At 59.6% G+C, this 69,458-nt stretch overlaps 1 protein-coding gene and 1 long non-coding RNA gene across 2 annotated transcripts in view; both read left to right on the top strand.

The window, feature by feature from the left end:
- LOC140406852 (uncharacterized) overlaps positions 1-5,794 on the top strand; it is a 6,012-nt gene extending 218 nt beyond the window's left edge. Inside the window, exons 1-2 of the long non-coding RNA XR_011939342.1 lie at positions 1-234; positions 1,978-5,794. The exon at positions 1-234 is cut by the window's left edge and continues 218 nt beyond it. This is a non-coding gene — a long non-coding RNA (uncharacterized lncRNA). The remainder of the gene's footprint in view (positions 235-1,977) is intronic.
- A 14,085-nt stretch (positions 5,795-19,879) lies between these two features.
- prcc (proline rich mitotic checkpoint control factor) lies at positions 19,880-45,142 on the top strand (the record flags this gene model as incomplete). The annotated part of the gene is given in 6 exon segments (XM_072494734.1): positions 19,880-20,055; positions 20,058-20,086; positions 25,306-25,353; positions 29,737-30,342; positions 42,048-42,137; positions 44,999-45,142. Coding segments are annotated over 6 exon segments (1,050 nt in total), but the record flags the coding sequence as incomplete, so codon positions are not given.
- Between the last annotated feature and the right edge of the window lie 24,316 nt (positions 45,143-69,458).

Below are 69,458 nucleotides of genomic sequence, written 5' to 3'. Positions count from 1 at the left end.
GCGAGAGAGACGGGACGGAACGCACCCCCCGCCAGCCGAGCCCCCGGGCACGCCCAGCCCCAAAGCCAAGGCGCCGAAAATCAGGAAGTCCCCCCGGGCCACCAAGGGCGTCCCGCCGAAGCGGTACGGGCAGCCCTCGGCGCGGCGCACGCGGGGCCGCGTGACTCCCTCCAAGAGCCGGAGGTAGACTTGCCCAGCAAGTGTCCCAACTGGAGGATGGCAAGGTGCCTCAAAGTATGTATCTACATGGCAAAGACACGCGTGTGTGCGCTTATGTGTGTGTGTACGCGTGTGTACGTGAGTGCGGGCATGTGTGTGTACACGTGAGTGCGGGCATGTGTGTGTACACGTGAGTGCGGGCATGTGTGTGTACACGTGAGTGCGGGCATGTGTGTGTACACGTGAGTGCGGGCATGTGTGTGTACACGTGAGTGCGGGCATGTGTGTGTACACGTGAGTGCGGGCATGTGTGTGTACACGTGAGTGCGGGCATGTGTGTGTACACGTGAGTGCGGGCATGTGTGTGTGGGGGGGGGGCGTGCGCTCACGTGTGTGGCCGTGTTTGTACAAGTGCGTGTGTGAGAGAGAAGTTTGGTGGTTGTTACAGTAATTAAGCCCTTTTCTGTTATTTCACGGGATCCTGACTCGCTGAGTGCCTCGCTCGGGACATTTCCGAGAAGGGGGGGGGCAGTTAGGGGTCAGGCTTGGCCAGGCCGGGATAAGCAAGGCAGATTTCCGGAGACGTTAAGTGAACAGACTCGGGTTATTTATTCAAGACATTCGATGACCGTTGTCATGGTCAGGATGACCAAGACGGGATTTTCGATGCCAGGTTTTATTAATTGAATTAACGTTCCGCTGGCGGCCCTGGATTTGAACCCTTGGCCGTCTCCGCAGCGACCACCCAGCGGCCCCCAAGCCAAAGCCTCTCTCCCCGCCCATTACAACCGTGCACAATTTCTTCCTCCCGGCTTGGCCTGCTGTGGTTTTTGTCTTTTTTGTTCTGACACACAATTGGAGGTCAGTGAAACCTCGCCGCCCCCCCCCCCCCCCCATCCCCGCCCCTCCCACACCGCGAGGGGAGATCCTCGCCTCGAACCGTCCGAATAAAACTCACCCCCTCGCTTTAGATCTTCCGCTGGATTGGCGGAGACTGCGCAGGATCCCGATTCCAATCCGCGTTTCCGACTCGCGCCGTGGTCGCACGTACGCGGACCTGTGGGCCTGGCTGGCACAGCCCTGACTTGTGACCCACTGCCCCCTGCCGCGCCAGGGCAACCCAGCTCCCCCCTGTTAACTGGCATCATTCGGCCAACCCAACTCGTTCCTGCCAGCTCTCCGCAGGGGGAGCTGATGCCGGGGGGGTGGGGAGGGGGGGGGGGGGGGTTTTGGCCCGTCGGGCCTCTCTGAGGGCCCCACTCTTTGAAATATATTTTCCGCCTCCCTGAAGGATAAGAGCAGGGCTTCAAAACGCCTCGGCGCTTGTGAGCAAGGGTGCTTCAAGCCTTTCTCGCTCGGCCGCAGCAGGACTCTGTGGAAGGACAACGGACGGCGCAGACTCCCAAAGTCCCCAAACACGGAGGCCCCCGATGGGATCCCAGATGAGAGGGACCACCTCGGGGCTGTCGAGCTTCGGCAAAGTGCTAACGGTGTCACATGGGCCTCGTGGCCTATCTCCCCACCTTCGCAAACATTGTTCGCACAGTAGGCCCCATCGCCAAAATGGGGAGGAGGGGGCGGAAGGGGAGCAGGTACGGAGCCAGGGTGGGAAATCAACAGGAAGCGGGAATTTCCCAAAGTCGCCCGATGTGAGCTTTATCGGAGTGGGTGGGGTGGGGGGGGGGGGGTGCCGGTTTAGGATTGTCTAACGGAGAAATCCAGGGCTCCCACCTTTCCGCTCCTCAACGGGGAGAGCACAGACGGCGAATTGAGAGTGATGTGTCGACTAACCCGTCCCGTGCGTTTTCTCTTCGACAGGGGGTTACCAGGGGCGACCCGCAAAACTGCGCCATCATGTAACCGGGGGCGATCGTCTGGACAAAGAACCTGCTCCGCCGGGGAACTGAAGACGAAATAATAAATCAAGCGTACTTTGTATTTTTTAAAAACCCAACAAAAAAAAAAATGAGAAGTTTGTAAAACACAGATGAACGTTTGGTTTGGGTTTTGATCTCCCGGAGTTCTATACCATTCCAATTGGGAAAGATTAACGCTAACCAAACTCTATTTGTTTATGACACGGTGATATATATATATCTATATATTTGTTAACCATTTGGTGCCTAATGTCCCTTGGAAGCTTCCTTGGGAAACAGCCTTAAGTGATTCTAGAATCTTGCGTATAATGGCAATCCAGCATTTGGGGTGTTTTTTACGATCTCTTTAAGGGGCTTGTGAACCCCCCCCCCCCCCCACTCCTCATTCTCGCCCCGGGTTTCTGAAGTCTAATTTTGGCCAGAGGCCAAGGAACAGCGGAGTCCGGATATCCCTTGCTGCCCGCAATCAACTCTCGTGTTAATTCAGTGCCAGTCCCGTGGAGATGTCCCAGAGTGCCTCACAGCGGATCGGGAGCCATCTTTTTTTCCCCGGTCAATGACTGCCTTTTTTTTTCAGTCGAGCGCCCCTCTCTCTCTCTCTCTCTCTCTCTCTCCCTCTCTCTCTCTCGTACCAAATGTTCTTTTACGGAGCGCCCTGTGCTGTTGTATTCCAGAGGTGGCCGCACATCTGGTCGCCCGTAAACACGGTTCTGGCGCCCTCAACTGTGCTCTGCGTTCTCTTGCCGAGCCAGATTCCAATTGGATCCGTGCGTGGCCGTGTTCAAGTCCCCCCCCCCCCCCCGGATTCGGGGCCTTCGCCGAGAGTCCCTTTTCTAACTCCCTGGCTTGCTTGATGGGTGGAGGGGGAGCCTGAGGGGGACACCTGGGGTACGTCAGCAGTCTGTCACGTCGGATTCCAATCCGTGGACGGCTCGCTCTAAACGAGCCGTCGACGGTGACGACCCGCTCGCGAGCTGCCACATTTGCAAGCTGACGCCTCCATAGTTTTGCCTCCTGTTGTTGAACAGCAGGATTCCGCAGACCCCCTCGATATTTAGACGGTGATCCAGCAGTGGATCAACTTCCAGATGTGCCCACCAGCCCCCAACGGCTTCTCCTGCCTCCTCCCAATATATCTAACCATTCCTCTTTTGAGAGGATGCACAGATCTTGGTGTAACCGTGCACTGCGGTCAAATTCTCACGCCCCCGCTGCCCTGTCTGTATGGAACAGATAATCGATCGTTTTGCACTGAACGTCTTCAGCCGAGAGATCGCCGCACCATTTTGTTAGAGCTGAGCGACCCCCGCCCAGTCTTCACCATAACTCCCCCACGCCCCAGAGATTCAGTCTTCACCACGACCCTCCCAAGCCCAGAGTTTTGGTGTTTATTGATGGTGGCTCTATGCTGTAACACTCCTTGTTCACATTCCCGCTCAAACAAAGGTGCGCCTTGTCCGCATGTGATAGGAGCTGGGTCAAATTAATTCTTATCAACGGACAATACAACCCGCTCTCTCTCTCGCTCTCTCTCTCTCGGCAGTACCGAATCTGATCTGAGGCCTGTTGGAAGAATCTTTTCACCTTGTGTCACAGGAAATCACAGATAACCGGATTTCAAAACGAACACAGATCGGTTGGCCAGGTGGTACCCAAATAAGCGCTCTTCTCGTGTAGTATAAATTGTTGTTGGAGTCTGGTTTTTTGGTGTGTGTGTGTGTGTGTGTTCAGGAAGGGGCGGAAAGGGTATAGATGCATTAAATTGATTTAGCACCAAGTCTGGGAATATTTGTCCGTTTTCCCCCCCCCCCCCCAATACAACTTTCCATTTTATTTCATTTTTTGTTTGAAAACCCGGACTGGGAATTTCCAATTGTCCGCAGGGGAAGTGATGCGATAGAAGGGGTTCAATCCATTGGCCCATTTTTTTCCCCCCCCCCAGTACCCCTTGCTCTGGAAAGCCAGAGGGCTTTCTCGGAACGAGGCGTGGACGCTGTGGTCTGAATGGGTGGTGGGGGAGGGGGGGGGGTGTAGATTAGTGATCAGCTGGTTGCCGGTAAAGGTGAGGTGATTGTTCTGGTGGCCATTTTGTTTAGAAAGGGCGGTTCGCTCTATTTGATGGTTGGATGAGAGAGGGGGGGGGGGGGGCGGTGTTTCCAACGAGCCGGCGGAAGATAGGCCCGTTATTGGGGGCAGTGAAGGGGAGTAGCAGAGCGCCTCGGGTGGACGGTGCAGGCTCTGAACCGTTACCGCATTGGCGAAGGGCGCGGAGCGACGCTTGTGGCCGGGGAGGTAGATCTAACGAACGCCGGACGGAGAGGGGAATGTGGAGGGAGTGTTCGTCGACAGGAATCAGACCGGGTGGTGCTCGGGGAAAGAAAGACTGAAGAGAACGCTGGATGTTGCTGAGAAAAGAGACCAGACTGTCAAAGTCTTTCTACTCGGACTCATCAGGTCCGATTCACAAGCGCACCAAATCTCAAAGGGAACCTCAATTTCTACTGCGCGAGAAGAGAGTGCTGATTGGTTGAGGTTTTGCCACTGAGAATGCACCAGGGAACTCTTGTTTTGATTTTTGTCTCCCTCCGCCAGAACGCCCCCACTAACGCACTGGCACCACAGACTGTTCAACACCCATTCTCGCTGCGCAAAGGCCTTCTGACACCTGAACTTCAGTCGAGACCCTTGTAGTACCCCCCCTCCCCCTCGCATATTCTGTGTGGGACCCTTGCTGAGTGCGAGGGGCCTGTTTATTTGTTTTCCGCTTTGGAGGAAGCAATGTTCCTTTGCAAACTGCTGACAAAAGTGTTGGAAATGGGTCTCGAGGGGAGGGGTGCGCACAGCAGAAGACCCCAAAACCGCCATCGCCAATAACCCTTCGCTGCCAAATGACCGCCTCCAAATTGGCGTCAGTCGTTCCCGTTTAAACGCAGGCCCCGCAACGCTCCCCTCGCACTCACGCCCGCCTGCCAGCTGGCGTTGAAGCGGCTCTCCGTGATCCGAGCTGCTTCGCGGCTCTCCGATCCCGCGTACAAGCCCTGCCCTCCCCGCGCTGAGGGGGCTCCGGCGATAGGAACTATCGCGGTTCCGACTCGATCCAGGGCGGAGGCGGCACAAACGCGGGCCAAAGACGTTTGAGCCGCGATTGGGTGCCCTGGCCGCTATGAATTCTTCTCTGAGACGGACGCCCCCCCCCCCCCCCCCCCCCCCCCCCGACGCGTTGACTCGCCGGTGATCGTCTGGAGCCTCCACCCCCAAACGGGTTTCCCATTGAATCCACCGTCCACCCACCCCCGGGAGGAGGGGAGTGGGGGGTGAAATGTGCCGATGGAGGGGACGGGGACGATCTCGCCCTCTCGTGCTTTGGCACGCTGGTTGGGGGGGGGGGGGGGGGGGGGAAGGGTTTGGGTAAGTTGGTGCCGGTGCCCAGGCGAATGACGAAAATGTCTTGGGCTGATTTGCGGTGCGAAGGTGTTGACGTGTTTGATGACATGGGTTGCTTCATCCTTGGGAAGGGTCGGACAGAACGAGGGGGGGGGGCATCATTAACTGTTTACCAGCTGTCTACGCTGCCACATGGAACTAGTCTCCTGCTTGACGCAGGGGGGGGGGGGGGGCGGGGGCGGGTTTTTTATTTTGGCTCAACACTCGCTTTTGTAAGAATCTATATCGAAACTCCTGCGCTTTATTTTGTACACACGAGAAAGTCGTTCTCTGCCTGTGGGTGCTTCTTAATAAACTTTCGAGTATATCGTTGAGTTTGAAGCGTGTCTGAGACTCATTCCGCGTGCGGCCTTTGCTCTCCCCCACCTGATCCACGGCTGCGTTGGGTCGGTGTCCGCCCGACTGCGCGAGGGACGATATCGCCACAAGCCATCGTTGGAGGGTGCGTCACCGTCCCCGCCGAATATTCTGGGGCCATCAGACCATAAGACAGAATTAGGCCGCTCGGCCCATCGAGTCTGCTCCGCCATTCTATCATGGCTGATATTTTCTCATCCCCATTCTCCTGCCTTCTCCCCATAACCCCCGATCCCCTTATTAATCAAGAACCTATCTATCTCGATCTTAAAGACACTCGGTGATTTGGCCTCCACAGCCTTCTGCGGCAAAGAGTTCCACAGATTCACCCCACTCTGGCTGAAGAAATTCCTCCTCATCTCGGTTTTAAAGGATCGTCCCTTTAGTCTGAGATTGTGTCCTCTGGTTCTAGTTTTTCGTACAAGTGGAAACATCCTCTCCACGTCCACTCTATCCAGGCCTCACAGTATCCTGTAAGTTTCAATAAGATCCCCCCTCATCCTTCTAAACTCCAACGAGTACAGACAGAGTCTTCCCATCTCCCAACCCTCTCATATCCATCTGTTCCTCTCTGCATCATGTGTGTATCCAGCTCCCCCCCCTCCCACATGTCTCTGCTGTTCACCTGGACCAGAGTCTAGAAATATATCCGCTTGCTGCTTAAATATTTTCCGTGTCTTGACCTATTCTGTGGTGAAAAACTCCACAGGATCACCTCCCCTCTGGGCGAAGAAATTTCTCCTCATCCCAGTCCTAAATGGTCCATCCCAGATCCCGAGACAGTGACCCCTGTGACCCCCCCCCCGCCCCAATCCAGAGGGAGCATCGTCCCTCCATCCAGCCATGTCGGAATTTCACACGTTTCAATCCGATCCCCTCATTCTGCTAAACTCCCGATCTCTCTCCATTCTACAATCCTGCCATCCCGGGATTCAGTCTGGTCTCCATCCCACAGTCCTGCCATCCCTGGAATCAGCCTGGTCTCCATCCCACAGTCCTGCCATCCCGGGATTCAGTCTGGTCTCCATCCCACAGTCCTGCCATCCCGGGATTCAGTCTGGTCTCCATCCCACAGTCCTGCCATCCCGGGAATCAGCCTGGTCTCCATCCCACAGTCCTGCCGTCCCGGGAATCAGTCTGTTCTCCATCCCACAGTCCTGCCATCCCGGGATTCAGTCTGGTCTCCATCCCACAGTCCTGCCATCCCGGGATTCAGTCTGGTCTCCATCCCACAGTCCTGCCGTCCCGGGAATCAGTCTGTTCTCCATCCCACAGTCCTGCCATCCCGGGATTCAGTCTGGCCCCCATCCCACAGTCCTGCCATCCCGGGAATCAGTCTGGTCTCCATCCCACAGTCCTGCCATCCCGGGATTCAGCCTGGTCTCCATCCCACAGTCCTGCCATCCCGGGAATCAGTCTGGTCCCCATCCCACAGTCCTGCCACCCCGGGATTGAGCCTGGTGAACCTTCGCTGCTCTCTCTCTGTGCCGAGTCTATCCTTTCTCAGATAAGGAGACCAAAACGGCCCACAATGCTCCAGGTGTGGCCTAGCCAGGGCCCTGTCCCGCTGCAGTCAGACATTCTGCCTCCTGTGCTCACGGCCTCTCACAATAAAGGCCAACATACTCTGTGTCTTCCTCACTGCATGCGGCATCTCCATGCTAACTTTCAGCGACTGGTGACCAAGGACACCCAGGTCGCTCTGTACTTCCAACACTTCCCAGCCTATCGCCATTTAGATAACGCCCTGTCATTCTGAATCTCCATGCGTTTGCCCACGCATTCACTCCCCCCCCCCCCCCCCGACGCACAGCGGCAGCCGTGTGCACCGTCTACAACTCGCACCGCGGCCACTCGCCTTCGACAGCACCTTCCAAACCCATCTCGACGGGCGAGGGGGGCAGCAGACACACGGGGAACACCCCCACCTGCAAGTTCCCCCCCCCCTCCGAGCCGCTCGCCATCCCGACTCGGGAATATATCGGCCGTTCCTTCACTGTCGCCGGGTCGGAATCCCGGAACTCCCTCCCTAACAGCACGGTGGGTGTACCTACACCACGCGGGGACTGCAGCGGGTTCAAGATGGCGGCTCACCCACCGCCTGCTCGAGGGGGCGATTAGGGCTGGGCTTGGCAAACGAGACCCAGAAAAGAATTTGCCTTTGGTTCCCTCATCTTTGTCTCCCCAGGGCGTTCTCCGGGAATTTGGAATACCAGCTCAACGGCGCCCCCTAGTTCTGCCCTCTCTCCGCACGAGGAACCATTCTCTCTGCATCCACTCCATCGAAAACTTTCACCATTTTGAACTGCTTGATTAGGTCACCTCATCAACATTCAGAGCCTTTCAATTCTTCCTTCATCATGATTCCCGTTCCGTACTTCATGGCTGACAAGGTATATCTCGATTTCTCCAGCCGATTAAACACACTATCAATCTCAGAATGACCACTCAATGCAGACTGTTTCAACAAACAACACTATTAGTTTATTGTAAAGCCAGGTTTAGAGAGGCAAAGTTTATTAACACACAGTGTGAGATATGGACGTGTGATAATCGGTCCTTCAGGAAGACACACGCCTATCGTAAAACTGCTTAATTGCCTTTTCCTGAAAAACGCTGCCTTGTCTGGGAACAGCAGCGACCAAAGTCCTTGCGTTAACCCTCTGAGGGACTGTGGTGTCCGTTACAGCACAATGTCCATCCAGAACGTTGCGGGTGCTCGAAGGTTTTGTGTTTGTGACGGTGCTGATGTAGTCGACCCGGGTCGTTCCTGCTGCACTTGCTCCAGTTGCCCCCCCCCCCCACAGCTGGGCACAGCTGCTCCCAGTGGAATCTCACCAAGGATCGAGACACGTTTAATCTAACTTTCCTACCCAAGTGTTCGGGGGGGGGGGGATATTAAAAACCCTAAACCCTCCCCCCAAAACCCTAACACCCCATAAAACTCCAATCACCAAACCCTAAAGCTCACAAAGTCCTAAACCCCGAAAACCCTTAACTCCGAAAATCCCTAAAATCCTAAACCCCGCTAACCCTAACCCTCAAAACCCTAAAACCCCAAAACCCTAAACCCCCTGGGGTATTACAGGTATTACGGTACCTGAGAGGCTGAAGTACCATTGGTAGAACCTATATGCTTGCCATTGGCTAGTGTATAATAGCTCCGCCCTGAAGGCGGGGTATAAGAACCCGTGCCGCCCCAGCAGTCTTCATTCTGTACCAGAGCTGCTGGGGGAAACATAGAGATTAAAGCCTTCAGTTGGACTACAACCTGGCTTTAGTGGTCATTGATCGTACATCACCCCCAAAACCCTAAACCCCCAAAACCCTAAACCCCCCAAAACCCTAAACCCCCAAAACCCTAAACCCCCCAAAACCCTAAACCCCCAAAACCCTAAACCCCCAAAACCCTAAACCCCCCAAAACCCTAAACCCCCCAAACCCTCAACCCCTAAAACCCCAAAACCCTAAACCCCCACAAAACCGTAAACCCGCAAAACCCTAAACCCCCAAAACCCTAAAGCCCCCAAAACCCTAAACCCCCCAAACCCTCAACCCCTAAAACCCTAAACACCCAAAACCCTAAAAAAACTAAACACCAAAACCCTAAATCCTTGTCCACTGCAACCTTCAGCTTTCGGGTAAATTGGCGCAAAAGCAGCCCCGCAAACCTGACCCCAGCCCAACGCCCAGCTCACTCCTCTAGTATCCCGTCATCCACTGAGCCCCAACTCCCAGCTCACTCCTCCAGTATCCCGTCATCCACTGAGTCCCAGCTCCCAGCTCACTCCTCCAGTATCCCATCATCCACTGAGTCCCAGCTCATTCCTCCAGTATCCCATCATCCACTGAGCCCCAGCTCATTCCTCCAGTATCCCGTCATCCACTGAGCCCCAACTCCCAGCTCACTCCTCCAGTATCCCATCATCCACTGAGCCCCAGCTCATTCCTCCAGTATCCCGTCATCCACTGAGCCCCAACTCCCAGCTCACTCCTCCAGTATCCCATCATCCACTGAGCCCCAGCTCATTCCTCCAGTATCCCATCATCCACTGAGCCCCAACTCCCAGCTCACTCCTCTAGTATCCCATCATCCACTGAGTCCCAGCTCACTCCTCCAGTATCCCATCATCCACTGAGCCCCAGCTCATTCCTCCAGTATCCCGTCATCCACTGAGCCCCAACTCCCAGCTCACTCCTCCAGTATCCCATCATCCACTGAGCCCCAGCTCATTCCTCCAGTATCCCATCATCCACTGAGCCCCAACTCCCAGCTCACTCCTCCAGTATCCCATCATCCACTGAGCCCCAGCTCATTCCTCCAGTATCCCATCATCCACTGAGCCCCAACTTCCAGCTCACTCCTCCAGTATCCTATCATCCACTGAGCCCCAACACCCAGCTCACTCCTCCAGTATCCCATCATCCACTGAGCCCCAGCTCTCTCCTCCAGTATCCCATCATCCACTGAGCCCCAACTTCCAGCTCACTCCTCCAGTATCGCATCATCCATAGCCCCAGCTCACTCCTCCAGTATCCCATCATTCAGAGCCCCAGCTCACTCCTCCAGTATCCCATCATCCACTGAGCCCCAACTTCCAGCTCACTCCTCCAGTATCGCATCATCCATAGCCCCAGCTCACTCCTCCAGTATCCCATCATTCAGAGCCCCAGCTCACTCCTCCAGTATCCCATCATCCACTGAGCCCCAACTCCCAGCTCCCTCCTCCAGTATCCCATCATCCACTGAGACGCAACTTCCAGCTCACTCTTCCAGTATCCCATCATCCACTGAGCCCCAACTCCCAGCTCACTCCTCCAATATCCCATCATCCACTGAGCACCAACCCCCAGCTCACTCTTCCAATATCCCATCATCCACTGAGCCCCAACTCCCAGCTCACTCCTCCAGTATCCCATCATCCACTGAGCCCCAAAACCCAGCTCACTCCTCCAATATCCCATCATCCACTCTGCCCCAACTCACTCCTCCAGTATCCCATCATCCACTGAGCCCCAACTCCCAGCTCACTCCTCCAGTATCCCATCATCCACTGAGCCCCAACACCCAGCTCACTCCTCCAGTATCCCATCATCCACTGAGCCCCAGCTCATTCCTCCAGTATCCCGTCATCCACTGAGTCCCAACTCCCAGCTCACTCCTCCAGTATCCCATCATCCACTGAGCCCCAGCTCATTCCTCCAGTATCCCATCATCCACTGAGCCCCAACTCCCAGCTCACTCCTCCAGTATCCCATCATCCACTGAGCCCCAGCTCACTCCTCCAGTATCCCATCATCCACTGAGCCCCAACTTCCAGCTCACTCCTCCAGTATAGCATCATCCATAGCCCCAGCTCACTCCTCCAGTATCCCATCATTCAGAGCCCCAGCTCACTCCTCCGGTATCCCATCATCCACTGAGCCCCAACTTCCAGCTCACTCCTCCAGTATCCCATCATCCACTGAGCCCCAACTCCCAGCTCCCTCCTCCAGTATCCCATCATCCACTGAGACGCAACTTCCAGCTCACTCTTCCAGTATCCCATCATCCACTGAGCCCCAACTCCCAGCTCACTCCTCCAATATCCCATCATCCACTGAGCACCAACCCCCAGCTCACTCTTCCAATATCCCATCATCCACTGAGCCCCAACTCCCAGCTCACTCCTCCAGTATCCCATCATCCACTGAGCCCCAAAACCCAGCTCACTCCTCCAATATCCCATCATCCACTCTGCCCCAACTCACTCCTCCAGTATCCCATCATCCACTGAGCCCCAACTCCCAGCTCACTCCTCCAGTATCCCATCATCCACTGAGCCCCAACACCCAGCTCACTCCTCCAGTATCCCATCATCCACTGAGCCCCAGCTCACTCCTCCAGTATCCCATCATCCACTGAGCCCCAACTCCCAGCTCACTCCTCCAGTATCCCATCATCCACTGAGCCCCAACTCCCAGCTCACTCCTCCAGTATCCCATCATCTACTGAGCCCCAACTCCCAGCTCACTTCTCCAGTATCCCATCATCTACTGAGCCCCAACTCCCAGCTCACTCCTCCAGTATCCCATCATCCACTGAGCCCCAGCTCACTCCTCCAATATCCCATCATCCACTGAGCCCCAGCTCACTCCTCCAGTATCCCATCATCCACTGAGCCCCAGCTCACTCCTCCAGTATCCCATCATCCACTGAGCCCCAGCTCACTCCTCCAGTATCCCATCATCCACTGAGCCCCAACTCCCAGCTCACTCTCCAATATCCCATCATCCACTGAGCCCCAACTCCCAGCTCACTCCTCCAGTATCCCATCATCCACTGAGCCCCAACTCCCAGCTCACTCCTCCAGTATCCCATCATACACTGAGCCCCAACTCCCAGCTCACTCCTCCAATATCCCATCATCCACTGAGCCCCAACACCCAGCTCACTCCTCCAGTATCCCATCATACACTGAGCCCCAACTCCCAGCTCACTCCTCCTATATCCCATCATCCACTGAGCCCCAACTTCCAGCTCACTCCTCCAGTATCCCCTCATCCCCTGAGCACCAACTAATTCCTCCAGTATCCCATCATCCACTGAGCCCCAACTCCCAGCTCACTCCTCCAATATCCCATCATCCACTGAGCCCCAACTCCCAGCTCACTCCTCCAGTATCCCATCATCCACTGAGCCCCAGCTCTCTCCTCCAGTATCCCATCATCCACTGAGCCCCAACTCACTCCTCCAGTATCCCATCATACACTGAGCCCCAACTCCCAGCTCACTCCTCCTATATCCCATCATCCACTGAGCCCCAACTTCCAGCTCACTCCTCCAGTATCCCCTCATCCCCTGAGCCCCAACTCATTCCTCCAGTATCCCATCATCCACTGAGCCCCAACTCACTCCTCCAGTATCCCATCATCCACTGAGCCCCAACTCCCAGCTCACTCCTATATCCCATCATCCACTGAGCCCCAACTTCCAGCTCACTCCTCCAGTATCCCATCATCCCCTGAGCCCCAACTCATTCCTCCAGTATCCCATCATCCACTGAGCCCCAACTCACTCCTCCAGTATCCCATCATCCACTGAGCCCCAACTCACTCCTCCAGTATCCCATCATCCACTGAGCCCCAACTCACTCCTCCAGTATCCCATCATACACTGAGCCCCAACTCCCAGCTCACTCCTCCAGTATCCCATCATCCACTGAGTCCCAGCTCACTCCTCCAGTATCCCATCATCCACTGAGCCCCAACTCCCAGCTCACTCCTCCAGTATCCCATCATCCACTGAGCCCCAACTCCCAGCTCACTCCTCCAGTATCCCATCAACCACTGAGCCCCAACTTCCAGCTCACTCCTCCAGTATCCCATAATCCACTGAGCCCCAACTTCCAGCTCACTCCTCCAGTATCCCATCATCCACTGAGCCCCAACTTCCAGCTCACTCCTCCAGTATCCCATCATCCACTGAGCCCCAGCTCATTCCTCCAGTATCCCGTCATCCACTGAGCCCCAACTCCCAGCTCACTCCTCCAGTATCCCATCATCCACTGAGCCCCAGCTCATTCCTCCAGTATCCCATCATCCACTGAGCCCCAACTCCCAGCTCACTCCTCCAGTATCCCATCATCCACTGAGCCCCAGCTCATTCCTCCAGTATCCCATCATCCACTGAGCCCCAACTTCCAGTTCACTCCTCCAGTATCCCATCATCCACTGAGCCCCAACACCCAGCTCACTCCTCCAGTATCCCATCATCCAGAGCCCCAGCTCACTCCTCCAGTATCCCATCATCCACTGAGCCCCAACTTCCAGCTCACTCCTCCAGTATCGCATCATCCATAGCCCCAGCTCACTCCTCCAGTATCCCATCATTCAGAGCCCCAGCTCACTCCTCCAGTGTCCCATCATCCACTGAGCCCCAACTCCCAGCTCCCTCCTCCAGTATCCCATCATCCACTGAGACGCAACTTCCAGCTCACTCTTCCAGTATCCCATCATCCACTGAGCCCCAACTCCCAGCTCACTCCTCCAATATCCCATCATCCACTGAGCACCAACCCCCAGCTCACTCTTCCAATATCCCATCATCCACTGAGCCCCAACTCCCAGCTCACTCCTCCAGTATCCCATCATCCACTGAGCCCCAACTCCCAGCTCACTCCTCCAGTATCCCATCATCCACTGAGCCCCAACACCCAGCTCACTCCTCCAGTATCCCATCATCCACTGAGCCCCAGCTCATTCCTCCAGTATCCCGTCATCCAAGTCCCAACTCCCAGCTCACTCCTCCAGTATCCCATCATCCACTGAGCCCCAGCTCATTCCTCCAGTATCCCATCATCCACTGAGCCCCAACTCCCAGCTCACTCCTCCAGTATCCCATCATCCACTGAGCCCCAGCTCACTCCTCCAGTATCCCATCATCCACTGAGTCCCAGCTCACTCCTCCAGTATCCCATCATCCACTGAGCCCCAACTTCCAGCTCACTCCTCCAGTATCCCATCATCCACTGAGCCCCAGCTCACTCCTCCAGTATCCCATCATCCACTGAGCCCCAACTCCCAGCTCACTCCTCCAGTATCCCATCATCCACTGAGCCCCAACTTCCAGCTCACTCCTCCAGTATCCCATCATCCACTGAGCCCCAGCTCACTCCTCCAGTATCCCATCATCCACTGAGCCCCAGCTCACTCCTCCAGTATCCCATCATCCACTGAGCCCCAACTCCCAGCTCACTCCTCCAGTATCCCATCATCCACTGAGCCCCAACTTCCAGCTCACTCCTCCAGTACCATCATCCACTGAGCCCCAGCTCACTCCTCCAGTATCCCATCATACACTGAGCCCCAACTCCCAGCTCACTCCTCCTATATCCCATCATCCACTGAGCCCCAACTTCCAGCTCACTCCTCCAGTATCCCCTCATCCCCTGAGCACCAACTAATTCCTCCAGTATCCCATCATCCACTGAGCCCCAACTCCCAGCTCACTCCTCCAATATCCCATCATCCACTGAGCCCCAACTCCCAGCTCACTCCTCCAGTATCCCATCATCCACTGAGCCCCAGCTCTCTCCTCCAGTATCCCATCATCCACTGAGCCCCAACTCACTCCTCCAGTATCCCATCATACACTGAGCCCCAACTCCCAGCTCACTCCTCCTATATCCCATCATCCACTGAGCCCCAACTTCCAGCTCACTCCTCCAGTATCCCCTCATCCCCTGAGCCCCAACTCATTCCTCCAGTATCCCATCATCCACTGAGCCCCAACTCACTCCTCCAGTATCCCATCATCCACTGAGCCCCAACTCCCAGCTCACTCCTATATCCCATCATCCACTGAGCCCCAACTTCCAGCTCACTCCTCCAGTATCCCATCATCCCCTGAGCCCCAACTCATTCCTCCAGTATCCCATCATCCACTGAGCCCCAACTCACTCCTCCAGTATCCCATCATCCACTGAGCCCCAACTCACTCCTCCAGTATCCCATCATCCACTGAGCCCCAACTCACTCCTCCAGTATCCCATCATACACTGAGCCCCAACTCCCAGCTCACTCCTCCAGTATCCCATCATCCACTGAGTCCCAGCTCACTCCTCCAGTATCCCATCATCCACTGAGCCCCAACTCCCAGCTCACTCCTCCAGTATCCCATCATCCACTGAGCCCCAACTCCCAGCTCACTCCTCCAGTATCCCATCAACCACTGAGCCCCAACTTCCAGCTCACTCCTCCAGTATCCCATAATCCACTGAGCCCCAACTTCCAGCTCACTCCTCCAGTATCCCATCATCCACTGAGCCCCAACTTCCAGCTCACTCCTCCAGTATCCCATCATCCACTGAGCCCCAGCTCATTCCTCCAGTATCCCGTCATCCACTGAGCCCCAACTCCCAGCTCACTCCTCCAGTATCCCATCATCCACTGAGCCCCAGCTCATTCCTCCAGTATCCCATCATCCACTGAGCCCCAACTCCCAGCTCACTCCTCCAGTATCCCATCATCCACTGAGCCCCAGCTCATTCCTCCAGTATCCCATCATCCACTGAGCCCCAACTTCCAGCTCACTCCTCCAGTATCCCATCATCCACTGAGCCCCAACACCCAGCTCACTCCTCCAGTATCCCATCATCCAGAGCCCCAGCTCACTCCTCCAGTATCCCATCATCCACTGAGCCCCAACTTCCAGCTCACTCCTCCAGTATCGCATCATCCATAGCCCCAGCTCACTCCTCCAGTATCCCATCATTCAGAGCCCCAGCTCACTCCTCCAGTATCCCATCATCCACTGAGCCCCAACTCCCAGCTCCCTCCTCCAGTATCCCATCATCCACTGAGACGCAACTTCCAGCTCACTCTTCCAGTATCCCATCATCCACTGAGCCCCAACTCCCAGCTCACTCCTCCAATATCCCATCATCCACTGAACACCAACCCCCAGCTCACTCTTCCAATATCCCATCATCCACTGAGCCCCAACTCCCAGCTCACTCCTCCAGTATCCCATCATCCACTGAGCCCCAAAACCCAGCTCACTCCTCCAATATCCCATCATCCACTCTGCCCCAACTCACTCCTCCAGTATCCCATCATCCACTGAGCCCCAACTCCCAGCTCACTCCTCCAGTATCCCATCATCCACTGAGCCCCAACACCCAGCTCACTCCTCCAGTATCCCATCATCCACTGAGCCCCAGCTCATTCCTCCAGTATCCCGTCATCCACTGAGTCCCAACTCCCAGCTCACTCCTCCAGTATCCCATCATCCACTGAGCCCCAGCTCATTCCTCCAGTATCCCATCATCCACTGAGCCCCAACTCCCAGCTCACTCCTCCAGTATCCCATCATCCACTGAGCCCCAGCTCACTCCTCCAGTATCCCATCATCCACTGAGTCCCAGCTCACTCCTCCAGTATCCCATCATCCACTGAGCCCCAACTTCCAGCTCACTCCTCCAGTATCCCATCATCCACTGAGCCCCAGCTCACTCCTCCAGTATCCCATCATCCACTGAGCCCCAACTCCCAGCTCACTCCTCCAGTATCCCATCATCCACTGAGCCCCAACTTCCAGCTCACTCCTCCAGTATCCCATCATCCACTGAGCCCCAGCTCACTCCTCCAGTATCCCATCATCCACTGAGCCCCAGCTCACTCCTCCAGTATCCCATCATCCACTGAGCCCCAACTCCCAGCTCACTCCTCCAGTATCCCATCATCCACTGAGCCCCAACTTCCAGCTCACTCCTCCAGTACCATCATCCACTGAGCCCCAGCTCACTCCTCCAGTATCCCATCATCCACTGAGCCCCAACTCCCAGCTCACTCCTCCAGTATCCCATCATCCAGAGCCCCAGCTCACTCCTCCAGTATCCCATCATCCACTGAGCCCCAACTTCCAGCTCACTCCTCCAGTATCGCATCGTCCATAGCCCCAGCTCACTCCTCCAGTATCCCATCATTCAGAGCCCCAGCTCACTCCTCCGGTATCCCATCATCCACTGAGCCCCAACTTCCAGCTCACTCCTCCAGTATCCCATCATCCACTGAGCCCCAACTCCCAGCTCCCTCCTCCAGTATCCCATCATCCACTGAGACGCAACTTCCAGCTCACTCTTCCAGTATCCCATCATCCACTGAGCCCCAACTCCCAGCTCACTCCTCCAATATCCCATCATCCACTGAGCACCAACCCCCAGCTCACTCTTCCAATATCCCATCATCCACTGAGCCCCAACTCCCAGCTCACTCCTCCAGTATCCCATCATCCACTGAGCCCCAACTCCCAGCTCACTCCTCCAGTATCCCATCATCCACTGAGCCCCAACACCCAGCTCACTCCTCCAGTATCCCATCATCCACTGAGCCCCAGCTCACTCCTCCAGTATCCCATCATCCACTGAGCCCCAACTCCCAGCTCACTCCTCCAGTATCCCATCATCCACTGAGCCCCAACTCCCAGCTCACTCCTCCAGTATCCCATCATCTACTGAGCCCCAACTCCCAGCTCACTTCTCCAGTATCCCATCATCTACTGAGCCCCAACTCCCAGCTCACTCCTCCAGTATCCCATCATCCACTGAGCCACAACTCCCAGCTCACTCCTCCAGTATCCCATCATCCACTGAGCCCCAGCTCACTCCTCCAATATCCCATCATCCACTGAGCCCCAGCTCACTCCTCCAGTATCCCATCATCCACTGAGCCCCAGCTCACTCCTCCAGTATCCCATCATCCACTGAGCCCCAGCTCACTCCTCCAGTATCCCATCATCCACTGAGCCCCAACTCCCAGCTCACTCTCCAATATCCCATCATCCACTGAGCCCCAACTCCCAGCTCACTCCTCCAGTATCCCATCATCCACTGAGCCCCAACTCCCAGCTCACTCCTCCAGTATCCCATCATCCACTGAGCCCCAGCTCTCTCCTCCAGTATCCCATCATCCACTGAGCTCCAACTCACTCCTCCAGTATCCCATCATACACTGAGCCCCAACTCCCAGCTCACTCCTCCAATATCCCATCATCCACTGAGCCCCAACTCCCAGCTCACTCCTCCAGTATCCCATCATCCACTGAGCCCCAGCTCTCTCCTCCAGTATCCCATCATCCACTGAGCTCCAACTCACTCCTCCAGTATCCCATCATACACTGAGCCCCAACTCCCAGCTCACTCCTCCTATATCCCATCATCCACTGAGCCCCAACTTCCAGCTCACTCCTCCAGTATCCCCTCATCCCCTGAGCCCCAACTCATTCCTCCAGTATCCCATCATCCACTGAGCCCCAACTCACTCCTCCAGTATCCCATCATCCACTGAGCCCCAACTCCCAGCTCACTCCTATATCGCATCATCCACTGAGCCCCAACTTCCAGCTCACTCCTCCAGTATCCCATCATCCCCTGAGCCCCAACTCATTCCTCCAGTATCCCATCATCCACTGAGCCCCAACTCACTCCTCCAGTATCCCATCATCCACTGAGCCCCAACTCACTCCTCCAGTATCCCATCATCCACTGAGCCCCAACTCACTCCTCCAGTATCCCATCATACACTGAGCCCCAACTCCCAGCTCACTCCTCCAGTATCCCATCATCCACTGAGTCCCAGCTCACTCCTCCAGTATCCCATCATCCACTGAGCCCCAACTCCCAGCTCACTCCTCCAGTATCCCATCATCCACTGAGCCCCAACTCCCAGCTCACTCCTCCAGTATCCCATCAACCACTGAGCCCCAACTTCCAGCTCACTCCTCCAGTATCCCATAATCCACTGAGCCCCAACTTCCAGCTCACTCCTCCAGTATCCCATCATCCACTGAGCCCCAACTTCCAGCTCACTCCTCCAGTATCCCATCATCCACTGAGCCCCAAATCCCAGCTCACTCCTCCAATATCCCATCATCCACTGAGCCCCAACCCCCAGCTCACTCCTCCAGTATCCCATCATCCACTGAGCCCCAACCCCCAGCTCACTCCTCCAGTATCCCATCATCCACTGAGATCCCAACTCCCAGCTCACTCCTCCAATATCCCATCATCCACTGAGCCCCAGCTCACTCCTCCAGTATCCCAGAATGCATTCCCAGGAGGTTGATAATTATTAAATCCCAGTAAATTAAAAGTTTGACTGCCTTTGAGAATGCATTGCTCCAATGTCCCAGCATGCACTGTCTGCCTGACCAAGCCGGCCCCTCCAGAGGATTGCGGTGAGCGGCAGGTCCTCCGGATTCCCAGGATACCTCCTCCGGATTCCCAGGATACCCCGGGGTGTTAGACCTCCCCTATCCCAGAGTGCAGAGCGCTCAGAGCCCGGACTCCAGCTCCCGGTGGCGGACGGGTGTCCTCCGAGGTCCCAAGGTGCTCCGCGCGGGGGTCCAACTAATTCCCGGGACTACATGTCCCGGCAGGCTGCGGGCGGATGTGCGTCCTCCTGGATCCCAGGGTACACCGCGCTGCTGGTCCTCCGCTATCCCAGTAGGCTGCGCGGCCGGCCGCTCCGGGACTACATCTCCCGGCGGGCGGCGCGCGGGGAGGGTGTTTCCGGTCCGCTCGGGCCGCAGCCGGAGCCGCCGCCATGTCGCTGGTGGCCTACGGCAGCAGCAGCGGCAGCGAGGCCGGCGAGAGCGGCGGCGAGGAGGCGCCGGGAGGCCGCAGGAGGCCCCACAGCAGCCTGGGCCGCGCCCGCGGCAAGAGGCGCGGCGGCGGCGAACCGTCCAGATCCGGGTGCCCGAGATCCAGGTGGGGGAGGGGCTGGAGGAGGGGGGGGAGGGGCTGGGAGGAGGAGGGGGGAGGGGCTGGGAGGAGGGGGGGGGAGGGGCTGGGAGGAGGGGGGGAGGGGCTGGGAGGAGGGGGGGGAGGGGCTGGGAGGAGGGGGGGAGGGGCTGGGAGGAGGAGGGGGGAGGGGCTGGGAGGAGGAGGGGGAGGGGCTGGGAGGAGGGGGGGGAGGGGCTGGGAGGAGGGGGGGAGGGGCTGGAGGAGGGGGGGAGGGGCTGGGAGGAGGAGGGGGAGGGGCTGGGAGGAGGGGGGAGGGGCTGGGAGGGGGGGGAGGGGCTGGGAGGAGGGGGGAGGGGCTGGGAGGAGGAGGGGGAGGGGCTGGGAGGAGGAGGGGGGAGGGGCTGGGAGGAGGAGGGGGGAGGGGCTGGGAGGAGGAGGGGGGAGGGGCTGGGAGGAGGAGGGGGAGGGGCTGGGAGGAGGAGGGGGGAGGGCTGGGAGGAGGAGGGGGGAGGGGCTGGGAGGAGGAGGGGGGAGGGGCTGGGAGGAGGGGGGAGGGGCTGGGAGGAGGAGGGGGAGGGCTGGGAGGAGGAGGGGGGAGGGGCTGGGGGGAGGAGGGGGGGGGAGGGGCTGGGAGGAGGAGGGGGGGGAGGGGCTGGGGGGAGGGGCTGGGAGGAGGAGGGGGGAGGGGGCTGGGAGGAGGAGGGAGGAGGAGGGGGGGGAGGGGCTGGGGGGAGGAGGGGGAGGGGCTGGGAGGAGGAGGGGGGGAGGGGCTGGGAGGAGGGGGGGGGAGGGGCTGGGAGGAGGAGGGGGGAGGAGGAGGGGGGAGGGGCTGGGAGGAGGAGGGGGGAGGGGCTGGGAGGAGGAGGGGGGAGGGGCTGGGAGGAGGAGGGAGGAGGAGGGGGGGGAGGGGCTGGGGGGAGGAGGGGGGAGGGGCTGGGAGGAGGAGGGGGGGGAGGGGCTGGGAGGAGGGGGGGGAGGGGCTGGGAGGAGGAGGGGGGAGGAGGAGGGGGGAGGGCTGGGAGGAGGAGGGGGAGGGGCTGGGAGGGGGAGGGGGGAGGGGCTGGGAGGAGGAGGGGGGAGGGGCTGGGAGGAGGAGGGGGGAGGGGCTGGGAGGAGGAGGGGGGAGGGGCTGGGAGGAGGAGGGAGGAGGAGGGGGGAGGGGCTGGGAGGAGGAGGGGGAGGGGCTGGGAGGAGGAGGGGGAGGGGCTGGGAGGAGGAGGGGGGAGGAGGAGGGGGAGGGGCTGGGAGGAGGAGGGGGGAGGAGGAGGGGGAGGGGCTGGGAGGAGGAGGGGGGAGGAGGAGGGGAGGGGCTGGGAGGAGGAGGGGGAGGAGGAGGGGGGAGGGGCTGGGGGGAGGAGGAGGGGGGAGGGGCTGGGAGGAGGAGGGGGGAGGTGCTGGGAGGAGGTGGGGGGAGGTGCTGGGGGGAGGGGCTGGGAGGAGGAGGGGGGGAGGGGCTGGGAGGAGGGGGGGAGGGGCTGGGAGGAGGGGGGGAGGGGCTGGGAGGAGGGGGGGGAGGGGGGGAGGGGCTGGGAGGAGGGGGGGGAGGGGCTGGGAGGGGGGGGGGAGGGGCTGGGAGAAGGGGGGGGAGGGGCTGGGAGGAGGAGGGGGGAGGGGCTGGGAGGAGGAGGGGGGAGGGGCTGGGAGGAGGAGGGGGAGGGGCTGGGAGGAGGAGGGGGGAGGGGCTGGGAGGAGGAGGGGGGAGGGGCTGGGAGGAGGAGGGGGGAGGGGCTGGGAGGAGGAGGGGGGAGGGGCTGGGAGGAGGAGGGGGGAGGGGCTGGGAGGAGGAGGGGGGAGGGGCTGGGAGGAGGAGGGGGGAGGGGCTGGAGGAGGAGGGGGGAGGGGCTGGGAGGAGGAGGGGGGAGGGGCTGGGAGGAGGAGGGGGAGGGGCTGGGAGGAGGAGGGGGGAGGGGCTGGGAGGAGGGGGGGGGAGGAGGGGGGGGGAGGAGGGGGAGGAGGGGGGGGGAGGAGGGGGAGGGGCTGGGAGGAGGGGGGGAGGGGCTGGGAGGAGGGGGGGAGGGCTGGGAGGAGGGGGGGAGGGCTGGGAGGAGGGGGGGGAGGGGCTGGGAGGAGGGGGGGAGGGGCTGGGAGGAGGGGGGGAGGGGCTGGGAGGAGGGGGGAGGGGCTGGGAGGGGGAGGGGCTGGGAGGAGGAGGGGCTGGGAGGAGGAGGGGGGAGGGGCTGGGAGGAGGAGGGGGGAGGGGCCTGGGAGGAGGAGGGGGGAGGGGCTGGGAGGAGGAGGGGGGAGGGGCTGGGAGGAGGGGCCGGGAGGAGGAGGGGGAGGGGCCGGGAGGAGGGGGGAGGGGCCGGGAGGAGGGGGGAGGGGCCGGGAGGAGGGGGAGGGGCTGGGAGGAGGAGGGGGAGGGGCCGGTAGGAGGGGGGGAGGAGGAGGGGGGAGGGGCTGGGAGGAGGAGGGGGGAGGGGCCGGTAGGAGGGGGGGAGGAGGAGGAGGGAGGAGGAGGGGGAGGGGCTGGGAGGAGGGGCTGGGAGGAGGAGGGGGGAGGGGCTGGGAGGAGGGGGGGGGGGAGGGCCGGGAGGAGGAGGGGGGAGGGGCTAGGAGGGGGGAGGGGCTGGAAGGAGGAGGGGGAGGGGCTGGGAGGAGGAGGAGGGGGAGGAGGAGGGGGGGAGGGGCTGGGAGGAGGAGGGGGGAGGGGGAGGGGCTGGGAGGAGGAGGGGGAGGGGCTGGGAGGAGGGGGGAGGGGCCGGGAGGAGGGGCCGGTAGGAGGGGGGGGGAGGAGGAGGGGGGGCTGGGAGGAGGAGGGGGGAGGGGCCGGTAGGAGGGGGGGGGAGGAGGAGGGGGGGGGCTGGGAGGAGGAGGGGGGAGGGGCTGGGGCCGGGAGGAGGAGGGGGGGGGGCTGGGAGGAGGAGGGGGGAGGGGCTGGGTCCGGGAGGGGGGAGGGGCCGGGAGGAGGAGGGAGGGGCCGGGGGGAGGGGGAGGGGCTGGGAGGAGGAGGGGGGAGGGGCAGGGAGGAGGAGAGGGGGGGGCTGGGAGGAGTGGGAGGGGCTGGGAGGAGGAGGGGGCGGGCTGGGAGGAGGGGCTGGGAGGAGGAGGGGGGCGGGGCTGGGTGGAGGGGGGCGGGGCTGGGAGGAGGTGGGGGAGGGGTTGGGGCTGGGGGGAGAGGGGGTGGGGCTGGGAGAGGGGGGTGGGGCTGGGAGAGGGGGGTGGGGCTGGGAGAGGGGGGTGGGGGCTGGGAGAGGGGGGTGGGTCTGGGAGAGGGGGGTGGGTCTGGGAGAGGGGGGTGGGTCTGGGAGAGGGGGGTGGGACTGGGAGGAGGGGAGTGGGGCTGGGAGGAGGGGGGGGGCTGGGGGGGAGGGGGAAGAGCAGGGGGAGGGGCTGGGGAGGGGCTGGGAGGAGGGGGAGTGGGGCTGGGAGGAGGGGAGTGGGGCTGGGAGGAGGGGGGCGGCTGGGGGGGGAGAGGGAAGAGCAGGGGGGAGGGGCTGGGAGGAGGGGGAGGGGCTGGGAGGAGGGGGAGTGGGGCTGGGAGGAGGGGAGTGGGGCTGGGAGGAGGGGAGTGGGGCTGGGAGGAGGGGAGTGGGGCTGGGAGGAGGGGAGTGGGGCTGGGAGGAGGGGGCTGGGCTGGGAGGGGGGAGGGGAAGGGGCGGGGAGGAGGAGGGGGGAGGGGCCGGGAGGAGGAGGGGCCGGGAGGAGGGGGGGGGGAGGAGGAGGGGGGAGGGGCCGGGAGGAGGAGGAGGGGAGGGGCCGGGAGGAGGAGGGGGGAGGGGCTGGGGGGAGGGGGGAGGGGCTGGGGGGGGCTGGGAGGAGGAGGGGGGAGGGGCCGGGAGGAGGAGGGGCCGGGAGGAGGAGGGGGGAGGGGCTGGGAGGAGGGGGGAGGGCTGGGGGGAGGGGCTGGGAGGAGGGGGGGAGGGGCTGGGAGGAGGGGGGGCTGGGAGGAGGGGGAGGGGCCGGGAGGGGGAGGGGCTGGGAGGGGAGGAGGAGGGGGGAGGGGCAGGGAGGAGGAGAGGGGGGGGCTGGGAGGAGTGGGAGGGGCTGGGTGGGAGGGGGGCGGGGCTGGGAGGAGGTGGGGAGGGGTTGGGGCTGGGAGGAGGGGGGGTGGGGCTGGGGGGAGGGGCCGGGAGGAGGAGGGGGGAGGGGCCGGGAGGAGGAGGGGAGGGGCTGGGAGGAGGAGGGAGGGGCCGGGGGGAGGGGCTGGGAGGAGGGGGGGTCTGGAAGGAGGAGGGGGAGGGGCTGGAAGGGGGAGGGGCTGGGAGGGGGGAGGGGCTGGGAGGAGGAGGGGGGGAGGGCAGGGAGGAGGAGGGGGGAGGGGCAGGAGGAGGGAGGGGGGGCTGGGAGGAGTGGGAGGGGCTGGGAGGAGGAGGGGGGCGGGGCTGGGAGGAGGGGCTGGGTGGAGGGGGGCGGGGCTGGGAGGAGGTGGGGGAGGGGTTGGGGCTGGGGGAGAGGGGGGTGGGGCTGGGGGGAGGGGGGTGGGGCTGGAGAGGGGGTTGGGGCTGGGGGGAGAGGGGGGTGGGGCTGGGAGAGGGGGGTGGGGCTGGGAGAGGGGGTTGGGGCTGGGGGGAGAGGGGGGTGGGGCTGGGAGAGGGGGGTGGGGCTGGGAGAGGGGGGGTGGGGCTGGGAGAGGGGGGTGGGGCTGGGAGAGGGGGGTGGGGCTGGGAGAGGGGGGTGGGGCTGGGAGGAGGGGAGTGGGGCTGGGAGGGGAGTGGGGCTGGGAGGAGGGGGGGGCTGGGGGGGGAGGGGCTGGGAGGAGGGGGAGTGGGGCTGGGAGGAGGGGGGAGTGGGGCTGGGAGGAGGGGAGTGGGGCTGGGAGGAGGGGGCGGCTGGGGGGGAGGGGGAAGAGCAGGGGGTAGGGGCTGGGAGGAGGGGGAGTGGGGCTGGGAGGAGGGGAGTGGGGCTGGGAGGAGGGGGCGGGGCTGGGAGGAGGAGGGGGGAGGGGCTGGGAGGGGACAGGGGCGGGGAGGGAGGAGGGGGGAGGGGCCGGGAGGAGGAGGGGGGGGGCTGGGGGGGAGGGGGAAAGAGCAGGGGGGAGGGGCTGGGAGGAGGGCGAGTGGGGCTGGGAGGAGGGGGGCGGGGCTGGGAGGAGGAGGGGGGAGGGGCTGGGGGGGAGGGGGAAGAGCAGGGGGGAGGGGCTGGGAGGAGGGCGAGTGGGGCTGGGAGGAGGGGGGGGGAGTAGGGGGAGGGGCTGGGAGGAGGAGGGGGGAGGGGCTGGGTGGGGGAGGGGCCTTGCTTCTCAGCCTTGCTTCCAGCCGCAATCTTTTCCTTCCTTTGACTCTCCTCCCTCTTTGGTCTTTCAGTCTGACTCTGATGATGATGATGAACCAGTTCAGAAGAGAAGCAGCCAGGTGAGTGAGGCCTGTCACGCCAGGTGAGTGAGGCCTGTCACGCCAGGTGAGTGAGGCCTGTCACGCCAGGTGAGTGAGGCCTGTCACGCCGGGTGAGTGAGGCCTGTCACGCCGGGTGAGTGAGGCCTGTCACGCCAGGTGAGTGAGGCCTGTCACGCCAGGTGAGTGAGGCCTGTCACGCCGGGTGAGTGAGGCCTGTCACGCCGGGTGAGTGAGGCCTGTCACGCCGGGTGAGTGAGGCCTGTCACGCCGGGTGAGTGAGGCCTGTCACGCCGGGTGAGTGAGGCCTGTCACGCCGGGTGAGTGAGGCCTGTCACGCCAGGTGCAGGCTTTGGCCCCTCGTTTTCTCGATTGAAACTATTAATTTTGAACGCCGCCTCGATTAAATCTCCCCTTTAACCTTTACGCCGCTTCGAGGAAATCAATCCCAGCTTCTCCAGGTCTCTCTCTCTCCACATGCGACTGAAGTCCCATTCTGTGGCAAATCTCTTTCCGCATCCACTTTCCTAAAGGTGCGTGGTCTGGGAATCGGACACGATACTCCAGCTCGGGACATAATCGACAGAGCACCCTCCAAAACCGTGCACGGTAGTGCACCAAGCCAGATAACCTGCTCGCAACGTAACCTGCACCCGGGTGTGTCTGACATTTCTACTGTACTGTGCATTGAACAGGCCCGACACAACCAAAAAATAAACATTGTGGCTAAGTGTTGGACCCCAGAATGTCAGGTGATGAAGGATGGAACTGGACCCAATCTTTATGCACTTTCCTTGGCATTTATTTGCAGAGATGCACAGTACAAGCATGTACCTCCTAACCCACCAACTACCATTTCAGTCTCTTTAAAGGGCACAAGTGGATCCCCAGTTAATGCCCATCACTTGCATGGAATTAGTATACACTTGACATATAATTTACAGATTCCCTTCCCTTAAAATGTCAGTTAATACATCAAAATGTTAAAACAAATTCAACGAAAAACCTCCATATTCTGTGCAAGATGTTACATTGCAAGGTAGCCTCTTCTCTCGAACTCCTAACTGTTTCTGTACAAGCATGTCTTTTTGTAGAATGGTCCGATCGAGGATCCATCCATTCCAGTATATCTATCGTACTGAACATCGCTTTACGTATTCACTAAGTAGAATCCTCCAATCACTATCCCCCACAACACCTGATGTTTCTGCAGCCGAAGTACTACTTTTTCCCCCCCTATACATTTAAAGTGCCTAGTTCATTTCTTTCTGTCCGGTTAAGGGGCAATTCGACGTGGTCAATCCACCTGCCCTGCACATCTTTGGGTTGTGGGGGTGAGACCCACGCAGACACTGGGAGAATGTGCAAACTCCACACGGACAGTGTTCCGGGTCCTCGGTGCCGTGAGGCTAACACCCCTATATTAAACTCTCCAAGCCAAAGGGCAATGTTTCCACAATGTTTACCCAGGAGGCATGCTACAAAACTGGCTGTACGCAAATGCCCACCAGGAGGATTGGCATGAGAAGTATCGCTGGGAATGACTGCTTTCCTGGCCCCTGGGTCACCCAAGTACACATTTGCCCAGATTCAACTTGAACGTTTCGTTTTCCCCCAAAACAGTCTTGACTTTTGGGTGTCCCGTACAGTGCGCCATCAAATGTACCCGTCTGAGCCAGTGTCACATCTAGAGGCTATTTTAGGTTGTGTCAGAACCCTGCGGGAAGGGAGAGTTCACTTCGACCCTCTCTATAATATATTTAAATCTCCTGAATTGCATTCTGTCGTGCTGGCCTTCAACCTTCAATAGCCTTCAGTGCCCTCGCAACTTTCTTCAAGGACTGAGCTGTGATGGAAGCGAGTCTCTCCATTTTAGGCCTTCAAATGCACTGAACAAAATTGAACAAATTGTAGCAACTTCCAGTGGGGGCCGACCGTCACACAGCACAGAAGGCAATTTTCACCACAGTCGAATTGCTCGGGGACTACACTCTCCAATCATTTTGATGGAAAACACTTAAATGAAATAAACTGACGAACAATGGGTAGCTCATTATAGGGGGGGATACTGCCTGAAAGAAATGAGACTTAAATGAGGGAAGCACAGTGGTTAGCACTGTTGCTTCACAGCTCCAGGGTCCCAGGTTCGATTCCCCGCTGGGTCACTGTGTGAGGTTTGCACGTTCTCCCCGTGCCTGCGTGGGTTTCCACCGGGTTCCTCCCACAGTCCAAAGACGCGCAGGTTAGGTGGATTAGCCGTGCTAAATTGTCCCTCAGTGTCCCAAAATGTTAGGTGGGGTTACGGGGATAGGGCGGAGGTGTGGGCTTCGGTGGGGTGCTGTTTCCAAGGGCCAGTGCAGACTCAATGGGCCAAATGGCCTCCTTGTGCACTGTAAATTCCATGATGATAAAGAAAAAACATTAAACTTAAAAGGGTCGATAAAAGCCACCCCAGACCCTGGCTTTGATGGTGTCCGTGGACAGCGCAGGCTCCCTCTCCAGGGTCGCCCGACTGCAAATGCAGCCGCGGAAGAGGTCGGGTCTGACTCCCGCCAGCTCGGACAAGCTTGGCGAAGCCCAGGAGCAGTTCCGCGAGTTGTGCGGCATCTCGTCGATCACTTCGGAGGCCTCCTGCTGCGGCAGTCGCCATCGTGTTTTCAGACGCGATTCTGAACTCGTTCACTGGCAGATTTCCCTCCGTTATCAATCTCCCGGTATCGCAAGTCGGGAGATTGATAACGTCAGGATTTGTAACATAGTCTGTGACACATTTGTTTTCCCTCTCTGATTTTTAATCGCCTGCTGCCATTGTCGGACACTGATGAGAAAGGTGGTGTTTTATCAGGGAGCTATACGCCTGACCTAACTGGGCAAAGTGACAAACCGAAAACAAGTTGCACTTTTATATTCCCCAACCTTGAATTGATGCTGACTATTTAACCCAAGGCAATGTTTTGATCAATCTCGGCCACGTGCTGTTGGGAGGTGCAAGCTCTGTTCAGCACTGCACTGTTAACGGAGTCTACTACATAAACTACTTGGGACCTGTGAACAAAATCTGGATTTATCATCTTCATTTTGCTCTGGGTGACGTATCATTTTGAGGGTCCTGTCTGTCTTGAATGGGCGACCCCCTTACTCTTGAGGCTATAACCTTCTGGTCCCAGGCTCTGCCCCCTGGTCCCAGGCTCTGCCCCCTGGTCCCAGGCTCTGCCCCCTGGTCCCAGGCTCTGCCCCCTGGTCCCAGGCTCTGCCCCCTGGTCCCAGGCTCTGCCCCCTGGTCCCAGGCTCTGCCCCCTGGTCCCAGGCCCGGCCCCCTGGTCCCAGGCTCTGTCCCCCTGGTCCCAGGCTCTGTCCCCCTGGTCCCAGGCTCTGTCCCCTGGTCCGAGGCTCTCGCACAAGAGGGAGCAAACTCTCCACAGCTACCCTGTCAAGCCCCCTGAGAAACCGCGATGTCTCAATAAGGTTTCCCTCTCCCAGGACAGATCCATGGGCCTGCCCTTAACAATTTAAACCCTTGACCAGTCCAGCAAGGCCACAAATTAAATTGCCAAACCTTTCTGCAATATGCCTCAAGCCCGTGATATATCTGTTTTTCCAAAGTCAGCCAACATCTGGCCGTGCTTCATCGGCAGTTAGCAAATTGTTTTCCCGGCACATTTCAGCCAAGAACTTTAACGGAAGATCCAATCCCTTCGTCAGTGTCCAGCAGGCAGGCACCCAGCTCTCTGAACCCTTCAATCCAGCTTCTACAGCTGTCAGTATGCAACATTGCCACGGCTATACCTTTGAGAGGGACGTCACCGTCTTCACACATCCATTGCCACCTCACGGCGGCGCACGTGGTTCAGACTCCACGGGCAACCGAGGTTAATCGTATTCCCGAGCTTTTAAACTTCCTTTCTGCCCCTCTAACCCCCTCTTTCCCCGGCCATTAGGATTGAGGTTTTCTGTCTGTAGGATCTGTTTTTTAAGTAAACTCGATCCCCTGTGATCGTGTTCTGCGCCAGAACCAGTTGGCGAAGGGTAGAACTGGAGCCTATCTTTGCACCCTTACTTTAGTATTTATTTGCGGAGGTGCACATTACAAGCTTGCGGCTCTCAACCCGACAGTCGGCATTTTTTTTTTCCGTCCAAATTTGCAGCAAACGATTAAGACAAATAAATACAACGATAGCAATTAAATCCTGGAGGGTGATTGACCCGGTTTCATCGCCAGGGATTCGACGGGGAGGGTGTTCTGCAACATAGGCAGTTGAGCTGATTCATGGGGGTTGGGACTGTTTTTTGCGGCAGGTTCTGCTGAGATTGGCGTTATATTCAAATTCCCTTATTTCCGCATGTTTGTTGAGATAAGTAATTCATTGTTGTGACGCCTCTCTCTCTGTTTCTTGTTTGTTTTAGGGTTCAGGCTTGGGCACGGGTCTTTCTGCCCTCCTTCCACAGCCCAGGAACTTGACCCTGAAGGAGTCGAACCGCATCCTGCTACCCTACTCCTTCACCAAGGTGCAGAAGACTGGCGGGAAAGCAGCCGGCCCGCCCAAGGCCGCCTCGCGGGCCACCGTCACGACGACCCCCTCGCCGTCCGCCATCAAGGCCGCGTCAAAGAGCGCCGCCAAGCAGCTGGCCAAGCACATCATGAACGAGGAGGCGAGCGACGAGGAGGCCCCCGGCGAGGAAATCAGCTTCTTCTCCCTGTCCGACACGGAGAGGCCGCCGCCCAGCGCCAGGACTGACCTCTTTGCGGGCGGCCTGGTGGGGGAGAGCCCGCTGCCCTCCCTGCCCCAGGTGCCTGCCCCTGCCCCTGCCCTGGGAGTCCCCGGTGAGGCCGACGAACCCCCCGACCCCCTGAACCCCGCCGATGCCCCGCTGGAGTTCAACAGGAGCGTCTCGTCAGCGAGCGACGGCAGCTTCCCGACTGGGAGTGGCTCCCCTGCCAAGCCGGGGCCTGAGCTCGGTGGTCAGTACGTGGACTACACACCGGGGACGGAGCAGAGTGAATACTACCAGGTCAGTGCAAACTCTGTCAGCCTGTCTGGGGCCGGATATCAGAGGTAGCCCCAAGGTAGGCTGATCCTGGAGGGTCAGCGCTGAGGGAGCGCCGCACTGTCAGAGAGTCAGTACTGAGGGAGTGCCGCACTGTCAGAGGGTCAGTACTGAGGGAGCGCCGCACTGTCGGAAGGTCAGTACTGAGGGAGCTCCGCACTGTGGGACGGTCAGTACTGAGGGAGTCCCGCACTGTGGGAGGGTCAGTACTGAGGGAGCGCCGCACTGTCAGAGGGTCAGTACTGAGGGAGTCCCGCACTGTGGGAGGGTCAGCGCTGAGGGAGCGCCGCACTGTGGGAGGGTCAGTACTGAGGGAGCGCCGCACTGTCGGAAGGTGAGTACTGAGGGAGCTCCGCACTGTGGGAGGGTCAGTACTGAGGGAGTCCCGCACTGTGGGAGGGTCAGTACTGAGGGAGCGCCGCACTGTCAGAGGGTCAGTACTGAGGGAGCTCCGCACTGTGGGAGGGTCAGTACTGAGGGAGTCCCGCACTGTGGGAGGGTCAGTACTGAGGGAGCGCCGCACTGTCAGAGGGTCAGTACTGAGGGAGCTCCGCACTGTGGGAGGGTCAGTACTGAGGGAGTCCCGCACTGTGGGAGGGTCAGTACTGAGGGAGCGCCGCACTGTCAGAGGGTCAGTACTGAGGGAGCACCGCACTGTCAGAGGGTCAGTACTGAGGGAGTCCCGCACTGTGGGAGGGTCAGTATGAGGGAGTGCCGCACCGTGGGAGGATCAGTACTGAGGGAGCACCGCACTGTCAGAGGGTCAGTACTGAGGGAGTCCCGCACTGTGGGAGGGTCAGTATGAGGGAGTGCCGCACCGTGGGAGGGTCTGTACTGAGGGAGCTCCGCACTGTGGGAGGGTCAGTACTGAGGGAGCGCCGCACTGTGGGAGGGTCAGTACTGAGGGAGCGCCGCACTGTCGGAGGGTCAGTACTGAGGGAGCGCCGCACTGTGGGAGGGTTAGTACTGAGGGAGCGCCGCACTGTGGGAGGGTCAGCGCTGAGGGAGCGCCGCACTGTGGGAGGGTCAGTACTGAGGGAGCATCGCACTGTCATAGAGGGTCAGTACTGAGGGAGCGCCGCACTGTGGGAGGGTCAGTACTGAGGGAGCGCCGCACTGTCAGAGGGTCAGTACTGAGGGAGCACCGGACTGTCGGAGGGTCAGTACTGAGGGGGTGCCGCACTGTGGGAGGGTCAGTACTGAGGGAGTGCCGCACTGTCGGAGGGTCAGTACTGAGGGAGTGCCGCACTGTCAGAGGGTCAGTACTGAGGGAGCGCCGCACTGTCGGTGGGTCAGTACTGAGGGAGTGCCGCACTGTGGGAGGGTCAGTACTGAGGGAGTGCCGCACTGTCGGAGGGTCAGTACTGAGGGAGCGCCGCACTGTCGGAGGGTCAGTACTGAGGGAGTGCCGCACTGTCAAAGGGTCAGTACTGAGGGAGTGCCACACTGTCAGAGGGTCAGTACTGAGGGAGTGCTGCACTGTGGGAGGGTCAGTACTGAGGGAGCGCCGCACTGTGGGAGGGTCAGCGCTGAGGGAGCGCCGCACTGTGGGAGGGTCAGTACTGAGGGAGTGCCGCACTGTGGGAGGGTCAGTACTGAGGGAGCACCGCACTGTCAGAGGGTCAGTACTGAGGGAGTGCCGCACTGTCAGAGGGTCAGTACTGAGGGAGCACCGCACTGTGGGAGGGTCAGTACTGAGGGAGTTCCGCACTGTCGGAGGGTCAGTACTGAGGGAGCGCCGCACTGTCAGAGGGTCAGTACTGAGGGAGCACCGGACTGTCGGAGGGTCATTACTGAGGGAGTGCCGCACTGTCAGAGGGTCAGTACTGAGGGAGCACCGGACTGTCGGAGGGTCAGTACTGAGGGAGTGCCGCACTGTGGGAGGGTCAGTACTGAGGGAGTGCCGCACTGTCAGAGGGTCTGTACTGAGGGAGCGCCGCACTGTCGGTGGGTCAGTACTGAGGGAGTGCCGCACTGTGGGACGGTCAGTACTGAGGGAGCTCCGCACTGTCGGAGGGTCAGTACTGAGGGAGCTCCGCACTGTCGGAGGGTCAGTACTGAGGGAGCGCCGCACTGTGGGAGGGTCAGTACTGAGGGAGCGCCGCACTGTCGGAGGGTCAGTACTGAGGGAGCGCCGCACTGTGGGAGGGTCAGTACTGAGGGAGCGCCGCACTGTGGGAGGGTCAGCCCTGAGAGAGCGCCGCACTGTGGGAGGGTCAGTACTGAGGGAGTGCCGCATTGTGGGAGGGTCAGTACTGAGGGAGTGCCGCACTGTCAGAGGGTCAGTACTGAGGGAGTGCCGCACTGTCGGAGGGTCAGTACTGAGGGAGCGCCGCACTGTCAGAGGGTCAGTACTGAGGGAGCACCGGACTGTCGGAGGGTCAGTACCGAGGGAGTGCCACACTGTCAGAGGGTCAGTACTGAGGGAGCGCCGCACTGTCGGTGGGTCAGTACTGAGGGAGTGCCGCACTGTGGGAGGGTCAGTACTGAGGGAGTGCCGCACTGTCAGAGCGTCAGTACTGAGGGAGTGCCGCACTGTCAAAGGGTCAGTACTGAGGGAGTGCCGCACTGTCAGAGGGTCAGTACTGAGGGAGCGCCGCACTGTGGGAGGGTCAGTTCTGAGGGAGCACAGCACTGTCGGAGGGTCAGTACTGAGGGAGCGCCGCACTGTGTGATGGTCAGTACTGAGGGAGTGCCGCACTGTGGGAGGGTCAGTACTGAGGGAGCGCCGCACTGTCGGAGGGTCAGTACTGAGGGAGCGCCGCACTGTGGGAGGGTCAGTACTGAGGGAGTCCCGCACTGTGGGAGGGTCAGTACTGAGGGAGTGCCGCACTGTCGGAGGGTCAGTACTGAGGGAGCGCCGCACTGTCGGAGGGTCAGTACTGAGGGAGCGCCGCACTGTGGGATGGTCAGTACTGAGGGAGCTCCGCACTGTCGGAGGGTCAGTACTGAGGGAGCACCGGACTGTCGGAGGGTCAGTACTGAGGGAGTGCCGCACTGCGGGAGGGTCAGTACTGAGGGAGTGCCGCACTGTCAGAGGGTCAGTACTGAGGGAGCGCCGCACTGTCGGTGGGTCAGTACTGAGGGAGTGCCGCACTGTGGGAGGGTCAGTACTGAGGGAGTGCCGCACTGTCAGAGGGTCAGTACTGAGGGAGCGCCGCACTGTGGGAGGGTCAGTTCTGAGGGAGCACAGCACTGTCGGAGGGTCAGTACTGAGGGAGCGCCGCACTGTGGGACGGTCAGTACTGAGGGAGCTCCGCACTGTCGGAGGGTCAGTACTGAGGGAGCTCCGCACTGTCGGAGGGTCAGTACTGAGGGAGCGCCGCACTGTGGGAGGGTCAGTACTGAGGGAGCGCCGCACTGTCGGAGGGTCAGTACTGAGGGAGCGCCGCACTGTGGGAGGGTTAGTACTGAGGGAGCGCCGCACTGTGGGAGGGTCAGCGCTGAGGGAGCGCCGCACTGTGGGAGGGTCAGTACTGAGGGAGTGCCGCACTGTGGGAGGGTCAGTACTGAGGGAGCACCGCACTGTCAGAGGGTCAGTACTGAGGGAGTGCCGCACTGTCAGAGGGTCAGTACTGAGGGAGCACCGCACTGTGGGAGGGTCAGTACTGAGGGAGTGCCGCACTGTCGGAGGGTCAGTACTGAGGGAGCGCCGCACTGTCAGCGGGTCAGTACTGAGGGAGCACCGGACTGTCGGAGGGTCAGTACTGAGGGAGTGCCGCACAGTCGGAGGGTCAGTACTGAGGGAGCGCCGCACTGTCGGAGGGTCAGTACTGAGGGAGCACCGGACTGTCGGAGGGTCAGTACTGAGGGAGTGCCGCACTGCGGGAGGGTCAGTACTGAGGGAGTGCCGCACTGTCAGAGGGTCAGTACTGAGGGAGTGCCGCACTGTCAGAGGGTCAGTACTGAGGGAGCACCGCACTGTGGGAGGGTCAGTACTGAGGGAGTGCCGCACTGTCGGAGGGTCAGTACTGAGGGAGCGCCGCACTGTCAGCGGGTCAGTACTGAGGGAGCACCGGACTGTCGGAGGGTCAGTACTGAGGGAGTGCCGCACTGTCGGAGGGTCAGTACTGAGGGAGCGCCGCACTGTCGGAGGGTCAGTACTGAGGGAGCGCCGCACTGTGGGATGGTCAGTACTGAGGGAGCTCCGCACTGTCGGAGGGTCAGTACTGAGGGAGCACCGGACTGTCGGAGGGTCAGTACTGAGGGAGTGCCGCACTGCGGGAGGGTCAGTACTGAGGGAGTGCCGCACTGTCAGAGGGTCAGTACTGAGGGAGCGCCGCACTGTCGGTGGGTCAGTACTGAGGGATTGCCGCACTGTGGGAGGGTCAGTACTGAGGGAGTGCCGCACTGTCAGAGGGTCAGTACTGAGGGAGCGCCGCACTGTCAGAGGGTCAGTACTGAGGAAGTGCCGCACTGTCAAAGGGTCAGTACTGAGGGAGCGCCGCACTGTCGGAGGGTCAGTACTGAGGGAGCGCCGCACTGTGGGATGGTCAGTACTGAGGGAGTGCCGCACTGTGGGAGGGTCAGTATGAGGGAGTGCTGCAACGTGGGAGGGTCAGTACTGAGGGAGCGCCGCACTGTGGGACGGTCAGTACTGAGGGAGCTCCGCACTGTCGGAGGGTCAGTACTGAGGGAGCTCCGCACTGTCGGAGGGTCAGTACTGAGGGAGCGCCGCACTGTGGGACGGTCAGTACTGAGGGAGCTCCGCACTGTCGGAGGGTCAGTACTGAGGGAGTGCCGCACTGTCAGAGGGTCAGTACTGAGGGAGTGCCGCACTGTCAGAGGGTCAGTACTGAGGGAGCGCCGCACTGTCGGAGGGTCAGTACTGAGGGAGCGCCGCACTGTGGGAGGGTTAGTACTGAGGGAGCGCTGCACTGTGGGAGGGTCAGCGCTGAGGGAGCGCCGCACTGTGGGAGGGTCAGTACTGAGGGAGTGCCGCACTGTGGGAGGGTCAGTACTGAGGGAGCACCGCACTGTCAGAGGGTCAGTACTGAGGGAGTGCCGCACTGTCAGAGGGTCAGTACTGAGGGAGCACCGCACTGTGGGAGGGTCAGTACTGAGCGAGCGCCGCACTGTCGGAGGGTCAGTACTGAGGGAGCGCCGCACTGTCAGCGGGTCAGTACTGAGGGAGCACCGGACTGTCGGAGGGTCAGTACTGAGGGAGTGCCGCACTGTCGGAGGGTCAGTACTGAGGGAGCGCCGCACTGTCGGAGGGTCAGTACTGAGGGAGCGCCGCACTGTGGGATGGTCAGTACTGAGGGAGCTCCGCACTGTCGGAGGGTCAGTACTGAGGGAGCACCGGACTGTCGGAGGGTCAGTACTGAGGGAGTGCCGCACTGTCAGAGGGTCAGTACTGAGGGAGCGCCGCACTGTCGGTGGGTCAGTACTGAGGGAGTGCCGCACTGTGGGAGGGTCAGTACTGAGGGAGTGCCGCACTGTCAGAGGGTCAGTACTGAGGGAGCGCCGCACTGTGGGAGGGTCAGTTCTGAGGGAGCACAGCACTGTCGGAGGGTCAGTACTGAGGGAGCGCCGCACTGTGTGATGGTCAGTACTGAGGGAGTGCCGCACTGTCAGAGGGTCAGTACTGAGGGAGTGCCGCACTGTCAGAGGGTCAGTACTGAGGGAGCGCCGCACTGTCGGTGGGTCAGTACTGAGGGAGTGCCGCACTGTGGGAGGGTCAGTACTGAGGGAGTGCCGCACTGTCAGAGCGTCAGTACTGAGGGAGCGCCGCACTGTCAGAGGGTCAGTACTGAGGGAGTGCCGCACTGTCAAAGGGTCAGTACTGAGGGAGTGCCGCACTGTCAGAGGGTCAGTACTGAGGGAGCGCCGCACTGTGGGAGGGTCAGTTCTGAGGGAGCACAGCACTGTCGGAGGGTCAGTACTGAGGGAGCGCCGCACTGTGTGATGGTCAGTACTGAGGGAGTGCCGCACTGTGGGAGGGTCAGTACTGAGGGAGCGCCGCACTGTCGGAGGGTCAGTACTGAGGGAGCGCCGCACTGTGGGAGGGTCAGTACTGAGGGAGTCCCGCACTGTGGGAGGGTCAATATGAGGGAGTGCTGCAACGTGGGAGGGTCAGTACTGAGGGAGCGCCGCACTGTGGGACGGTCAGTACTGAGGGAGCTCCGCACTGTCGGAGGGTCAGTACTGAGGGAGCTCCGCACTGTCGGAGGGTCAGTACTGAGGGAGCGCCGCACTGTGGGAGGGTCAGTACTGAGGGAGCGCCGCACTGTCGGAGGGTCAGTACTGAGGGAGCGCCGCACTGTGGGAGGGTTAGTACTGAGGGAGCACTGCACTGTGGGAGGGTCAGCGCTGAGGGAGCGCCGCACTGTGGGAGGGTCAGTACTGAGGGAGTGCCGCACTGTGGGAGGGTCAGTACTGAGGGAGCACCGCACTGTCAGAGGGTCAGTACTGAGGGAGTGCCGCACTGTCAGAGGGTCAGTACTGAGGGAGCACCGCACTGTGGGAGGGTCAGTACTGAGGGAGTGCCGCACTGTCGGAGGGTCAGTACTGAGGGAGCGCCGCACTGTCAGCGGGTCAGTACTGAGGGAGCACCGGACTGTCGGAGGGTCAGTACTGAGGGAGTGCCGCACTGTCGGAGGGTCAGTACTGAGGGAGCGCCGCACTGTCGGAGGGTCAGTACTGAGGGAGCGCCGCACTGTGGGATGGTCAGTACTGAGGGAGCTCCGCACTGTCGGAGGGTCAGTACTGAGGGAGCACCGGACTGTCGGAGGGTCAGTACTGAGGGAGTGCCGCACTGCGGGAGGGTCAGTACTGAGGGAGTGCCGCACTGTCAGAGGGTCAGTACTGAGGGAGTGCCGCACTGTCAGAGGGTCAGTACTGAGGGAGCACCGCACTGTGGGAGGGTCAGTACTGAGGGAGTGCCGCACTGTCGGAGGGTCAGTACTGAGGGAGCGCCGCACTGTCAGCGGGTCAGTACTGAGGGAGCACCGGACTGTCGGAGGGTCAGTACTGAGGGAGTGCCGCACTGTCGGAGGGTCAGTACTGAGGGAGCGCCGCACTGTCGGAGGGTCAGTACTGAGGGAGCGCCGCACTGTGGGATGGTCAGTACTGAGGGAGCTCCGCACTGTCGGAGGGTCAGTACTGAGGGAGCACCGGACTGTCGGAGGGTCAGTACTGAGGGAGCGCCGCACTGCGGGAGGGTCAGTACTGAGGGAGTGCCGCACTGTCAGAGGGTCAGTACTGAGGGAGCGCCGCACTGTCAGAGGGTCAGTACTGAGGGAGCGCCGCACTGTCGGTGGGTCAGTACTGAGGGATTGCCGCACTGTGGGAGGGTCAGTACTGAGGGAGTGCCGCACTGTCAGAGGGTCAGTACTGAGGGAGCGCCGCACTGTCAGAGGGTCAGTACTGAGGAAGTGCCGCACTGTCAAAGGGTCAGTACTGAGGGAGCTCCGCACTGTCGGAGGGTCAGTACTGAGGGAGCGCCGCACTGTGGGATGGTCAGTACTGAGGGAGTGCCGCACTGTGGGAGGGTCAGTACTGAGGGAGCGCTGCACTGTCGGAGGGTCAGTACTGAGGGAGCGCCGCACTGTGGGAGGGTCAGTACTGAGGGAGCACCGCACAGTCAGAGGGTCAGTACTGAGGGAGTGCCGCACTGTGGGAGGGTCAGTACTGAGGGAGTCCCGCACTGTGGGAGGGTCAGTACTGAGGGAGCGCCGCACTGTCAGAGGGTCAGTACTGAGGGAGCACCGCACTGTCAGAGGGTCAGTACTGAGGGAGCACCGCACTGTGGGAGGGTCGGTACTGAGGGAGTGCCGCACTGTCAGAGGATCAGTACTGAGGGAGCACCGGACTGTCGGAGGGTCAGTACTGAGGGAGCGCTGCACTGTGGGAGGGTCAGTACTGAGGGAGCGCCGCACTGTCAGAGGGTCAGTACTGAAGGAGCGCCGCACTGTGGGAGGGTCAGTACTGAGGGAGCTCCGCACTGTGGGAGGGTCAGTACTGAGGGAGCGCCGCACTGTGGGAGGGTCAGTACTGAGGGAGCGCCGCACTGTGGAAGGGTCAGTACTGAGGGAGCGCCGCACTGTCGGAGGGTCAGTACTGAGGGAGTGCCGCACTGTGGGAGGGTCAGTACTGAGGGAGCGCCGCACTGTGGAAGGGTCAGTACTGAGGGAGCTCCGCACTGTCAGAGGGTCAGTACTGAGGGAGTGCCGCACTGTGGGAGGGTCAGTACTGAGGGAGCGCTGCACTGTGGGAGGGTCAGTACTGAGGGAACGCCGCACTGTGGGAGGGTCAGTACTGAGGGAGCAGTGTCAGTGACCTGGGGCTCAATATTTATCCCTCATAGCACTGAATAAACACTTGACCTGGGTTGTTATAATGTTGGTGTGTACGGGAGGCTGCTGTGAGCAAATTGAGTCTCCTTCGATAGGGGGCCAGAGCAAAGGGGCAGAACCTCCCCTCATCCTGTGATAGGCGGACAAAACAGGCCCAGGAAGGTGCAGAGCAGAATGGGTTATATTCCGGGGCAGGCAGCCCTGCGTTGCTAAGTGCCGACGGGAAACGATGTGTGTGTGCCTGTCACTGTGTATGCAAAGGTTTACCCCCCCCCCCCACACGCAGACACGGGGAGAATATGCAAATCCCACACGGTCCGTGACCCAGAACCGGGATCGAACCCGGGACCTCGGCGCCGTGAGGTGGCAGCGCTAACCTGGGGGGGTCACAATTATTGACAATATATATTAATAACTTGGACAAGGGAAGTGAATGCACTATTGCCAAGTTTGAGGATGATACAAAAGAGTCGACCGAGGGATATAGACGGGTTGGGTGAGTGGGCAAAAACTTGGCAGATGGTTTATAATGTCGGCAACATGTATAACTAATGCACTTTGGTAGGAAGAATAAAGAAGCTGGGTATTATTGAAATGGAGAGAGATTGCGAAAAGTTGCAGTTCAGCGAGTTGCCATCGTTGAGCATAAAACACAAAGTTAGCAACGCAATTTCAGCGGGTCATCGCGAAGAGGCACATGGCCTTTATTTCCACAGGAATGGAATATAAAGATTGGGGAGTCTTGCTAAATCTATACTAGTTAGACAGCACCTGGAATACTGTGAACAGTTCTGGTCTCCTTTTTGAAGGAAAGATATACCGGCATTGGAGGCTGTCCAGGGAAGGTTGACTGGGGTTGATCCCGGGTATGGAGCAGTTTTCGGATGAGGAGAGGTTGAGTATGCCGGGGCCTGTACTCACTGGAGGTTAGAAGAATGAGAGGCGTCCTTATTGAGACGTATCGGATTCTCAGGGGCTTTGACAGGGTCGATGCTGCAAGGTTGTTTCCCCTTGTAGGAGAGTCTGGGACTAGAGGGCAGAATCTCAGAGTCAGGGGGCCGCCCATTTCAGACAGAGATGAGGAGGAATTTCTTCTCTCGGAGGGGAGTAAATCTGTGGAGCAGAGAGCTGGAGAGGCTGGGTCGGAAAGTATGTTCAAGGCTGAGAGAGAGACAGATCTTTAATCAGTGAGGGAGCCGAGGGTTAAGTGGATGAGGCGGGAAAGGGGAGTTGATATCAGATCACTCATGATCTCATTGAATTGCAAAGCGGACTCGAATGGCCGAATTCTGGTCCTCCGATATCGCTCTCCAGTGACCCTCGGCTGGCAAGTTCACAGGTGACCATTCGGTGAGAGCAGGGTCCGACCGGGGTCACTCCTCTTCCTCGGGAGCACCAGACACTCCACTTGAGGTCAAAGATGGAGTTATTGCTTGATCCCGCAATACACCAGGTGTAGGTGTGTTCAGGAGGCAAGCTAAAGTTACAGGCAGAGTTACATTCCCTGCAGCGGAAACTCGCTTTTCGAATGACCCAGCAAAATTTCACGCTTTGCAACATTTACTGTAACAAATGACCAAAAACACTCTTGACTAAGCACTATTTTCTTTTGCAGGCATCTTCAAAGTTCCCCTTTTTGTTTATCGCACCCATCACACACTTCACAAAATTCAGTCTTCTCCCAAATGGTCCACAGTTGTTTCTAACTTCCTTAGATGACCGCAGGATCGGTCTCTTTGACGAGAGACCGATTCCCACTCCCCATCTCGGCATCCTGCGGTGCTAGCCAGCGAAGCCAAACAGCCACTTCTCTCTGCTGACCGCACAAAAGCTGCTGTCGGCCCGTGATTTTCTTGACTCGTAGGGAAGCCTGTTACCTGATCGTAAAAATGGCCTCCTGCGCCCTCTTTCGCCATGACAACGTGACTCACATGAACCTTGGCATCCATGTTAGAAGTGCCTATTCTTGGCGCTAACTCTCTTTCATCTTAGCGGTCACTTTACAGCAAACTGTATACAGCTTGGTACCAACGACACCTTTCTGGGACTTTGGGAAGACTCTTGAGGCTACCAGTTATAAACTCGCCGACTGCTGCCGGCATCTTGAAGTTAAAATGTCTTTCACCTTCTCAGTAAAACAATCGAAGCCCTCCATTGATGTCTAATAAACACCCAGGCTTACTATCAGGCAGCCTGTGGAACAGGTCACCTAACCCCCTTCACCTTTACAGTGAGAAGTCTTACAACACCAGGTTAAAGTCCAACAGGTTTGTTTCGATGTCACTAGCTTTGGGAGCGCTGCTCCTTCCTCAGGTGAATGAAGAGGTCTGTTCCAGAAACATTTATATAGACAAAGTAAGATGCAAGACGATACTTTGAATGCGAGCATTTGCACGTAATTTGAGTCTTTACAGATCCAGAGATGGGGTAACCCCATGTTAAAGAGGTGTGAATTGTACCAAGCCAGGACAGTTGGTAGGATTTCGCAGGCCAGATGGTGGGGGATGAATGTAATGCGACACGAATCCCAGGTCCCGGTTGAGGCCGCACTCATGTGTGCGGAACTTGGCTATAAGTTTCTGCTCGGCGATTCTGCGTTGTCGCGGGTCCTGAAGGCCGCCTTGGAGAACGCTTACCCGGAGATCAGAGGCTGAATGCCCTTGACTGCTGAAGTGTTCCCCGACTGGAAGGGGGCATTCCTGCCTGGCGATTGTCGTGCGACATCCTTTAATCCGTTGTCGTAGAGTCTGCCTGGTCTCGCCAATGTACCACGCTTCGGGACATCCTTTCCTGCAGCGTATGAGGTAGACAACGGTGGCCGAGTCGCACGAGTACGTACCGCGTACCTGGTGGGCGGTGTTCTCGCGTGAAATAGTGGTATCCATGTCGATGATCTGGCAGAGATGGCCATGGCAGGGTTGTGTGGTGTCGTGGTCGCTACCAAATTTCCTGACTCGAGACAATTCACACCTCTTTAACCTGGGGTTACCCCATCTCTGGATCTGTAAGATTTAATCACCTGCTAATGCTCACATTCCAAACATTGTTTGGCATCTTTAAATTTGTCTATATGTACGTTTCTGGAACCTACCTCTTCATTCACCCGAGGAAGGAGCAGCGCTCCGAAAGCTAGTGATTCGAACAAACCTGTTGGACTTCAACCTGTGTTGTAAGACTTCTTACTGTGCTCACCCCAGTCCAACGCCGGCATCTCTACAAATTTACAGCTGAGTCCCTAGGTATAGTAATCTCTGAAACCTCATTATTGTCGTCGCAGCACAGTGGATACCGGCTTCCTTTGGCTACGAGTAATGCTGTCCGTTTGCTGTTTATATTGCGACGGTACTGATCGGTGTCCCTTTGTCGTTACAGGATTATTACAGCAATTACTACCAGGAGCCAGACCCTGCCCTGGCACCAGCACCAGAGGACGAACTCAACACGTTCATGAACGATGAAGCAGTAAGTGTGGAAAGAGGCGATTGGGGAGGGCTTTGGGCAGGGCAGTGTGGGAGGAACCTGGATTGTCCGTGAGAACATTCCACACTGGCACGATGAGGACTAGCCGCGAAGACGGGGGGGTGGGGGGGAACCCTGTCGGGGAGGGAACGGGCCGAATGGCCTGAGCTGTAATAACTGATCACCGAACCCGACCGCGAAGATAAACGGGAGGTGCACGTTCTGACACGTACTGCCTCGGGATTGTCGCTGGTAGACGGCAGCCGGGGGGTGGGGGGACAAAACAGGTCGCTCATTCACGGCTCTGCCTTTTGGAGTGGGAGAAGAAGGGGGGGCTTCAAGATGAGCGACGCAGAAGCGCAGGCCCTGCCGACGACGGGAATCTGGGATGGGTAAACGTTGGGGAGCGTGCAAGCGGGTCAGGCAGAGAGCCGAGAGGTGAACGCTGCAGCGCGCACACAGTTCACGTTGCCCCCCCCCCCGCCCTTCCCCCAAAACCTCCCTTCAGCAGGGCTGACGCCACGGAGGGGTCAGAACGGCACTGGGGATTGGAGCCTGTCTCCAGCATCAGGGGGGGCCAGGAAAAGGGAGGTTCTGCTCCGAGCGCAGCGACATTTCAGCTAAGTTGTGAACGAAAAGTGAGTGTGATTAATTGGAGCGATTCCACTTTTCGTGGCGGATAGCTGAGTTACACTGAATGGGAGGGGTGGGTGGGGGGGGTTCGGGGAGCTGGATAAACATATGAGAGAGCGGAATAGAGCAGTAGTTTGCATTTGTTCATTATCACGTGTACCGAGGTACAGTGAAAAGTATTCTTCTTCGAGCAGCTCAAACAGCATTTAGTACATGGAAATAAAAGAAAATACATAATTGGACAACACAAGGTAACTACATAGACACCGGCATCGGGTGAAGTACACGGGGGTGTAGTGTTAATGACGTCAGACCATAAGAGGGTCATTTAGGAGCCTGGTGGCAGCGGGGACGTAGCTGTTTTTGAGTCTGTTCGTGCGTGTTCTCAGACTTCTGTATCTCCTGCCCGATGGAAGAAGTTGGAAGAGTGAGTAAGCCGGGTGGGAGGGATCTTTGATTATACTGCCCGCTTTCCCCAGGCAGCGGGAGGTGTAGATGGAGTCAATGGATGGGAGGCAGGTTCGTGTGATGGACTGGGCGGTGTTCACGACTCTCTGAAGTTTCTTGCGGTCCTGGGCCGAGCAGTTGCCATACCAGGCTGTGATGCAGCCTGATAGGATGCTTTCTATGGTGCATCTGTAAAAGTTGGTAAGAGTCAATGTGGACATGCTGAATTTCCTTAGTTTCCTGAGGAAGTATAGGCGCTGTTGTGCTTTCTTGGTGGTAGTGTCGACGTGGGTGGACCAGGACAGATTGTAGGTGATGTGCACACCCAGGACTGGAGTTATTCGCACGTGAAGCAGGGGCGAGGGGAGTGAGGTGCTGGTCACTCACATCATTGGCTGTGAGAGCCGAGGGCTCCCTTTGCGCCCAATTGAAGTGTAGATACTTATCTTGTGTTTGCGTTTGACGTTGATGACGGTTCTATTAACATATCTACGATTAAACATTTTCTATCACTTGGTGCTAAATATTCGGTGTGTGTTGAGTGCATTTGATCTTCACAGGGCCATGATTGGTGAACAAACCCAATTTCAATCTCACGGACCACCCACTGAGGGGGAGGGACAGACATGCGGTCCACTCGACCGCCTCACTAAGGGGCAATTTAGCACTGCCAATCCACTCAACCTGCACATCTTTGGACACTAAGGGACAATTTAGCACGGCCAATCCACCTAACCTGCACATCTTTGGACACTAAGGGACAATTTAGCACGGCCAATCCACCTAACCTGCACATCTTTGGAAACGAAGGGACAATTTAGCACGGCCAATCCACCCAACCTGCACATCTTTGGACACTAAGGGACAATTTAGCTCGGCCAATCCACCTAACCTGCACATCTTTGGACACGAAGGGACAATTTAGCACGGCCAATCCACCCAACCTGCACATCTTTGGACACTAAGGGACAATTTAGCACGGCCAATCCACCTAACCTGCACATCTTTGGACACTAAGGGACAATTTAGCACGGCTAATCCACCTAACCTGCACATCTTTGGACACTAAGGGACAATTTAGCACGGCCAATCCACCTAACCTGCACATCTTTGGACACTAAGGGACAATTTAGCACGGCCAATCCACCCAACCTGCACATCTTTGGACACTAAGGGACAATTTAGCACGGCCAATCCACCCAACCTGCACATCTTTGGACACTAAGTGACAATTTAGCACGGCCAATCCACCTAACCTGCACATCTTTGGACACTAAGGGACAATTTAGCACGGCCAATCCACCCAACCTGCACATCTTTGGACACTAAGGGACAATTTAGCACGGCCAATCCACCTAACCTGCACATCTTTGGACACTAAGTGACAATTTAGCACTGCCAATCCACCTAACCTGCACATCTTTGGACACTAAGGGACAATTTAGCACGGCCAATCCACCCAACCTGCACATCTTTGGACACTAAGTGACAATTTAGCACGGCCAATCCACCTAACCTGCACATCTTTGGACTGTGGGAGGAAAGCTGAGCCCCCGGGGAGAACGTGCAGACTCCGCACAGATCGCGATCCGAGGCCGGAACCGAATCCGGGTCTCTGGCGTTGTGAGGCAGAGGTGCTAACCCACTGTGGCAGGTTCTCGTTTGTGCCCCCCACCCCCCTCCCCGGCCACTTCTCCTCCCCCCTCTCCCCGGGACGAACGGCGCGTGCGGCTTTGCGTTTCTCTGTGAGATGGTGCGAGTCATCGCCCTGCGTCTCTTTGCAGTTCAAGAGGCTCCAGGGGAAGAGGAACCGCGGCAAGGAAGAAGTGAGTTTTGTGGAGATCAAAGGAGATGATCAGCTGAGTGGATCACAGCAGTGGCTCATCAAATCTCTGTCTGAGGAGAAAGACATGAAATCGTTCAGCAAGGTGAGCACCGGGTCGCCCGCGCGCCAGCCAGGGGCCTCACAGGGGCGAAGGTCAAACCAAACCGGCCTCGAGCTCGCAGGTCTCGGGCCGAGCCGAGCAAGGCTCCGGGCCCAAGAGATCGGTTTTCAGGAGGAGCCGAGCGCGACCGAATTGGGGCCTGTTAAAGTGCCCAGAATCGGAGGAGCTCAGGCAGGGAGGGGGTGTCGGGGCTGGAGGGGTTTAGCGATAGGGAGGGGGTGTAGGGGCTGGAGGAGGTTACAGAGATAGGGAGGGGGTGCAGGGAGCTGGAGGAGGTTACAGAGATAGGGAGGGGGTGTTGGGGCTGGAGGAGGTTACAGAGATAGGGAGGGGGTGTAGGGGCTGGAGGAGGTTACAGAGATAGGGAGGGGGTGTAGGGGCTGGAGGAGGTTACAGAGATAGGGAGTGGGTGTAGGGGCTGGTGGAGGTTACAGAGAGAGGGAGGGGGTGTAGTGGCTGGAGGAGGTTACAGAGATAGGGAGGGGGTGTAGGGGCTGGAGGAGGTTACAGAGATAGGGAAGGAGTGTAGGGGCTGGAGGAGGTTACAGTGATAGGGAGGGGGTGTAGGGGCTGGAGGAGGTTACAGAGATAGGAAGGGGGTGTAGGGGCTGGAGGAGGTTACAGAGATAGGGAGGGGGAGTAGGGGCTGGAGGTGGTTACAGAGATAGGGAGGGGGAGTAGGGGCTGGAGGTGGTTACAGAGATAGGGAGGGGGAGTAGGGGCTGGAGGTGGTTACAGAGATAGGGAGGGGGTGTAGGGGCTGGAGGGGGTTACAGAGATAGGGAGGGGGTGTAGGGGGCTGGAGGAGGTTACAGAGATAGGGAGGGGGTGTAGGGGCTGGAGGAGGTTACAGAGATCGGGAGGGGTGTAGGGGCTTGAGGAGGTTACAGAGATGGGGAGGGGGTGTAGGGGCTGGAGGTGGTTACAGAGATAGGGAGGGGGTGTAGGGGCTGGAGGAGGTTACAGAGATAGGGAGGGGTGTAGGGGCTGGAGGAGGTTACAGAGATAGGGAGGGGGTGTAGGGGCTGGAGGTGGTTACAGAGATAGGGAGGGGGAGTAGGGGCTGGAGGTGGTTACAGAGATAGGGAGGGAGTGTACGGGCTGGAGGGGGTTACAGAGATAGGGAGGGGGTGTAGGGGGCTGGAGGAGGTTACAGAGATAGGGAGGGGGTGTAGGGGCTGGAGGAGGTTACAGAGATCGGGAGGGGTGTAGGGGCTTGAGGAGGTTACAGAGATGTGGAGGGAGTGTAGGGGCTCGAGGAGGTTACAGAGATAGGGAGGGGGTGTAGGGGCTGGAGGAGGTTACAGAGATAGGGAGGGGGTGTAGGGGCTGGAGGAGGTTACAGAGATAGGGAGGGGTGTAGTGGCTGGAGGAGGTTACAGAGATAGGGAGGGGGTGTAGGGGGACTGGAGGAGGTTACAGAGGACGGGGTGTAGGGGATGGAGGAGGTTACAGAGATAGGGAGGGGGTGTAGGGGCTTGAGGAGGTTACAGAGAGAGGGAGGGGTGTAGGGGCTGGAGGAGGTTACAGAGATAGGGAGGGAGTGTAGGGGCTGGAGGAGGTTACAGAGATAGGGAAGGAGTGTAGGGGCTGGAGGAGGTTACAGTGATAGGGAGGGGGTGTAGGGGCTGGAGGAGGTTACGGAGATAGGGAGGGGGTGTAGGGGCTGGAGGAGGTTACAGAGATAGGGAGGGGGTGTAGGGGCTGGAGGAGGTTACAGAGATAGGGAGGGGGTGTAGGGGCTGGAGGAGGTTACAGAGATAGGGAGGGGGTGTAGGGGCTGGAGGAGGTTACAGAGATAGGGAGTGGGTGTAGGGGGCTGGAGGAAGTTACAGAGAGAGGGAGGGGGTGTAGGGGCTGGAGGAGGTTACAGAGATAGGGAGGGGGTGTAGGGGCTGGTGGAGGTTACAGAGAGAGGGAGGGGGTGTAGGGGCTGGAGGGGGTTACAGAGATAGGGAGGGGGTGTAGGGGCTGGAGGAGGTTACAGAGATAGGGAGGGGGGTGTTGGGGCTGGAGGAGGTTACAGAGATAGGAAGGGGGTGTAGGGGCTGGAGGGGGTTACAGAGATAGGGAGGGGTGTAGGGGCTGGAGGAGGTTACAGAGATAGGGAGGGGTGTAGGGGCTGGAGGAGGTTACAGAGATAGGGAGGGGGTGTAGAGGCTGGAGGAGGTTACAGAGATAGGGAGGGGGTGTAGGGGCTGGAGGAGGTTACAGAGATAGGGAGAGGGTGTAGGGGCTGGAGGAGGCTACAGTGAAAGGGAGGGGGTGTAGGGGCTGGAGGAGGTGACAGAGATAGGGAGGGGGTGTAGGGACTGGAGGATGTTACAGAGATAGGGAGGGGTGTAGTGGCTGGAGGAGGTTACAGAGATAGGGAGGGGGTGTAGGGGGACTGGAGGAGGTTACAGAGAACGGGAGGGACGGAGTGTAGGGGCTGGAGGAGGTTACAGAGATAGGGAGGGGGTGTAGGGGCTTGAGGAGGTTACAGAGAGAGGGAGGGGGTGTAGGGGCTGGAGGAGGTTACAGAGATAGGGAGGGAGTGTAGGGGCTGGAGGAGGTTACAGAGATAGGGAAGGAGTGTAGGGGCTGGAGGAGGTTACAGTGATAGGGAGGGGGTGTAGGGGCTGGAGGAGGTTACAGAGATAGGGAGGGGGTGTAGGGGGCTGGAGGAGGTTACAGAGATAGGGAGGGGGTGTAGGGGCTGGAGGAGGTTACAGAGATCGGGAGGGGTGTAGGGGCTTGAGGAGGTTACAGAGATAGGGAGGGGGTGTAGGGGGACTGGAGGAGGTTACAGAGATAGGGAGGGGGTGTAGGGGCTTGAGGAGGTTACAGAGAGAGGGAGGGGGTGTAGGGGCTGGAGGAGGTTACAGAGATAGGGAGGGGGTGTAGGGGCTGGAGGAGGTTACAGAGATAGGGAAGGAGTGTAGGGGCTGGAGGAGGTTACAGTGATAGGGAGGGGGTGTAGGGGCTGGAGGAGGTTACAGAGATAGGGAGGGGGTGTAGGGGGCTGGAGGAGGTTACAGAGATAGGGAGGGGGTGTAGGGGCTGGAGGAGGTTACAGAGATAGGGAGGGGGTGTAGGGGCTGGAGGAGGTTACAGAGATAGGGAGGGGTGTAGTGGCTGGAGGAGGTTACAGAGATAGGGAGGGGGTGTAGGGGGACTGGAGGAGGTTACAGAGAACGGGAGGGACGGGGTGTAGGGGATGGAGGAGATTACAGAGATAGGGAGGGGGTGTAGGGGCTTGAGGAGGTTACAGACAGAGGGAGGGGTGTAGGGGCTGGAGGAGGTTACAGAGATAGGGAGGGGGTGTAGGGGCTGGAGGAGGTTACAGAGATAGGGAGGGGGTGTCGGGGCTGGAGGAGGTTACAGAGATAGGGAGGGGGTGTAGGGACTGGAGGAGGTTACAGAGATAGGGAGGGGGTGTAGGGACTGGAGGAGGTTACAGTGATAGGGAGGGGGTGTAGGGGCTGGAGGAGATTACAGAGATAGGGAGGGGGTGTTGGGGCTGGAGAAGGTTACAGAGATAGGGAGGGGGTGTTGGGGCTGGAGGAGGTTACAGAGATAGGGAGGGAGTGTAGGGACTGGAGGAGGTTACAGAGATAGGGAGGGGGTGTAGGGGCTGGAGGAGGTTACAGAGATAGGGAGGGAGTGTAGGGGCTGGAGGATGTTACAGAGATAGGGAGGGGGTGTAGGGGCTGCAGGGGGTTACAGAGATAGGGAGGGGGTGTAGGGGCTGGAGGAGGTTACAGAGATAGGGAGGGGGTGTAGGGGCTGGAGGAGGTTACAGAGATAGGGAGGGGGTGTAGTGGGTGGAGGAGGTTACAGAGATAGGGAGGGGGTGTAGGGCTGGAGGAGGTTACAGAGATAGGAAGGATGTGTAGGGGATGGAGGAGGTTACAGAGATAGGGAGGGGGTGTAGAGGCTGGAGGGGTTTAGCGATAGGGAGGGGGTGTAGGGGGCTGGAGGAGGTTACAGAGATAGGGAGGGGGTGTAGGGGCTGGAGGGGGTTACAGAGATAGGGAGGGGGTGTAGGGGCTGGAGGTGGTTACAGAGATAGGGAGGGGGTGTAGGGGCTGGAGGGGGTTACAGAGATAGGGAGGGGGTGTAGGGGGCTGGAGGAGGTTACAGAGATAGGGAGGGGGTGTAGGGGCTGGAGGAGGTTACAGAGATCGGGAGGGGTGTAGGGGCTTGAGGAGGTTACAGAGATGGGGAGGGGGTGTAGGGGCTGGAGGAGGTTACAGAGATAGGGAGGGGGTGTAGGGGCTGGAGGAGGTTACAGAGATAGGGAGGGGGTGTAGGGGCTGGAGGAGGTTACAGAGATAGGGAGGGGTGTAGTGGCTGGAGGAGGTTACAGAGATAGGGAGGGGGTGTAGGGGGACTGGAGGAGGTTACAGAGGACGGGGTGTAGGGGATGGAGGAGGTTACAGAGATAGGGAGGGGGAGTAGGGGCTGGAGGTGGTTACAGAGATAGGGAGGGGGAGTAGGGGCTGGAGGTGGTTACAGAGATAGGGAGGGGGTGTACGGGCTGGAGGGGGTTACAGAGATAGGGAGGGGGTGTAGGGGCTGGAGGGGGTTACAGAGATAGGGAGGGGGTGTAGGGGCTGGAGGAGGTTACTGAGATAGGGAGGGGTGTAGGGGCTGGAGGAGGTTACAGAGATAGGGAGGGGGTGTAGGGGCTGGAGGAGGTTACGGTGATAGGTAGGGGTGTAGGGACTGGAGGAGGTTACGGTGATAGGGAGGGGGGTGTAGGGGCTGGAGGAGGTTACAGAGATAGGGAGGGAGTGTAGGGGCTGGAGGAGGTTACAGAGATAGGGAGGGGGTGTAGGGGCTGCAGGGGGTTACAGAGATAGGGAGGGGGTGTAGGGGCTGGAGGAGGTTACAGAGATAGGGAGGGGGTGTAGGGGCTGGAGGAGGTTACAGAGATAGGGAGGGTGTGTAGTGGGTGGAGGAGGTTACAGAGATAGGGAGGGGGTGTAGGGCTGGAGGAGGTTACAGAGATAGGAAGGATGTGTAGGGGATGGAGGAGGTTACAGAGATAGGGAGGGGGTGTAGAGGCTGGAGGGGTTTAGCGATAGGGAGGGGGTGTAGGGGGCTGGAGGAGGTTACATAGATAGGGAGGGGGTGTAGGGGCTGGAGGGGGTTACAGAGATAGGGAGGGGGTGTAGGGGGCTGGAGGGGGTTACAGAGATAGGGAGGGGGTGTAGGGGGCTGGAGGAGGTTACAGAGAAAGGGAGGGGGTGTAGGGGCTGGAGGGGGTTACAGAGATAGGGAGGGGGTGTAGGGGGCTGGAGGAGGTTACAGAGATAGGGAGGGGGTGTAGGGGCTGGAGGAGGTTACAGAGATCGGGAGGGGTGTAGGGACTGGAGGAGGCTACAGAGATCGGGAGGGGGTGTAGGGGCTGGAGGAGGTTACAGAGATCGGGAGGGGGTGTAGGGGCTGGAGGAGGTTACAGAGATAGGGAGGGGGTGTAGGGGCTGGAGGAGGTTACAGAGATAGAGAGGGGGTGTAGGGGGACTGGAGGAGGTTACAGAGATCGGGAGGGGGTGTAGGGGCTTGAGGAGGTTACAGAGATAGGGAGGGGGTGTAGGGGCTGGAGGAGGTTACAGAGATAGGGAGGGGGTGTAGGGGCTGGAGGAGGTTACAGAGATAGGGAGGGGTGTAGTGGCTGGAGGAGGTTACAGACATAGGGAGGGGGTGTAGGGGGACTGGAGGAGGTTACAGAGAACGGGAGGGACGGGGTGTAGGGGATGGAGGAGGTTGCAGAGATAGGGAGGGGGTGTAGTGGCTTGAGGTTACAGAGATAGGGAGGGGGTATAGGGGCTGGAGGAGGTTACAGAGATAGGGAGGGGGTGTAGGGGCTGGAGGAGGTTACAGAGATAGAGAGGGGGTGTCGGGGCTGGAGGAGGTTACAGAGATAGGGAGGGGGTGTAGGGGCTGGAGGAGGTTACAGAGATAGGGAGGGGGTGTAGGGGATGGAGGAGGTTACAGAGATAGGGAGGTGGTGTAGGGGCTTGAGGAGGTTACAGATATAGGGAGGGGGTGTAGGGGCTGGAGGAGGTTACAGAGATAGGGAGGGGGTGTAGCGGCTGGAGGAGGTTACAGAGATAGGGAGGGGGTGTCGGGGCTGGAGGAGGTTACAGAGATAGGGAGGGGGTGTAGGGGCTGGAGGAGGTTACAGAGATAGGGAGGGGGTGTCGGGGCTGGAGGAGGTTACGGTGATAGGGAGAGGGTGTAGGGGCTGGAGGTGGTTACAGAGATAGGGAGGGGGTGTAGGGGCTGGAGGAGGTTACGGTGATAGGGAGGGGGTGTAGGGGCTGGAGGAGGTTACGGTGATAGGGAGGGGGTGTAGGGGTTGGAGGAGGTTACAGAGATAGGGAGGGGGTGTAGGGGCTGGAGGGGGTTACAGAGATAGGGAGGGGGTGTAGGGGCTGGAGGAGGTTACAGAGATAGGGAGGGGGTGTAGGGGCTGGAGGGGGTTACAGAGATAGGGAGGGGGTGTAGGGGCTGGAGGAGGTTACTGAGATAGGGAGGGGTGTAGGGGCTGGAGGAGGTTACAGAGATAGGGAGGGGGTGTAGGGGCTGGAGGAGGTTACGGTGATAGGTAGGGGTGTAGGGACTGGAGGAGGTTACGGTGATAGGGAGGGGGGTGTAGGGGCTGGAGGAGGTTACGGTGATGGGGAGGGGGTGTAGGGGCTGGAGGAGGTTACGGTGATAGGGAGGGGGTGTAGGGGCTGGAGGAGGTTACGGTGATAGGGAGGGGGTGTAGGGGTTGGAGGAGGTTACAGAGATAGGGAGGGGGTGTAGGGGCTGGAGGGGGTTACAGAGATAGGGAGGGGGTGTAGGGGCTGGAGGAGGTTACAGAGATAGGGAGGGGGTGTAGGGGCTGGAGGAGGTTACGGTGATAGGGAGGGGGTGTAGGGGTTGGAGGAGGTTACAGAGATAGGGAGGGGGTGTAGGGGCTGGAGGGGGTTACAGAGATAGGGAGGGGGTGTAGGGGCTGGAGGAGGTTACAGAGATAGGGAGGGGGTGTAGGGGCTGGAGGGGGTTACAGAGAACGGGAGGGACGGGGTGTAGGGGCTGGAGGAGGTTACAGAGATAGGGAGGGGGTGTAGGGGCTGGAGGAGGTTACAGAGATAGGGAAGGAGTGTAGGGGCTGGAGGAGGTTACAGAGATAGGGAGGGGGTGTAGGGGCTGGAGGAGGTTACAGAGATAGGGAGGGGGTGTCGGGGCTGGAGGAGGTTACAGAGATAGGGAGGGGGTGTAGGGGCTGGAGGAGGTTACAGAGATAGGGAGGGGGTGTAGGGGGCTGGAGGAGGTTACAGAGATAGGGAGGGGGTGTAGGGGCTGGAGGAGGTTACAGAGATCGGGAGGGGTGTAGGGGCTTGAGGAGGTTACAGAGATAGGGAGGGGGTGTAGGGGGACTGGAGGAGGTTACAGAGAACGGGAGGGACGGGGTGTAGGGGATGGAGGAGGTTACAGAGATAGGGAGGGGGTGTAGGGGGCTGGAGGAAGTTACAGAGATAGGGAGGGGGTGTAGGGGCTGGAGGAGGTTACAGAGATAGGGAAGGAGTGTAGGGGCTGGAGGAGGTTACAGTGATAGGGAGGGGGTGTAGGGGCTGGAGGAGGTTACAGAGATAGGGAGGGGGTGTAGGGGGCTCGAGGAGGTTACAGAGATAGGGAGGGGGTGTAGGGGCTGGAGGAGGTTACAGAGATCAGGAGGGGTGTAGGGGCTTGAGGAGGTTACAGAGATAGGGAGGGGGTGTAGGGGGACTGGAGGAGGTTACAGAGAACGGGAGGGGGTGTAGGGGATGGAGGAGGTTACAGAGATAGGGAGTGGGTGTAGGGGGCTGGAGGAAGTTACAGAGATAGGGAGGGGGTGTAGGGGCTTGAGGAGGTTACAGAGAGAGGGAGGGGGTGTAGGTGCTGGAGGAGGTTACAGAGATAGGGAGGGGGTGTAGGGGCTGGAGGAGGTTACAGAGATAGGGAAGGAATGTAGGGGCTGGAGGAGGTTACAGTGATAGGGAGGGGGTGTAGGGGCTGGAGGAGGTTACAGAGATCGGGAGGGGTGTAGGGGCTTGAGGAGGTTACAGAGATAGGGAGGGGGTGTAGGGGCTGGAGGAGGTTACAGAGATAGGGAGGGGGTGTAGGGGCTGGAGGAGGTTACAGAGATAGGGAGGGGGTGTAGGGGCTGGAGGAGGTTACAGATAGGGAGGGGTGTAGTGGCTGGAGGAGGTTACAGAGATAGGGAGGGGGTGTAGGGGGACTGGAGGAGGTTACAGAGAACGGGAGGGACGCGGTGTAGGGGATGGAGGAGGTTACAGAGATAGGGAGGGGGTGTAGGGGCTTGAGGAGGTTACAGACAGAGGGAGGGGGTGTACGGGCTGGAGGAGGTTACAGAGATAGGGAGGGGGTGTAGGGGCTGGAGGAGGTTACAGAGATAGGGAGGGGGTGTCGGGGCTGGAGGAGGTTACAGAGATAGGGAGGGGGTGTAGGGACTGGAGGAGGTTACAGAGATAGGGAGGGGGTGTAGGGACTGGAGGAGGTTACAGTGATAGGGAGGGGGTGGAGGGGCTGGAGGAGATTACAGAGTTAGGGAGGGGGTGTTGGGGCTGGAGAAGGTTACAGAGATAGGGAGGGGGTGTTGGGGCTGGAGGAGGTTACAGAGATAGGGAGGGAGTGTAGGGACTGGAGGAGGTTACAGAGATAGGGAGGGGGTGTTGGGGCTGGAGGAGGTTACAGAGATAGGGAGGGAGTGTAGGGGCTGGAGGAGGTTACAGAGATAGGGAGGGGGTGTAGGGGCTGCAGGGGGTTACAGAGATAGGGAGGGGGTGTCGGGGCTGGAGGAGGTTACAGAGATAGGGAGGGGGTGTAGGGGCTGGAGGAGGTTACAGAGATAGGGAGGGTGTGTAGTGGGTGGAGGAGGTTACAGAGATAGGGAGGGGGTGTAGGGCTGGAGGAGGTTACAGAGATAGGAAGGATGTGTAGGGGATGGAGGAGGTTACAGAGATAGGGAGGGGGTGTAGAGGCTGGAGGGGTTTAGCGATAGGGAGGGGGTGTAGGGGGCTGGAGGAGGTTACATAGATAGGGAGGGGGTGTAGGGGCTGGAGGGGGTTACAGAGATAGGGAGGGGGTGTAGGGGGCTGGAGGGGGTTACAGAGATAGGGAGGGGGTGTAGGGGGCTGGAGGAGGTTACAGAGAAAGGGAGGGGGTGTAGGGGCTGGAGGGGGTTACAGAGATAGGGAGGGGGTGTAGGGGGCTGGAGGAGGTTACAGAGATAGGGAGGGGGTGTAGGGGCTGGAGGAGGTTACAGAGATCGGGAGGGGTGTAGGGACTGGAGGAGGCTACAGAGATCGGGAGGGGGTGTAGGGGCTGGAGGAGGTTACAGAGATCGGGAGGGGGTGTAGGGGCTGGAGGAGGTTACAGAGATAGGGGGGGGGTGTAGGGGCTGGAGGAGGTTACAGAGATAGAGAGGGGGTGTAGGGGGACTGGAGGAGGTTACAGAGATCGGGAGGGGGTGTAGGGGCTTGAGGAGGTTACAGAGATAGGGAGGGGGTGTAGGGGCTGGAGGAGGTTACAGAGATAGGGAGGGGTGTAGGGGCTGGAGGAGGTTACAGAGATAGGGAGGGGTGTAGTGGCTGGAGGAGGTTACAGACATAGGGAGGGGGTGTAGGGGGACTGGAGGAGGTTACAGAGAACGGGAGGGACGGGGTGTAGGGGATGGAGGAGGTTGCAGAGATAGGGAGGGGGTGTAGTGGCTTGAGGTTACAGAGATAGGGAGGGGGTATAGGGGCTGGAGGAGGTTACAGAGATAGGGAGGGGGTGTAGGGGCTGGAGGAGGTTACAGAGATAGAGAGGGGGTGTCGGGGCTGGAGGAGGTTACAGAGATAGGGAGCGGGTGTAGGGACTGGAGGAGGTTACAGAGATAGGGAGGGGGTGTAGGGGATGGAGGAGGTTACAGAGATAGGGAGGTGGTGTAGGGGCTTGAGGAGGTTACAGATATAGGGAGGGGGTGTAGGGGCTGGAGGAGGTTACAGAGATAGGGAGGGGGTGTAGCGGCTGGAGGAGGTTACAGAGATAGGGAGGGGGTGTCGGGGCTGGAGGTGGTTACAGAGATAGGGAGGGGGTGTAGGGGCTGGAGGAGGTTACAGAGATAGGGAGGGGGTGTCGGGGCTGGAGGAGGTTACGGTGATAGGGAGAGGGTGTAGGGGCTGGAGGTGGTTACAGAGATAGGGAGGGGGTGTAGGGGCTGGAGGAGGTTACGGTGATAGGGAGGGGGTGTAGGGGCTGGAGGAGGTTACGGTGATAGGGAGGGGGTGTAGGGGTTGGAGGAGGTTACAGAGATAGGGAGGGGGTGTAGGGGCTGGAGGGGGTTACAGAGATAGGGAGGGGGTGTAGGGGCTGGAGGAGGTTACAGAGATAGGGAGGGGGTGTAGGGGCTGGAGGGGGTTACAGAGATAGGGAGGGGGTGTAGGGGCTGGAGGAGGTTACTGAGATAGGGAGGGGTGTAGGGGCTGGAGGAGGTTACAGAGATAGGGAGGGGGTGTAGGGGCTGGAGGAGGTTACGGTGATAGGTAGGGGTGTAGGGACTGGAGGAGGTTACGGTGATAGGGAGGGGGGTGTAGGGGCTGGAGGAGGTGACGGTGATGGGGAGGGGGTGTAGGGGCTGGAGGAGGTTACGGTGATAGGGAGGGGGTGTAGGGGCTGGAGGAGGTTACGGTGATAGGGAGGGGGTGTAGGGGTTGGAGGAGGTTACAGAGATAGGGAGGGGGTGTAGGGGCTGGAGGGGGTTACAGAGATAGGGAGGGGGTGTAGGGGCTGGAGGAGGTTACAGAGATAGGGAGGGGGTGTAGGGGCTGGAGGGGGTTACAGAGATAGGGAGGGGGTGTAGGGGCTGGAGGAGGTTACTGAGATAGGGAGGGGTGTAGGGGCTGGAGGAGGTTACAGAGATAGGGAGGGGGTGTAGGGGCTGGAGGAGGTTACGGTGATAGGTAGGGGTGTAGGGACTGGAGGAGGTTACGGTGATAGGGAGGGGGGTGTAGGGGCTGGAGGAGGTTACGGTGATGGGGAGGGGGTGTAGGGGCTGGAGGAGGTTACGGTGATAGGGAGGGGGTGTAGGGGCTGGAGGAGGTTACGGTGATAGGGAGGGGGTGTAGGGGTTGGAGGAGGTTACAGAGATAGGGAGGGGGTGTAGGGGCTGGAGGGGGTTACAGAGATAGGGAGGGGGTGTAGGGGCTGGAGGAGGTTACAGAGATAGGGAGGGGGTGTAGGGGCTGGAGGAGGTTACGGTGATAGGGAGGGGGTGTAGGGGTTGGAGGAGGTTACAGAGATAGGGAGGGGGTGTAGGGGCTGGAGGGGGTTACAGAGATAGGGAGGGGGTGTAGGGGCTGGAGGAGGTTACAGAGATAGGGAGGGGGTGTAGGGGCTGGAGGGGGTTACAGAGAACGGGAGGGACGGGGTGTAGGGGCTGGAGGAGGTTACAGAGATAGGGAGGGGGTGTAGGGGCTGGAGGAGGTTACAGAGATAGGGAAGGAGTGTAGGGGCTGGAGGAGGTTACAGAGATAGGGAGGGGGTGTAGGGGCTGGAGGAGGTTACAGAGATAGGGAGGGGGTGTCGGGGCTGGAGGAGGTTACAGAGATAGGGAGGGGGTGTAGGGGCTGGAGGAGGTTACAGAGATAGGGAGGGGGTGTAGGGGGCTGGAGGAGGTTACAGAGATAGGGAGGGGGTGTAGGGGCTGGAGGAGGTTACAGAGATCGGGAGGGGTGTAGGGGCTTGAGGAGGTTACAGAGATAGGGAGGGGGTGTAGGGGGACTGGAGGAGGTTACAGAGAACGGGAGGGACGGGGTGTAGGGGATGGAGGAGGTTACAGAGATAGGGAGGGGGTGTAGGGGGCTGGAGGAAGTTACAGAGATAGGGAGGGGGTGTAGGGGCTGGAGGAGGTTACAGAGATAGGGAAGGAGTGTAGGGGCTGGAGGAGGTTACAGTGATAGGGAGGGGGTGTAGGGGCTGGAGGAGGTTACAGAGATAGGGAGGGGGTGTAGGGGGCTCGAGGAGGTTACAGAGATAGGGAGGGGGTGTAGGGGCTGGAGGAGGTTACAGAGATCAGGAGGGGTGTAGGGGCTTGAGGAGGTTACAGAGATAGGGAGGGGGTGTAGGGGGACTGGAGGAGGTTACAGAGAACGGGAGGGACGGGGTGTAGGGGATGGAGGAGGTTACAGAGATAGGGAGTGGGTGTAGGGGGCTGGAGGAAGTTACAGAGATAGGGAGGGGGTGTAGGGGCTTGAGGAGGTTACAGAGAGAGGGAGGGGGTGTAGGGGCTGGAGGAGGTTACAGAGATAGGGAGGGGGTGTAGGGGCTGGAGGAGGTTACAGAGATAGGGAAGGAATGTAGGGGCTGGAGGAGGTTACAGTGATAGGGAGGGGGTGTAGGGGCTGGAGGAGGTTACAGAGATCGGGAGGGGTGTAGGGGCTTGAGGAGGTTACAGAGATAGGGAGGGGGTGTAGGGGCTGGAGGAGGTTACAGAGATAGGGAGGGGGTGTAGGGGCTGGAGGAGGTTACAGAGATAGGGAGGGGGTGTAGGGGCTGGAGGAGGTTACAGATAGGGAGGGGTGTAGTGGCTGGAGGAGGTTACAGAGATAGGGAGGGGGTGTAGGGGGACTGGAGGAGGTTACAGAGAACGGGAGGGACGCGGTGTAGGGGATGGAGGAGGTTACAGAGATAGGGAGGGGGTGTAGGGGCTTGAGGAGGTTACAGACAGAGGGAGGGGGTGTACGGGCTGGAGGAGGTTACAGAGATAGGGAGGGGGTGTAGGGGCTGGAGGAGGTTACAGAGATAGGGAGGGGGTGTCGGGGCTGGAGGAGGTTACAGAGATAGGGAGGGGGTGTAGGGACTGGAGGAGGTTACAGAGATAGGGAGGGGGTGTAGGGACTGGAGGAGGTTACAGTGATAGGGAGGGGGTGGAGGGGCTGGAGGAGATTACAGAGTTAGGGAGGGGGTGTTGGGGCTGGAGAAGGTTACAGAGATAGGGAGGGGGTGTTGGGGCTGGAGGAGGTTACAGAGATAGGGAGGGAGTGTAGGGACTGGAGGAGGTTACAGAGATAGGGAGGGGGTGTTGGGGCTGGAGGAGGTTACAGAGATAGGGAGGGAGTGTAGGGGCTGGAGGAGGTTACAGAGATAGGGAGGGGGTGTAGGGGCTGCAGGGGGTTACAGAGATAGGGAGGGGGTGTCGGGGCTGGAGGAGGTTACAGAGATAGGGAGGGGGTGTAGGGGCTGGAGGAGGTTACAGAGATAGGGAGGGTGTGTAGTGGGTGGAGGAGGTTACAGAGATAGGGAGGGGGTGTAGGGCTGGAGGAGGTTACAGAGATAGGAAGGATGTGTAGGGGATGGAGGAGGTTACAGAGATAGGGAGGGGGTGTAGAGGCTGGAGGGGTTTAGCGATAGGGAGGGGGTGTAGGGGGCTGGAGGAGGTTACATAGATAGGGAGGGGGTGTAGGGGCTGGAGGGGGTTACAGAGATAGGGAGGGGGTGTAGGGGGCTGGAGGGGGTTACAGAGATAGGGAGGGGGTGTAGGGGGCTGGAGGAGGTTACAGAGAAAGGGAGGGGGTGTAGGGGCTGGAGGGGGTTACAGAGATAGGGAGGGGGTGTAGGGGGCTGGAGGAGGTTACAGAGATAGGGAGGGGGTGTAGGGGCTGGAGGAGGTTACAGAGATCGGGAGGGGTGTAGGGACTGGAGGAGGCTACAGAGATCGGGAGGGGGTGTAGGGGCTGGAGGAGGTTACAGAGATCGGGAGGGGGTGTAGGGGCTGGAGGAGGTTACAGAGATAGGGGGGGGGTGTAGGGGCTGGAGGAGGTTACAGAGATAGAGAGGGGGTGTAGGGGGACTGGAGGAGGTTACAGAGATCGGGAGGGGGTGTAGGGGCTTGAGGAGGTTACAGAGATAGGGAGGGGGTGTAGGGGCTGGAGGAGGTTACAGAGATAGGGAGGGGTGTAGGGGCTGGAGGAGGTTACAGAGATAGGGAGGGGTGTAGTGGCTGGAGGAGGTTACAGACATAGGGAGGGGGTGTAGGGGGACTGGAGGAGGTTACAGAGAACGGGAGGGACGGGGTGTAGGGGATGGAGGAGGTTGCAGAGATAGGGAGGGGGTGTAGTGGCTTGAGGTTACAGAGATAGGGAGGGGGTATAGGGGCTGGAGGAGGTTACAGAGATAGGGAGGGGGTGTAGGGGCTGGAGGAGGTTACAGAGATAGAGAGGGGGTGTCGGGGCTGGAGGAGGTTACAGAGATAGGGAGCGGGTGTAGGGACTGGAGGAGGTTACAGAGATAGGGAGGGGGTGTAGGGGATGGAGGAGGTTACAGAGATAGGGAGGTGGTGTAGGGGCTTGAGGAGGTTACAGATATAGGGAGGGGGTGTAGGGGCTGGAGGAGGTTACAGAGATAGGGAGGGGGTGTAGCGGCTGGAGGAGGTTACAGAGATAGGGAGGGGGTGTCGGGGCTGGAGGTGGTTACAGAGATAGGGAGGGGGTGTAGGGGCTGGAGGAGGTTACAGAGATAGGGAGGGGGTGTCGGGGCTGGAGGAGGTTACGGTGATAGGGAGAGGGTGTAGGGGCTGGAGGTGGTTACAGAGATAGGGAGGGGGTGTAGGGGCTGGAGGAGGTTACGGTGATAGGGAGGGGGTGTAGGGGCTGGAGGAGGTTACGGTGATAGGGAGGGGGTGTAGGGGTTGGAGGAGGTTACAGAGATAGGGAGGGGGTGTAGGGGCTGGAGGGGGTTACAGAGATAGGGAGGGGGTGTAGGGGCTGGAGGAGGTTACAGAGATAGGGAGGGGGTGTAGGGGCTGGAGGGGGTTACAGAGATAGGGAGGGGGTGTAGGGGCTGGAGGAGGTTACTGAGATAGGGAGGGGTGTAGGGGCTGGAGGAGGTTACAGAGATAGGGAGGGGGTGTAGGGGCTGGAGGAGGTTACGGTGATAGGTAGGGGTGTAGGGACTGGAGGAGGTTACGGTGATAGGGAGGGGGGTGTAGGGGCTGGAGGAGGTGACGGTGATGGGGAGGGGGTGTAGGGGCTGGAGGAGGTTACGGTGATAGGGAGGGGGTGTAGGGGCTGGAGGAGGTTACGGTGATAGGGAGGGGGTGTAGGGGTTGGAGGAGGTTACAGAGATAGGGAGGGGGTGTAGGGGCTGGAGGGGGTTACAGAGATAGGGAGGGGGTGTAGGGGCTGGAGGAGGTTACAGAGATAGGGAGGGGGTGTAGGGGCTGGAGGAGGTTACGGTGATAGGGAGGGGGTGTAGGGGTTGGAGGAGGTTACAGAGATAGGGAGGGGGTGTAGGGGCTGGAGGGGGTTACAGAGATAGGGAGGGGGTGTAGGGGCTGGAGGAGGTTACAGAGATAGGGAGGGGGTGTAGGGGCTGGAGGGGGTTACAGAGATAGGGAGGGGGTGTAGGGGCTGGAGGAGGTTACTGAGATAGGGAGGGGTGTAGGGGCTGGAGGAGGTTACAGAGATAGGGAGGGGGTGTAGGGGCTGGAGGAGGTTACTGAGATAGGGAGGGGTGTAGGGGCTGGTGGAGGTTACAGAGATAGGGAGGGGGTGTAGGGGCTGGAGGGGGTTACAGAGATAGGGAGGGGGTGTAGGGGCTGGAGGAGGTTACTGAGATAGGGAGGGGTGTAGGGGCTGGAGGAGGTTACAGAGATAGGGAGGGGGTGTAGGGGCTGGAGGAGGTTACTGAGATAGGGAGGGGTGTAGGGGCTGGTGGAGGTTACAGAGATAGGGAGGGGGTGTAGGGGCTGGAGGAGGTTACAGAGATAGGGAGGGGGGTGTAGGGGCTGGAGGAGGTTACAGAGATAGGGAGGGGGTGTAGGGGCTGGAGGAGGTTACAGAGATAGGGAGGGGGTGTACGGGCTGGAGGAGGTTACAGAGATAGGGAGGGGGTGTAGGGGCTGGAGGAGGTTACAGAGATAGGGAGGGGGTGTAGGGGCTGGAGGGGGTTACAGAGATAGGGAGGGGGTGTAGGGGCTGGAGGGGGTTACAGAGATAGGGACAGGGTGTAGGGGCTGGAGGAGGTTACAGAAATAGGGAGGGGGTGTAGGGGCTGGAGGAGGTTACGGTGATAGGGAGGGGGTGTAGGGGCTGGAGGAGGTTACAGAGAACGGGAGGGACGGGGTGTAGGGGATGGAGGAGGTTACAGAGATAGGGAGGGGGTGTAGGGGCTTGAGGAGGTTACAGACAGAGGGAGGGGGTGTAGGGGCTGGAGGAGGTTACAGAGATAGGGAGGGGGTGTAGGGGCTGGAGGAGGTTACAGAGATAGGGAGGGGGTGTCGGGGCTGGAGGAGGTTACAGAGATAGGGAGGGGGTGTAGGGACTGGAGGAGGTTACAGAGATAGGGAGGGGGTGTAGGGACTGGAGGAGGTTACAGTGATAGGGAGGGGGTGTAGGGGCTGGAGGAGATTACAGAGTTAGGGAGGGGGTGTTGGGGCTGGAGAAGGTTACAGAGATAGGGAGGGGGTGTTGGGGCTGGAGGAGGTTACAGAGATAGGGAGGGAGTGTAGGGACTGGAGGAGGTTACAGAGATAGGGAGGGGGTGTTGGGGCTGGAGGAGGTTACAGAGATAGGGAGGGAGTGTAGGGGCTGGAGGAGGTTACAGAGATAGGGAGGGGGTGTAGGGGCTGCAGGGGGTTACAGAGATAGGGAGGGGGTGTAGGGGCTGGAGGAGGTTACAGAGATAGGGAGGGGGTGTAGGGGCTGGAGGAGGTTACAGAGATAGGGAGGGTGTGTAGTGGGTGGAGGAGGTTACAGAGATAGGGAGGGGGTGTAGGGCTGGAGGAGGTTACAGAGATAGGAAGGATGTGTAGGGGATGGAGGAGGTTACAGAGATAGGGAGGGGGTGTAGAGGCTGGAGGGGTTTAGCGATAGGGAGGGGGTGTAGGGGGCTGGAGGAGGTTACAGAGATAGGGAGGGGGTGTAGGGGCTGGAGGGGGTTACAGAGATAGGGAGGGGGTGTAGGGGGCTGGAGGGGGTTACAGAGATAGGGAGGGGGTGTAGGGGGCTGGAGGAGGTTACAGAGAAAGGGAGGGGGTGTAGGGGCTGGAGGGGGTTACAGAGATAGGGAGGGGGTGTAGGGGGCTGGAGGAGGTTACAGAGATAGGGAGGGGGTGTAGGGGCTGGAGGAGGTTACAGAGATCGGGAGGGGTGTAGGGACTGGAGGAGGCTACAGAGATCGGGAGGGGGTGTAGGGGCTGGAGGAGGTTACAGAGATAGGGAGGGGGTGTAGGGGCTGGAGGAGGTTACAGAGATAGAGAGGGGGTGTAGGGGGACTGGAGGAGGTTACAGAGATCGGGAGGGGGTGTAGGGGCTTGAGGAGGTTACAGAGATAGGGAGGGGGTATAGGGGCTGGAGGAGGTTACAGAGATAGGGAGGGGGTGTAGGGGCTGGAGGAGGTTACAGAGATAGAGAGGGGGTGTCGGGGCTGGAGGAGGTTACAGAGATAGGGAGCGGGTGTAGGGACTGGAGGAGGTTACAGAGATAGGGAGGGGGTGTAGGGGATGGAGGAGGTTACAGAGATAGGGAGGTGGTGTAGGGGCTTGAGGAGGTTACAGATATAGGGAGGGGGTGTAGGGGCTGGAGGAGGTTACAGAGATAGGGAGGGGGTGTAGCGGCTGGAGGAGGTTACAGAGATAGGGAGGGGGTGTCGGGGCTGGAGGTGGTTACAGAGATAGGGAGGGGGTGTAGGGGCTGGAGGAGGTTACAGAGATAGGGAGGGGGTGTCGGGGCTGGAGGAGGTTACGGTGATAGGGAGAGGGTGTAGGGGCTGGAGGTGGTTACAGAGATAGGGAGGGGGTGTAGGGGCTGGAGGAGGTTACGGTGATAGGGAGGGGGTGTAGGGGCTGGAGGAGGTTACGGTGATAGGGAGGGGGTGTAGGGGTTGGAGGAGGTTACAGAGATAGGGAGGGGGTGTAGGGGCTGGAGGGGGTTACAGAGATAGGGAGGGGGTGTAGGGGCTGGAGGAGGTTACAGAGATAGGGAGGGGGTGTAGGGGCTGGAGGGGGTTACAGAGATAGGGAGGGGGTGTAGGGGCTGGAGGAGGTTACTGAGATAGGGAGGGGTGTAGGGGCTGGAGGAGGTTACAGAGATAGGGAGGGGGTGTAGGGGCTGGAGGAGGTTACGGTGATAGGTAGGGGTGTAGGGACTGGAGGAGGTTACGGTGATAGGGAGGGGGGTGTAGGGGCTGGAGGAGGTTACGGTGATGGGGAGGGGGTGTAGGGGCTGGAGGAGGTTACGGTGATAGGGAGGGGGTGTAGGGGCTGGAGGAGGTTACGGTGATAGGGAGGGGGTGTAGGGGTTGGAGGAGGTTACAGAGATAGGGAGGGGGTGTAGGGGCTGGAGGGGGTTACAGAGATAGGGAGGGGGTGTAGGGGCTGGAGGAGGTTACAGAGATAGGGAGGGGGTGTAGGGGCTGGAGGAGGTTACGGTGATAGGGAGGGGGTGTAGGGGTTGGAGGAGGTTACAGAGATAGGGAGGGGGTGTAGGGGCTGGAGGGGGTTACAGAGATAGGGAGGGGGTGTAGGGGCTGGAGGAGGTTACAGAGATAGGGAGGGGGTGTAGGGGCTGGAGGGGGTTACAGAGATAGGGAGGGGGTGTAGGGGCTGGAGGAGGTTACTGAGATAGGGAGGGGTGTAGGGGCTGGAGGAGGTTACAGAGATAGGGAGGGGGTGTAGGGGCTGGAGGAGGTTACTGAGATAGGGAGGGGTGTAGGGGCTGGTGGAGGTTACAGAGATAGGGAGGGGGTGTAGGGGCTGGAGGGGGTTACAGAGATAGGGAGGGGGTGTAGGGGCTTGAGGAGGTTACTGAGATAGGAAGGGGTGTAGGGGCTGGAGGAGGTTACAGAGATAGGGAGGGGGTGTAGGGGCTGGAGGAGGTTACTGAGATAGGGAGGGGTGTAGGGGCTGGTGGAGGTTACAGAGATAGGGAGGGGGTGTAGGGGCTGGAGGAGGTTACCGAGATAGGGAGGGGGGTGTAGGGGCTGGAGGAGGTTACAGAGATAGGGAGGGGGTGTAGGGGCTGGAGGAGGTTACAGAGATAGGGAGGGGGTGTACGGGCTGGAGGAGGTTACAGAGATAGGGAGGGGGTGTAGGGGCTGGAGGAGGTTACAGAGATAGGGAGGGGGTGTAGGGGCTGGAGGGGGTTACAGAGATAGGGAGGGGGTGTAGGGGCTGGAGGGGGTTACAGAGATAGGGACAGGGTGTAGGGGCTGGAGGAGGTTACAGAAATAGGGAGGGGGTGTAGGGGCTGGAGGAGGTTACGGTGATAGGGAGGGGGTGTAGGGGCTGGAGGAGGTTACAGAGAACGGGAGGGACGGGGTGTAGGGGATGGAGGAGGTTACAGAGATAGGGAGGGGGTGTAGGGGCTTGAGGAGGTTACAGACAGAGGGAGGGGGTGTAGGGGCTGGAGGAGGTTACAGAGATAGGGAGGGGGTGTAGGGGCTGGAGGAGGTTACAGAGATAGGGAGGGGGTGTCGGGGCTGGAGGAGGTTACAGAGATAGGGAGGGGGTGTAGGGACTGGAGGAGGTTACAGAGATAGGGAGGGGGTGTAGGGACTGGAGGAGGTTACAGTGATAGGGAGGGGGTGTAGGGGCTGGAGGAGGTTACTGAGATAGGGAGGGGTGTAGGGGCTGGAGGAGGTTACAGAGATAGGGAGGGGGTGTAGGGGCTGGAGGAGGTTACTGAGATAGGGAGGGGTGTAGGGGCTGGTGGAGGTTACAGAGATAGGGAGGGGGTGTAGGGGCTGGAGGAGGTTACAGAGATAGGGAGGGGGGTGTAGGGGCTGGAGGAGGTTACAGAGATAGGGAGGGGGTGTAGGGGCTGGAGGAGGTTACAGAGATAGGGAGGGGGTGTACGGGCTGGAGGAGGTTACAGAGATAGGGAGGGGGTGTAGGGGCTGGAGGAGGTTACAGAGATAGGGAGGGGGTGTAGGGGCTGGAGGGGGTTACAGAGATAGGGAGGGGGTGTAGGGGCTGGAGGGGGTTACAGAGATAGGGACAGGGTGTAGGGGCTGGAGGAGGTTACAGAAATAGGGAGGGGGTGTAGGGGCTGGAGGAGGTTACGGTGATAGGGAGGGGGTGTAGGGGCTGGAGGAGGTTACAGAGAACGGGAGGGACGGGGTGTAGGGGATGGAGGAGGTTACAGAGATAGGGAGGGGGTGTAGGGGCTTGAGGAGGTTACAGACAGAGGGAGGGGGTGTAGGGGCTGGAGGAGGTTACAGAGATAGGGAGGGGGTGTAGGGGCTGGAGGAGGTTACAGAGATAGGGAGGGGGTGTCGGGGCTGGAGGAGGTTACAGAGATAGGGAGGGGGTGTAGGGACTGGAGGAGGTTACAGAGATAGGGAGGGGGTGTAGGGACTGGAGGAGGTTACAGTGATAGGGAGGGGGTGTAGGGGCTGGAGGAGATTACAGAGTTAGGGAGGGGGTGTTGGGGCTGGAGAAGGTTACAGAGATAGGGAGGGGGTGTTGGGGCTGGAGGAGGTTACAGAGATAGGGAGGGAGTGTAGGGACTGGAGGAGGTTACAGAGATAGGGAGGGGGTGTTGGGGCTGGAGGAGGTTACAGAGATAGGGAGGGAGTGTAGGGGCTGGAGGAGGTTACAGAGATAGGGAGGGGGTGTAGGGGCTGCAGGGGGTTACAGAGATAGGGAGGGGGTGTAGGGGCTGGAGGAGGTTACAGAGATAGGGAGGGGGTGTAGGGGCTGGAGGAGGTTACAGAGATAGGGAGGGTGTGTAGTGGGTGGAGGAGGTTACAGAGATAGGGAGGGGGTGTAGGGCTGGAGGAGGTTACAGAGATAGGAAGGATGTGTAGGGGATGGAGGAGGTTACAGAGATAGGGAGGGGGTGTAGAGGCTGGAGGGGTTTAGCGATAGGGAGGGGGTGTAGGGGGCTGGAGGAGGTTACAGAGATAGGGAGGGGGTGTAGGGGCTGGAGGGGGTTACAGAGATAGGGAGGGGGTGTAGGGGGCTGGAGGGGGTTACAGAGATAGGGAGGGGGTGTAGGGGGCTGGAGGAGGTTACAGAGAAAGGGAGGGGGTGTAGGGGCTGGAGGGGGTTACAGAGATAGGGAGGGGGTGTAGGGGGCTGGAGGAGGTTACAGAGATAGGGAGGGGGTGTAGGGGCTGGAGGAGGTTACAGAGATCGGGAGGGGTGTAGGGACTGGAGGAGGCTACAGAGATCGGGAGGGGGTGTAGGGGCTGGAGGAGGTTACAGAGATAGGGAGGGGGTGTAGGGGCTGGAGGAGGTTACAGAGATAGAGAGGGGGTGTAGGGGGACTGGAGGAGGTTACAGAGATCGGGAGGGGGTGTAGGGGCTTGAGGAGGTTACAGAGATAGGGAGGGGGTATAGGGGCTGGAGGAGGTTACAGAGATAGGGAGGGGGTGTAGGGGCTGGAGGAGGTTACAGAGATAGAGAGGGGGTGTCGGGGCTGGAGGAGGTTACAGAGATAGGGAGCGGGTGTAGGGACTGGAGGAGGTTACAGAGATAGGGAGGGGGTGTAGGGGATGGAGGAGGTTACAGAGATAGGGAGGTGGTGTAGGGGCTTGAGGAGGTTACAGATATAGGGAGGGGGTGTAGGGGCTGGAGGAGGTTACAGAGATAGGGAGGGGGTGTAGCGGCTGGAGGAGGTTACAGAGATAGGGAGGGGGTGTCGGGGCTGGAGGTGGTTACAGAGATAGGGAGGGGGTGTAGGGGCTGGAGGAGGTTACAGAGATAGGGAGGGGGTGTCGGGGCTGGAGGAGGTTACGGTGATAGGGAGAGGGTGTAGGGGCTGGAGGTAGTTACAGAGATAGGGAGGGGGTGTAGGGGCTGGAGGAGGTTACGGTGATAGGGAGGGGGTGTAGGGGCTGGAGGAGGTTACGGTGATAGGGAGGGGGTGTAGGGGTTGGAGGAGGTTACAGAGATAGGGAGGGGGTGTAGGGGCTGGAGGGGGTTACAGAGATAGGGAGGGGGTGTAGGGGCTGGAGGAGGTTACAGAGATAGGGAGGGGGTGTAGGGGCTGGAGGGGGTTACAGAGATAGGGAGGGGGTGTAGGGGCTGGAGGAGGTTACTGAGATAGGGAGGGGTGTAGGGGCTGGAGGAGGTTACAGAGATAGGGAGGGGGTGTAGGGGCTGGAGGAGGTTACGGTGATAGGTAGGGGTGTAGGGACTGGAGGAGGTTACGGTGATAGGGAGGGGGGTGTAGGGGCTGGAGGAGGTTACGGTGATGGGGAGGGGGTGTAGGGGCTGGAGGAGGTTACGGTGATAGGGAGGGGGTGTAGGGGCTGGAGGAGGTTACGGTGATAGGGAGGGGGTGTAGGGGTTGGAGGAGGTTACAGAGATAGGGAGGGGGTGTAGGGGCTGGAGGGGGTTACAGAGATAGGGAGGGGGTGTAGGGGCTGGAGGAGGTTACAGAGATAGGGAGGGGGTGTAGGGGCTGGAGGAGGTTACGGTGATAGGGAGGGGGTGTAGGGGTTGGAGGAGGTTACAGAGATAGGGAGGGGGTGTAGGGGCTGGAGGGGGTTACAGAGATAGGGAGGGGGTGTAGGGGCTGGAGGAGGTTACAGAGATAGGGAGGGGGTGTAGGGGCTGGAGGGGGTTACAGAGATAGGGAGGGGGTGTAGGGGCTGGAGGAATTTACTGAGATAGGGAGGGGTGTAGGGGCTGGAGGAGGTTACAGAGATAGGGAGGGGGTGTAGGGGCTGGAGGAGGTTACTGAGATAGGGAGGGGTGTAGGGGCTGGTGGAGGTTACAGAGATAGGGAGGGGGTGTAGGGGCTGGAGGGGGTTACAGAGATAGGGAGGGGGTGTAGGGGCTGGAGGAGGTTACTGAGATAGGAAGGGGTGTAGGGGCTGGAGGAGGTTACAGAGATAGGGAGGGGGTGTAGGGGCTGGAGGAGGTTACTGAGATAGGGAGGGGTGTAGGGGCTGGTGGAGGTTACAGAGATAGGGAGGGGGTGTAGGGGCTGGAGGAGGTTACCGAGATAGGGAGGGGGGTGTAGGGGCTGGAGGAGGTTACAGAGATAGGGAGGGGGTGTAGGGGCTGGAGGAGGTTACAGAGATAGGGAGGGGGTGTACGGGCTGGAGGAGGTTACAGAGATAGGGAGGGGGTGTAGGGGCTGGAGGAGGTTACAGAGATAGGGAGGGGGTGTAGGGGCTGGAGGGGGTTACAGAGATAGGGAGGGGGTGTAGGGGCTGGAGGGGGTTACAGAGATAGGGACAGGGTGTAGGGGCTGGAGGAGGTTACAGAAATAGGGAGGGGGTGTAGGGGCTGGAGGAGGTTACGGTGATAGGGAGGGGGTGTAGGGGCTGGAGGAGGTTACAGAGAACGGGAGGGACGGGGTGTAGGGGATGGAGGAGGTTACAGAGATAGGGAGGGGGTGTAGGGGCTTGAGGAGGTTACAGACAGAGGGAGGGGGTGTAGGGGCTGGAGGAGGTTACAGAGATAGGGAGGGGGTGTAGGGGCTGGAGGAGGTTACAGAGATAGGGAGGGGGTGTCGGGGCTGGAGGAGGTTACAGAGATAGGGAGGGGGTGTAGGGACTGGAGGAGGTTACAGAGATAGGGAGGGGGTGTAGGGACTGGAGGAGGTTACAGTGATAGGGAGGGGGTGTAGGGGCTGGAGGAGATTACAGAGTTAGGGAGGGGGTGTTGGGGCTGGAGAAGGTTACAGAGATAGGGAGGGGGTGTTGGGGCTGGAGGAGGTTACAGAGATAGGGAGGGAGTGTAGGGACTGGAGGAGGTTACAGAGATAGGGAGGGGGTGTTGGGGCTGGAGGAGGTTACAGAGATAGGGAGGGAGTGTAGGGGCTGGAGGAGGTTACAGAGATAGGGAGGGGGTGTAGGGGCTGCAGGGGGTTACAGAGATAGGGAGGGGGTGTAGGGGCTGGAGGAGGTTACAGAGATAGGGAGGGGGTGTAGGGGCTGGAGGAGGTTACAGAGATAGGGAGGGTGTGTAGTGGGTGGAGGAGGTTACAGAGATAGGGAGGGGGTGTAGGGCTGGAGGAGGTTACAGAGATAGGAAGGATGTGTAGGGGATGGAGGAGGTTACAGAGATAGGGAGGGGGTGTAGAGGCTGGAGGGGTTTAGCGATAGGGAGGGGGTGTAGGGGGCTGGAGGAGGTTACAGAGATAGGGAGGGGGTGTAGGGGCTGGAGGGGGTTACAGAGATAGGGAGGGGGTGTAGGGGGCTGGAGGGGGTTACAGAGATAGGGAGGGGGTGTAGGGGGCTGGAGGAGGTTACAGAGAAAGGGAGGGGGTGTAGGGGCTGGAGGGGGTTACAGAGATAGGGAGGGGGTGTAGGGGGCTGG

Source organism: Scyliorhinus torazame, unplaced genomic scaffold (genome assembly GCF_047496885.1).
Source record: "Scyliorhinus torazame isolate Kashiwa2021f unplaced genomic scaffold, sScyTor2.1 scaffold_931, whole genome shotgun sequence".
NCBI classification, from domain to species: Eukaryota; Metazoa; Chordata; class Chondrichthyes; order Carcharhiniformes; family Scyliorhinidae; genus Scyliorhinus; species Scyliorhinus torazame.
This window is presented reverse-complemented; position numbering and strand designations above follow the sequence as displayed.